This window comes from Coffea eugenioides, chromosome 9 (genome assembly GCF_003713205.1).
Source record: "Coffea eugenioides isolate CCC68of chromosome 9, Ceug_1.0, whole genome shotgun sequence".
Taxonomy (NCBI): domain Eukaryota; kingdom Viridiplantae; phylum Streptophyta; class Magnoliopsida; order Gentianales; family Rubiaceae; genus Coffea; species Coffea eugenioides.
The window spans coordinates 3,767,241-3,837,571 of record NC_040043.1 but is presented as its reverse complement, the minus strand read 5'-3'; the positions used below and the strand labels follow the sequence as shown (position 1 = coordinate 3,837,571).

Sequence of the window (70,331 nt, the reverse complement as noted above, 5' to 3'; positions counted from 1 at the left end):
TTCAGGGGAAGGACAGCAGATTTCTTTTACATGCTGTTGTTTGGAGCCACTGTTTTAACTGGAATAGTTCTTATAGGTGGGATGATACCTTATGTCTCAGAATCATTTGCAAGGATCATCTTCCTCAGCAATTCACTGACATTTATGATGGTTAGTTTACAACTTTTAGCTCCAGAGTTTGTCCTTAAGTTTCACATTTTTGTTTAAACTAATTTTTCTGGCTGTTTTATAGGTTTATGTTTGGAGCAAGCAAAATCCATTCATCCACATGAGCTTCTTGGGTCTCTTTACTTTCACAGCTGCTTACCTTCCATGGGTTAGTGATTCTTATAAATATCGCTTAGCATGGACATCCAAATTTATATGCTGTTGCCTTTTCCAAGTGGTCTCTCTCTCTCTCTCTAGGTCCTTAGTTTACCAGTAGAAACACGACTAGTATTCGGCAAATGTATTTTAGTATCTTAGACTTCGTCTTAGAAGATTTTTGCATTCATTGGGTTTTCATTTTTTAATCATTAGAAAAAAGTTAAGGTTGAACTAACTTATCCTCTTGAATCTCATGTTAAGACTTGCATTCTGATGGATATTCTAGAACATTAGGATGTTATAAATGAAACAGTTGTTGCTTCAATGAGTAACCATTTAATATGGTAGCTAACAGACTTGTGAAGTTGGATTGACATTTCTGTTACTTGACTTCGCAAGCACAAGCATCCCCTGAAGTTTTGACAACTTTTAATATCCATGAAACCCTTTAGTAAATTTTCTTGTTCACTTGATACATGTGCACTTTCTAAATGGTAATCTTATGGATTTAACATATTATACCTCTAAAGTGCTTTTGAGAGAGTACTTGGTCGAGGCTTATTACTGTTCATTTAATTCATCTTCTTTATGTTCTTCTAGTTTTTCTTTGCAGTCCTATTTCTGATTTGATTCCATTTACCGTCCTTTCTCTTGCAGGTTCTTTTGGGCTTTTCAGTGCTTGTTGGTGCTAGTGCTTGGGTGGATCTCCTGGTGAGTGTTTCTTTTTTTGTTGTGTCACCTTTTGAATATCAAACTTTACTTTGTGTAAGAGAGAGGAAAAAAAATCTTAAATGTATTTATCATTTGGCAAGTCAAAAATGTTTTTCTTTATTGTTTTGGAATCATGAATGAGGAAGCTTTATGTTTAGCTTATTCTTTTGGGATTTGTATCTTAGGTGATCATGTAAGCCATTTTAGTATGCTGCGGTGGTTTTGCTGATTGTGTACTATTCCTATAGTTAGCATGACCAAATTTGAATGCATTATTGTAGATTTATGGTTCTTACATGTAACAAACTTTTAAAAATTGTTTATATAGGGGGATTTTGCGCAACTGTTAAGAAAATAATAATGCTGGACGCAGGTGTTATCTTTAGTATTCAATCTCATATTACTTCCCATGGATAATATATTCTTTTAGGGGTGATGCAATCATCCATTGTCGGTCACGATTGTCAAGGATCCATGAATAAGGCTTAGTTAGCATGGGTAACAAGTAACATGTTTTAAAGCTTCAGTTCATTGATTCTGCTTTTGACACACCCTTCAGATATACAACTGGTTCCTGTTCTGTGTTTGAAGCTGTACTAATGTGCTGATTGTTTGATTTGTGCTTCAGGGAATGATAGCAGGTCATGCCTACTATTTTCTGGAAGACGTGTATCCACGAATGACTGGCCGGCGTCCCCTGAAGACACCAGCTTTTATCAAGTCTTTGTTTGCTGAGGAACCAGTAGTGATGGCAAGACCTGCAAATGTCAGATTTGCTCCGCCTCCAGTAGATCAAGTTCCACCAAATTGATCAGATAGCTGGGAGACTGGGCAATGGTACTGTTGATAATCTGCCAGGAGATTTTGTGGAGCGGCCCATTGCAGTAGTCATCTATCCTGTTGTCAGTGACTATGGTGTTTCTCTTTTGTCAAGTCTTTTTGTCTTCATTCCTTAAAATTGTTTGCTGGTGTCGCTGCTTGGCATAGAGTGGGTTTGAAGACGCTTTTTGTAATTTAGACCTGGAAAGGGTCATCTCAAACTAGTACAGGGCACTTTTCATGTGTCTATTGCAAATCAAAATAACTATATATATTAGATATGAAATATATCAGTTTTCAAGAAGAGGTGCTTAGGGAATGCATTTTGTTTTTGTTTCACATGTACATAAACATGAAATCGTTGTGCTTTAGACTCAGCAGCTCAGTGTCGCAATATCTTGTACTTGCACGCCCTCCTGCTTCAAGAAGAGCCACCTAAATAACGTTAACGTTCTCTCCAAAATTTTGATGCTGACAGATTACGGCCACACATTTTAGTCCTTCAGACATCAATTGAATGCATGGTTCATCACGAAAAATAAAAAAAATAAAAAAAATAAAAACAGAGAGAGAGAGAGAGAGAAATGCTTCAGAAATTTGTTTTCTACTCCTTGAAGCTCTTGCTAGCAGAGGGAGGTTGTGATCCTTCGCAATTTCTTTCCCAGTAAAGCAAGTGGCATGAAGCCACTCAAAGAACTGTACTACTATAAGGACATAAATCCGACCAGGAATAAGAAACAAATTGACCAACTCTGCAAGAACAGTACAGTATAACATACAGAAAATACAGTCTAATCTGTCTTGGGGGAAGACTACAAAAGTTGAGAGATTCTGGAGGCAATATGTTGTATTACTTTGGAACAAGAGAAAGCATCCTCAGCGTCAATATTACAAGAAATTAATTTGACCAGCCAACCCAACTAAATGCATACGATGTCACTCGAGTACAATTTCCTAATCTCCAAAAACTAATGAAGGAACCACCCTATGGAACTCAATCAAAATAGTTGCCTTCAACCAGGCGTTGAAAAAGAATTCATTGACATCAATTACCCAAACCACTATCTTAACAACAGCTATGGATATATTTCTGGCTCCACTGTTCTTGTTCAGACAAAGCTAGCTTTTAATTCACAGCCACAGCAAAGGATATGATGAATTACCACAAATTCCAACCTCGCTAACGGATGGGATGATATTGGGCTGATATTCTTTTGGGAGGTAGCTTCCTCAGGATGTAGAGCACAAGAGCCGAAGGAAGAATCTCAACCAACTGTTTTTACCAACAAAAGCAAAGGGAAGGGAAGCAAAATTAAGAAGAAGAAGCAGGGACTGAGTACAGGAATAAAAATTTCAAGTGCACCGACATAAACACTCAACATGGCCAAATACTGAATTACACATACAGATATATACTATGCATTCATATACACATGTATGCACCCAGTTGCACACAAACATACATATCTGCAAAGCAAATTGTTGAAATACACCGTACCATGTAATATATCAGATTCAACACAGGATGATTCAACACGTCCAGTGATGCATCAGCATCAAAAGCAGATAGCACAACCTGCATAGAGATCAGTGATATGGCTGAAAGGAGTTTAAAATAAACTGCAAATCAGCAGAAATGCCCAAAACCAGCAAGAAGTAACACAGCAGATAATGATATCCAACTATCAGATGTACTCTAAACTCGAGTAAAGCATGTTTCTTTTTTTGGTTCTCAGTTTCATTTTAATTCTACAAAGGGTTAATTTCTAGTCACTGTGGAACTTAAGGAAGAGATCCAACCCTGAGGAGAGTCTAAGTACCTCTCAAGAAGCTTTGTCTACACTTTACAAATGAAAAAACAACCCTTGTCTTCCTATACATAGACATCAAGCAATCTCTTTTGCACTTAATTAGGTCATCTTCCATAATTCTATTTACTAGTAAAGGCCAGCTCCAGGGAAACATTCACGTGGTCTAAGTACAGAAATTCGTCCTTCAAGATTTTGTGTGAATTCGCATGCACATTTTGGTCAAACACAGTTTAGGCTACTATTTCTTTCAAACAATGCATATAAATAACATCCAAAGAAAATTTCATTAAGACAGACTCGACAATGGTACTAATGCTTACAGAAGTTATATGTTAAAAAAAAAAGGTACTGACAATTGAATATTGAATTAAAAAAAAAAAGGCAAAGGATCAAATGGTGAATACGTAAATAGAAGATACATCAAAGTAAAGATTAAGATTGTTCCAACATATTGAATTAGGTATTTAATGGGTTAAATAAACAGAGTGATAACTTCTAGATTACTTGCACAAGCAAGTACTCCTCCTTTGGTCGATCAACTGGCATAAATAATGTAACGTTAACTCCCAAAATTTGTAAAATGTGCTCTTGCCAACATCAGTGGTGGCAAAGAAAAATCATAGACTTTGAAATCAAAAAAGAAAAAGGTGGAAGTTTTCAGTCAAAACACTAGTCTACCAACATAAAAGTAGGACACTGATTTATAATCTACAACCAAGAAAAATAAAATAAGAGCAATAAGAACAAAATAGATATGCATATGAATAAACAATTACTAAAATGTAGAACTCAATATATTGCAGAAAGCAGCCCATGAGCAGATTAAAGCTTACCACGAGACACCTTATAAGGAAACAAGTGAAGCATATGGCCGTCACAGATCCAACCTACAATTGGGAAAAGTGTCAGGCAACAAAAGCATCTTATATATAGAAACAGGGTACCTTGAAACTGGAATATGTTAAGAATTTCACAGGCTCTTTACAGACACATCATTGGAGCAATTAACCACATGCAGCTTACTCTAACAGCATTAATGGAGTGCCACAAAAATGTTTACTGTAGATCAATTATTGCTAGTTGGCTGACCAGCATAGATCTCTGTTTCCCTTCACGGGAATGCAGCTCCAAAAAGATATCATATGCAGATAAAAAATTGTTGTAAATGAAGTTATTTTTCCTTTTGTCTGCAAGATACCTATAGGGAGTCATGTTCAAGTTAGTCAAGTTGTAAAATGTCATGAACCAAGTATTTCATTCATAAACAGGGTCAAGCTACACGCAGGCTCTTAAATAGCATGCTTTCCCACCATATACAGAGCCAATGTACAGTGTAATATCTTGGAACACATCAGAGCCACAAGTTACTCTTTTGCCATTGTGAACAAGTGCAGGCCCATGCTTTGCCATTGCACATGAATGTAAAGCTTATTTTCAAGTCAAGAAGATGCCAGCCTATGGTACAATACTTTTTTCTGTCTTGAACAGACTATCATAATTAGTAGTCAAAGCAAAAAGACACACGTCTGCAGTTCCTATGGAAAAAAACTTCTTGCGGTTCTAAAGCTACTCTGTAAACATGCATTTCCACATATCTTATGGTGATATATGTTAGTCAGCATACCCAGGAATCACAAGCATAATGTTAAGAACCTTTTCAAAGAAGCGCTTTCATGTGAATCCAGCCCTTTTCAAACCAATTTAATGCAATAATTTCCTGGATAGGCCAATTCTCATAGGATAAGGATCAGGTTTAGGGCCCTGATCCTACATGAGTGAGAATAGCTCACTAACATTACCCAGAAAAAAGACAAACTCTAAAAGGTTAAAAGAACAATGCACAACCTTTTGTGAATAGTAGCATTAACATTAATTCCAAAAGGATAGGTTTTGCAGCTCATCGAGGAAAAAAAATGTGGTCTTTGAAATCTCTTTTAAAGGACAGTAAAGAAGTTACAAGGACTGGATCCATTTCATAGATATACAGGTAGGGGTGGCAATCGGGTCGGGTTCGGGTTGGCGGGTCGGGTTGAGACTTAAGTATAACAAGGAACCTGCTGACCCGAACCCGACCCGCCAACCCGAAACGGGTCAGGGTACCTGACACGAACCCGAAATTTTCGGGTTGGCGGGTTGGCGGGTCGACCCGAAATGACCCGAAACTTAATTTTAATTTATTAATTTATCACTGTAATTTCTAATAAAATCAATTTTTTACAAAATTAATTACATCATCAAGTAATAAAAATTTAAATAAATAATTTCAAACCAAATCTAAAATAAATTAAACACCATAAAAGTGTTTTATCCCAAACCAAATATAAAATAAATTAAAACAGCATAAAAGTAAAAAATAACATAATATATTATTTGTCCAAATATAATAATTTTAGCTTCACACAAGTTAAATAAATTCATTTAGGATTAAGTAATTAATGTCTTTGGAAAAAAAGAATGATTTAGTTTAGTTAGATAAAATAATTTTAATGTTTATTAAATTAGTTTTAATTCGTAAACGGGTCACATCGGGTCATATCAGGTCACCACGGGTTGATCCGAAATTGACCTGTTTTTTTTTCGGGTTCATCGGGTTCGACCCGATTCTGACCCGAACTCCCGAAACCTCAACCCAAACCCATTAATTTCGTGTTAGGTTCGTGTCGTGTTTTCGGGTCGTGTCAGGAATTGCCACCCCTATATACAGGCACCATAAATACACCTCTTATTAGCTAAAGACTGCAAGAACTCAAACTATATTGCTGTTCTTGATGTTTTAGCAGTTCCTTGTTTGGGTTGTTTCTTAAACTTACTATTTAAATTAGGGAAATGATACCCACATGCCCTTTTTAGCATCTTGCACACCTTACTGAGCATTTAGAATACAAGACATGCTTGTCATTTGACTTGCATACCATTCAAAGGGCAGGTGAATATCACTACCCTCAACTTAATAATTGGAGATACGTAGTATTTACTGAAACATTTTCTCTGGATCACACTTTACCGCTTCTTGAAACGTATTCAATTTCAAATGTCTCTCAATGTCAAAGTCAGGAAAAAGTAAACAATTCACAGAATACCCAATTATTCTACACTTCCAGGCAATATCTAAGCCTGGAAGCATGCCACTGGATCCAGATGATGCAAATGCAACTGACATGACCATGATAGATTTAGTTATCATCTTATTCAATTAGTATTTGGTGTGTTTTTGTATTTTAAACTCGTACACTCATGCAACTACCAATAGCAGGAAAAACAAAATGAATTAAAAAAAAGGGGACAAAACACTAGATTACTAAACCATCGTATAATGTGGATCCTGTACATTATGGAAGATAAAGTGCAAACCTCATGAAGTTTCTTTCTTCTCCCTTTTGATTCTATAGGAAAGCGTCTTAGCATGAAAAATAACCTGGTTGAGTAGAATGACAAATTCAACAGGTAAAAAGTTTGAGAAATTAAACAAAAATGATGAGACAAATTATCTCTGCAGTGTGCAAACTAGAAGAACATATCATCTAAGATAAACACAGCAGAGTAGATGTTAAGACTGTTTACCTTCCTCCATAGAATAGGAAACCAAGTGCTGCTATAAATGACACCACTGCCAAAAATGGAGAGACATTAGCAAATGGCAAGGCAGGAGAAGCAATATCTAACGAATAACAAACATGATGTCTTCATTTATTTAGTCAGGTACAAAAATGATGTTTTCTGAGCATATACAATAAATGGTTATCAGAATAAGATTGGACAGCATGAAACTTACCTGCAATAAATATCTTCCCAATGAATTCAACTACGCTATTATCATGAATCCAGAGGTAAGCCCAGATACAAACCTGATTTGAAAGCATTTTAGTATTGAATTTTAAAGGACCAAAATGGCTACATAAACATGCCTATAGCAAGTTTAAGACAACAAGTGCGTAAACATAAAGTCTAAAATGGTTTGATGTCAATGAATGTCCTGTTCCAGATCATACTCATGCAGCCAGAAAGCAAGAGTACAATGCTCTACTGATATACTAGGTTGGAAGAAGCAAGCAGGTAAACCATTACTACTTTGCACATTACCAATGTCCAGATAAGTATTCAAAACTGAGATTCATGATTCCAAGCATGTCTGCGAAGGTACTATGACTATGTTGTAAATGGACATCCAACAATAAAAAGATATACATGTCATACAAGTACAACAATTAGGTGAAAGGATAAACTTTAAACAGAACCAATCAACATACTTTTTTATGCTCTTATACCTAGCTAACAACCACCAGAATAAAATTAACAAAAGAGTACAAATGGGGAATTCATTAAAGGAAAAGTACATGTGGACTTCAAGCGTGGAGAATAACAGAAAAAATAAATGCAATAAACCTGTAAGAAGTATATTCCACAGTTGATGGAGATATAATAAATCCTGAGCTTATCAGTTGACAAACTTCTGGCCTGCACATTTAAAAGGACAAACAAGTGAAAAAATGCCAATATATATATATATATATATATATATATATAGAGAGAGAGAGAGAGAGAGAGAATCGAGAGTCGTAATTTGTAATTATCAAGTGATTGCATAAGTCTTCACATGCCTGGTGATAAATCTCGGCCCAAAATAGGACAAGAAGTGTATATGTTGAGAAAAAGAGTAGCCCAGGAAGATCCAAGAGTACAAAAGTCAGAACCTGGTCCAAGATCAGATGGTGATGAGCATTAAGCAATAAAAAAGGGTACCTATTGCAGAAGCCAGTATGTTTCCGTTTACATATTTTCATCTTCTTAAACTACTTGAAGGCAACATGTCAAGGACACATAAAAGAATAATATAAAGGAGAATTGCTTTTATAGAATATTCCAAAATAAATGGTGCGCTAGCATCACGACTTAGTAATTATGGCATATAAATCAGGACAGCGAGCAGGTTTAATTAGTTGTCACAAGCTCTCATTCAAGAATTGCCTCAAAGTGAATGATCAGAAGAAATTCTTAAACTCTTACCAATCAATTGGAGGAAAGAAGTGAAAGGAAGACCATAGGACTAGAGTTAAACGTAGCAAGTATAATGATTCAGCAAAAAAAAGAAACACCAAGAGTTTTACAAGCAACTAATGCATAAGTGTGCTGGCAATATTTCTAACAAGGATACCAACTCACCTTAGGATGCAAAAGAAATATTTTTTTGTGAAACCCAAAGACGATAGCACGCACTGAAAAATAAAAAGAAACATGTTAACCTTTAATAGACATCAAAACTAAGTTAAAACAACCTTCTAATTACCTCCATTGACAATGAAGTTCATGAGATGGAAAACCTTCTGAGTCGTCCAGCCATATTCAGGGACTCTAAGTTCTATCCTTATTAGTTGTATCTGCAAGCAAACACTACAGTGTCAAAGAAAACGTACAAAACAACTCAGCAGCTTTAAAATGTCTAGACCAAGACATCAACACATCATTCCCAAAATGTCTAAACCAGATTTTACATTTCTATAGCTTTAACCTAACATGGTTTAATGATTATACACCTTAACATAGATAAAATTGTGAACATGCAATCAAGACAATACAACCAGTAAGCTTCAGACAGAGAACGGGAGTTGAGAATAATGATACATGCAAAGCAAAACTTCATTTCACTGTGATTCCTTTTTTTTTTGTCCATCATTAGTATTGCAGCGACTTAAATAAGTTGAGTTATTAATTACTACTAAGATATACTAGAAATTACTAGTTCTTTTCTCTTGAAACAATGAACCTCCTCAAAAGGGTTGTAAGCGGGAAGAAGATACAAAAAGTAAGTTCTAAACTAACTAAACTTGCAACCTAAAGAAGAAAAATAAAAAAGATCACTCTTTTACAAGCATAATTTCAACACTTTTAACTGCTCTGCTGAGCTACCCAGCTCGAAATAAACAAAGCTCCAAATTTTCTTCAATCCATCCCACGAAAACTAATGTGAAACTTCAAGACTCACTAAAATAAGAAATTAACTCGAAAATTCCAGAAAATTTTGACCCCAATGAATTAAAAAATGTATAGAAATGAAGAGTATCATGGTTGCGGATAAACCATACAAGGGCAACAGAGGAGACAAGGGCGTAGGCAGCACAGAGAGTGTAAAAGATCCCATCTTGCCATTCAACGGATTCGTTGATCTTGTGCCACCAGTTGGCCGTCGGCCGGCCGAAGTGGGTCGCCGGAAAGCTGAGTGGCATTCTCGTCATTTTCAGCTTTTTCCCAACGTGTGGAAGCAAGTCAAACTCAACTCAACCCAAAAAGAAAAAATACAGTCCCTCGTGTCTGAAATAATAGCCGATTAATGAATGAAATGAGACGTAAAGAATCGTTTTTCCCCGCAACTAAAAAGTTTAGTACTAGTCTACTAGTGCTACTTGCTTCTTGGGTGTAATCCAGCCCCAGAAGAAGGGAAAGCGATGGAAAAAGCATTTAAAATATGATGAAGTGAAGTTGTCTCATGTGTGCGGTCGAAGGGACAATCATACTCTCTGCTACTACTGTTGTACCCAAAAAATTAACAGTTGTTTCTGCACTAAAATTTTAGTGATAGATTAACTTTTTATGCATTGATAGCGTAATGATCTTTTTATATTAATAATTTTAGTACATATCATATATGTCACATATATATAATTTAAATTCATATTATGTGATATAATCTAAATTTGTTGACATAAAAAAATGATATACTGACAGTGTATAATACGGTTATCCAAAATTTTACATAATTATTTTTGTCTTTAATGCAACTAGAAATATGTATTAATTATTGTAAGGATTAAATGTTGACATTGCAACGTGTTTGAAGGAGACGGAACATTCCGAACAAATCTTAAATTTCAATTGTAAGAAAAGAACGATTTTAACTATAAATTCGCATAGTTTCAAAGAACTACTAGACACTTTAGACATAAACATAAAATAATTTTCATTAGAACATGTTTGTTGGAATTGATTAAAAAAAATTAATACATTTTGTATTCAAGTTAAAAAAGATATATTTTGTATAAATAATTGCGAGGGCTGAGTTTATTTAACTTATTTAAGTGGTACTAGTATGGTAGCACCTGCCGGTCTATGATTACGGATGGGGGTTGAGTCATGGGCTACGACTTAAGCAGTCGTTTTTCAGTCACACACCTAAGCGTCCACCATGTCTTTCTGCGTTTTGGTGGCAGCTGTCTAGTTGATGACACGTACTTTTGTGACCCAACCGATTCCAATTCATTTGCCAAAAGCCTCCGCGACAGTTGGCACCTTCAAGACATTTCAATCCTTGCTTTTTACTTGTCACTTAATTAATTATGACTTTTTTGGAAAAAAAAAAAATTCCATCGACTTCCTCTTCTTTTAAATTAAATTAGAATAGATTATACAAATGTTATCGTTGCGATAAAAAAAAAGGACTCCAATTCATTTAATCTGACACAGCTTTCTTCATTCTTTTGGGCAATTTTTTGTTATCATGAACAATAATACCTTATCAATTCACAGGTACTAGATTAGTAGTAATAGATGGATTAGCGAGGTGATCAAATGGATTTATTAGGTTAGTTGATGTATCACATTCACACCATTCGAATATTCTGTGCTAGACAACTTTGTACCCTCAATTGAGAGTTTTGGGTCCGTTTCAAAAGTTAGGAGCCAATCTTTCTTGAAAATGAAATTTTTAAATTTTGAATCATTTCTTTCTTTTTATTTCCAAAGTGAAGAGAGAGTGAAAAGGAAGAGGTCCATGCAAAAAAAGACACAAGGACAAGTCTGCATATGCCACCATACGTAGTTTCCAAGTGATTTCTTTGGATGTCTAGCATTTGCCTAACTGCCATTGATCTTTGTCGCGTCATCATTTTGATCAAAAGTGGAACAAAGTTGGAATTTATGAAACGGATGATTCAATGAAATTCACATTCCTCCGTCCAGAATCCGCACCATTCATGCACCAAGAATCGTAAAAGTCATAATTAAGGCCTATACAGAGCATAGTTGTGGGATAGAGGGCAGTGACTTTGGTTCTAGTTTTGTGACTTTTGTCCAATTTTCTTGTACTTCAGAAAAGCTGCACCTTAATGATTGGAGAATGTCAAATATTGAAGATCATTTTTGCACGAAAATACATAAAACTGATCTCAGTACACGTTATGAGCTACAGTTCAGATGCCGGTCAACTGTTTTTTGGCTTATACAATCTTAAATCCTGTTCCTGTACTGTCTTATGGATGCATGGTCTATTGGAATAGAATAGGTAACATGGACACTAGAAATTTCAAATGCATGATGGTGAGTCCATGGACCTGCATTTCTTGAAATTACATGACAGACAAATTGTCTTCAATTTTTATTTGTAGCCCGTCTTTGAAGACAGGCATTAGATCTCTGTAGAAAGAATCGTCCTTAGATGTGATATTCCAGTTAAAACCAGTTACCAGCTAAGGTAATGTATCATTGCAAGAGTTTCCACGCGTGAAAATTCCATACCTTGAGCCAGGATATCAGAATAGGAGCCAGGACGGACCAGTGGAAGTCATTGGTACATATCTTGAGCAACTTTTGCGCAAACAGATTCAATTTTAGCTAAAAGTCTGACCAAGAATGTTAACAGAATCGAGCTTGTCTCATGTCCAGTAATCATTACAATGAAAGCACTGTCGATAATTTCCCCATCAGACATAACAGGCAAGTTTTTCTCATCGCGGATGCTAAATAAGAAAGTAATAAAATTCCGACTAGAGGAAGCACAGTGCTTTTCCAATTCCTCCCTCCTCTCATGCATGAGTTCCACGATAATGGCTTTAGCTTTTGCACTGGCCTGGAGGCTGCTATGGAAGAGAGTGAATGGCAAATCTATTGGTACTGTTAACATTCCTTCCATAACTTTCTCAAAGAGCTTTACAAGTAAATCTCTTCTTCTCCCGCGCTCTATGCTAGGGGTGTGTAACGAATTCAAATTCGGTAATTCGAAAGTTTGAATTCAAAATATTTTGAAAATTTGGCAGCAGAAGTACCGACCGAATTTGATTTTGGATTCATCAGTTCCGAATTCGAATTCGATTCCGAATTAAATTCGGAATTCGGTAAATTCCAAATTCACCGAATTTGGAAACCTTTATTCCTTTTTTTTTCCTTTTGTATTAGATGTATTGTTATATAATATAAATTTTATATTACATATATTATAAAAATTATTATTATATAAATATATATAATAATATATATATTATAAAACGAAATTGAAATCAGAAATTTCTATTTCTATTTCCGATTTCCGATTTCGAATTCGAATTGAAAATTTCGATTTCAGTGTCGAATTCCGAATTATCGATTTCGAAAATTCTAAATTCAATTGGTAAATCGGAATTTTTTGATTTTGCATACTCATACTCTATGCCATATATCATGGAGCATATAATATCAAAAGTCAAAAGTCTTCATGAGTGGCATTACCTGCATGTTGCAGTACATATTTGTTTTATGGTCAGAACCTATAGTATGGTCAGTACATATACTGATGACCGTCCCTGCACGGTTAAGGGCCAAGATTTGCCCTCAAAATTTTGTGCGGCTGAGATTACACCATGTAACTCGATTTCCGCGCCAAGTGTGGGGCCCACCACTATCTGTTGTAAAAATACATCTTATGGAAAAAAAGTTACACGATGTACAAAGAAAGTTACGCGCAGTTGATAATGGCCAAAATTGCCCTGGACGGTTGCACCTGCAACCGTCCGTGCCCCGAGTCCTATAGTATGAATACATACTTGAAAAATTGCAGGGAGCTTATTACACAGAAGCTGTAGTATGCAAAGGAGATGGATTTCACTTATGTAAAGCTACTTCTCAAACCAATTGGAGGGGGTCTATTCGTTGCAGGCCAAGATGCCATCTTCAAGAATATTAGATTTTAAAGTTCATTAGGTCAATACTATAAATGTCTTTTGAAGGAATAGTGGTAGGAGTAACAGAAAAATAGATAGCACATTCCATGACGGAGTGAAGGAAAGCAATTCCTATGCTTTTGAATGCTTGGAAAACTGCAGGGAGCTTATTGTACAGAACCTATTGTAGGGAAGGGAGATGGATTTTACTGCTGAAAGCAGCTCTTCAACCAATTGGAGGAGGTCATTAGCCTGCAGGCCCGCTTGCCATCTTTAAGGATATCAATTTGTACTTTTGATTAGGTTGACATTATTCATTTCTTATGGAGAAGGAAAAGTGGTAAGAGTAACAGAAAAAATGAAATAGACAGCAGATTCCTTGATGGAGTGGAGGAAAGAAACTCATATGCTTTTGATACCCGAAAACTGGAGGGAGCTTAATGTTGGGTTTGTGGGCTAGTCCATTTGTGGGTCAAACCACAAAACCAAATAATTTAGGTTTAAGTCAAAATTGACTTAAAAACAAAAGAAAAGGGAGCAGTCGCACGTTGCATTCTGGCTTCGGTCTTCGTGCGAGAAAAAGAGCTAGCCGCCACTTTTGAGAGACATGAAGAGAGAGAAATAGCTAGAGAGAGAGAAACTTCAAGATTTTGATTGGAGGGTGATTTGAAACCCGATTGAGACGAAATTTTACACACGCGATCCTTTTGTCAAGCTCTACTCATCTACCGGTTCAGATTTTAGATTTTCTTTTCGTTTGGTAACACCTTTTCAAACTCACTTCTTTGACAGTTGTAATTTTTGGGAGTGATTTTGTAGCAATTTCACTTGGTTGGTGGTGGTGATATTATTGTCGTCCGAATATTTTGGATAGACCTGTGTATTCCCATTATTGTGATAGTGGAGATTTTGATTGGACTAGATCCCGTGATTTTTTCCAATTGAGTTTTTCACTTAAAAATCTTGGTGTCCTGTGCATTCTATTTTTCTTGCATTTTATTATCACTGCTGGCATTATTATTTGGTAATTTGATTTGTTCCTATTTTAACTGGTACTTGGGGAAAGAGAAATTTGTCTTGGATTAACTCTGATATTGTTTGCCTGTACTGGTACCCCTTTCCCAACAAGTGGTATCAGAGCTAGATTAGGCTGTTCATTTGTACTGGTTAAAAATGGATGATTCGGATAGTGGTTGCATGATAAAATTAAATGTCACTAATTATTCAATTTGGAAACCCAGAATGGAATACTACTTGTATTGTAGAGATTTGTTTGAACCTGTTCTAGGGGATAAAGGCAGACCAAGTGATATGAGTGATGAAAAATGGACTGTTATGCACAGAAAAATTGTTGGTAATATTAGAAAATGGATTGGTCAAACTATTTTTCAACATTTTGCTAATGACACCAGAGCTGATGTATTATGAAAAAAGTTTGAGAGTATGTATGAAAAGAAGACCGATTTGAACAAAACTAGTTGTCTGAAGCAGATTACTCGGATGAGATATAAGGATGGAGAAAATATGACTGAACACCTAAGTAATTTTCAGGGATTGATAAACCAGACAACTACGTTAAATTTGAAATTGGATGATGAAGTGCAGGCTTTATTATTATTCTGTTCACTACTGGATAGTTGGAAAACTATGGTGGTCTCCGTTAGCAATTTAGCTCCAAATGGTGTGTTGACCATGGCTATTGCAAAAGATGCCGTGATAAATAAAGAGTTCAGGATGAAAGAACAATGAATTGTCTATGAGTCCCAGACCCTGGTGACAAAAGAAAGAAAGAAAAGGGAGAAGTAAAAGTAGAAGATCCCGCAACAGAAATGACAAATCCAGAGGCAGGTCTGAGTCTCGAAAAAATATTGCATGCTATTATTGTAAAAAGAATGGACATTATATGAAGTAGTGCAGAATCCTAAAACGGAAACAAACTGAGAAAAAGGGTTAGGCGAAGGAAAAAGATGACGAAGAGACTACAGCAGTTGCAGCAGCTCGTGATGATATATTTGTATTCTGTGATGATGGTCAGGTGAATATTATTTATTATGACAGTGATTGGGTAGTTGATTCGGGTGCATCCTACCATATTATTCCTCACAGGCATTTCTTCTCAACTTACACCGAAGGAGATTTTTGATATGTTAAGATGAAAAATGAGATCTCATGCAAAGTTATTGGCATGGGAGACATATATTTGGATACAGATATTAGGTGCCAGCTGATATTAAAAAATGCTCGACATGTCCCTGATATTCATCTTAATCTTATTTTTACAGGAAAACTTGACGATGAAGGTTATCATAACTTGCAAGGTGGAGGCAAATGAAAACTCAACAAAGGAAATTTCGTTGTTGTTAGAGGAAAGAAACAGAGTACCCTCTACTTGATGCAAGCCAAGTTGGGGAAGGGAGAAGTCAATGCAGTTCGTGATTCATCAATTGACCTGTGGCATAGGCGACTTGGGCACATGGGTGAAAAAGGGATTCAGACATTTGTTTGCAAACAGCTCCTACCTGAAGTTAGAGATAATGTACTTAAATTTTATGTTGACCGCATTTATGGGAAACAACACAGAGTTACATTCAAAATTTTCTTCCATCTAGAAAATTGAATCCGTTAGAATTGGTGCACACTGATGTTTGCTATATGAAAGATAAGTCTTTTGGTGGTGCTATTTATTTTGTAACTTTTATTGATGACTTTGCTAGAAAGTTTTGGTATTTTGCTTTGAAATCCAAAGATCAGGTTTTGGATGTGTTTAAAATTTTCACAGCAAAGTTGAAAAAGAGACTGGCAAACAGTTAAAGTGTATTCATGCTGATAATGGTGTTGAGTACAGAGGACCATTTGAAATATATTGCAAGTCCCATGAAATCAGATTGGAGAAAACTGTACCAAAAACTCCTCAAGAGAATGGAGTAGCAGAGATGATGAACAGATCCATCCCTAAGCGAGTCAGATGTATACTCTATAATGCTAAACTGCCAAAACCTTTTTGGGGTAAGGCAATGAGGATTGCAGTTGATTTGATAAATCTTTTTTTATCAGTTCTTCTAGATGGTGATATCCCAGAGAGGGTATGGACGGGAAAAGATGTGTCCTTTAAATATTTGAGAGTTTTTGGTTGCCGGACATTTGTTCATATTCCCAAAGATGAGAGGTCAAAACTTGATGTAAAATCAAAACAATGCATTTTCTTGGGTTATGGACATGAACATTTTGGTTATAGGTTGTATGATCATATCGAAAAGAAAGTAATCAGGAGTAAAGATGTTGTCTTCTTTGAAGATCAAACCATTGAAGACATTGATAAATGTGATAATTCAAAATTTTCAGATGATATTCCTGCTAGTTCAAATTCAGATCCAGATTCAATTCCAGTACCTGTTGATTTTAATCAAGAGGGAGTTGAGATAGAGCAGAGAGAGGATGTTAATAATGGTGATAATTCTACTACTGGTGAACCTGAGCATGAAGCACCACCTACTCCACCACCGCCACCATAAGATGAGATTAAAAGATCTACCAGAGAGAGGAGACCTTCTAGCAGATATAATCCTCATGAATATTTGTTGTTAACAGATGGTGGAGAGCCAGAATCTTACAGTGAGGCTTTGGAGCATAAGAACAAAGAAGAGTGGTTGCAAGCCATGCAAGAGGAGATGGTGTCCCTGCATGAGAATCATACTTATGACTTAGTGAAACTGTCTAAGAGTAAGAGAACTCTGAAAAATAAATGGGTCTACAGATTGAAGGCTCAGGAGCACAGCTCACAACCAAAGTACAAAGCAATATTAGTTGTGAAGAGATTTAGTCAAAAGAAGAGTGTAGATTTTGAAGAAATCTTCTCTCCTGTGGTAAAAATGTCATCAATTCGAGTTGTTCTTGGTATTGCAGCTAGTTTGAATGTAGAGATCGAATAACTTGATGTGAATACAACCTTCCTGTATGGTGATTTGGAAGAGGAGATCTAAATGAAGCAACCGGAGGGGTTCAAAGAAAGTGGTAAGAAAAATCTTGTATGCCGTCTCAAGAAGAGTTTGTATGGATTGAAACAAGCACCGAGACAGTGGTATAAGAAATTTGACTCCTTCATGACAGACCATGAGTACCACAGGACTACATCTGATCACTGTGTTTATGTGAAAAATTTTTCAGATGGTGATTTTGTTATTCTCTTGCTATATGTTGATGACATCTTGATTGTTGACCGTGATACTATAAAAATTGACAGGTTAAAAAAGGAGTTAAGTAAATCCTTTACAATGAAGGATTTAGGCCCGGCTAGACAGATACTGGGGATGAAAATCTCACGTGACAGGCAAAATGAGAAGCTCTGGTTGTCTCAAGAAAAATATATTGAGAAAGTGCTCAACAGGTTTAACATGAGCAATGCTAAGGAAGTCTCAACTCCACTTGTAGGTCACTTTAAATTGAATATCAAACAGTGTCCTACAAGTGAGAAAGATAAAGAAGACATAAAAAAGGTTCCTTATGCTTCGGCTGTTGGTAGTTTGATGTATGTTATGGTTTGCACCAGGCCAGATATTGCTCATGCAGTTGGAGTAGTCAGTCGGTATCTCTCTAATCCTGATAAGGAACATTGGAATGCTGTCAAATAGATTATCATGTATCTCAAGGGAACTTCTGGATTATGTCTATGTTTCGGTAATGGTAAAACTATGCTAGATGGATACACTAATGCAGATATGACAGGTGATCTTGATAATAGGAAGTTCACATCTGGGTACTTGATGATCTTTGCAGGGGGAGCAGTGTTATGGCAAAGTAAGTTACAGAAATGTATCGCCCTTTCTAGTACAGAGGTGGAGTATATTGCAACCACTAAAGCATGCAAGGAGACTCTTTGGTTGCAGAAATTCCTTCAGGAGTTGGGTATGAAACAAGACAAGTATAGTTTTTACTGTGACAGTCAGAGCACTATTCATTTGTGTAAGAGCTCTACATTTCACTCTCGATCCAAACACATTGATGTGAGATATCATTGGATTCGGGAAGTACTGGATTCCAAACTGTTGACACTTGAGAAGGTGCATATAGATGATAATGGTGCTGACATGTTGATCAAGGCATTACCTAAGAAGAAACTCTTGTTTTGCAGATAAGAACCAGGTTTGGTGGAGCCCTCCCAAATGAGCTGGAGGGGGAGATTGTTGGGTTTGTGGGCCAAACCACAAAACCAAACAATTTAGGTTTAAGTCAAGGTTGACTTAAAAATAAAAGAAAAGGGAGCAGTCGCACGTTGCATTCTGGCTTCGATGTTCGTGCGAGAAAAAGAGCCAACCGCCACTTTTGAGAGACACGAAGAGAGAGAAATAACTAGAGAGAGAGAAACTTTAAGGTCTTAATTGAAGGGTGATTTGAAACCCGATTGAGACGAAATTTTACACACGCGATCCTCTTGTCAAGCTCTACTCACTATCGGTTCAGATTTTAGATTTCCTCTTCGTTTGGTAATACCTTTCCAAACTTACTTCTTTGACAGTTGTAGTTTTTAGAAGTGATTTTATAGCAATTTCACTTGGTTGGTGGTGATAATATTATTGTCGTCCGAATATTTCGGATAGACATGTGTATTCCCATTATTGTGATAGTGGAGATTTTGACTGGACTAGGTCCCGTGATTTTTTTCAATTGGATTTTCCACGTGAAAATCTTGGTGTCCTGTGCCTTCTATTTTTCTTGCATTTTGTTATCGCTGCTGGCATTATTACTTGGTGATTTGATTTGTTCTTGTTTTAACTGGTATTTGGGGAAAGAAAAATTTGTCCTGTGCTAACTCTGATATTGTGTGCCTGTACTGGTATCCCTTTTCCAACACTTAATATATATTACCTATTATAGACAATTGAGATAGATATCACTGATGGAAAGCAACTTTTCAATTAATTAGAGAAGACTTGCTTGCTGCAGGCCAAGATGCTATCAATGGTACTAGTTACTAATTTTCAATTGATTATTGTTGTTACTGTCTTTCGTCTTTATAGAAGGGAAATATTACGTAGTAGATCCTCTAGTTATAGACTCATTTTCTCATGATTCAATAACAACTTATTAGAAATTGCAACAGTTAGCATAAAATTTTATTTTATATATGGTCAGAGCAACAGATGCCGATCACTGTTTTTATGTCATCTTTTTTCCTATGACACTAGTATTTTGTATTTGACTTCTGATGGATCGAAGTTCCCTCCAGATCAGTTATTTGTAACAATCATATAAATTTTCATTCTTCCAAAGATTTAAGGTGGTTAAGCTAGCTTCAGTTTCCTCTTAGTGAATATTCCTATTAGAACAGGAACTAGTCTTTTAGCAAGGTATCAGATATCAAGAACTAAGGTGGCTTGATACAATCGTCATATGCTTTGAGTAGATGCAGACACAACTACCTCATTGGAGCACGCTAACTCAAGCAGTCATCGCTAGTCTGTGTATAATCGTCTGTGCAAGTGACAGTTCATAGTTCGTATTGGTGTTACTACTTAAATTTCATAGCCAAATTAATCCAAAATGAGGATGATCAGGTTTTCATGTTTCCATTAACATGCATAGCTATCACATAACGCAATCCCTGGCTTTCCTTCCCAATGCTTCTTCAGGTGCATTGGTATCTCCGCATCCACCCTACCACTTTATTTTCATCCTCGTTGGTTCTCATGGCTTTCAGAAGGCCAAGGCTATGCCCTCCAATAGTTAGCAATCCCATTGATGATTGAACTTGGTGGGAGCCTTTTTGAAGATCTTTCTTGTCTAGAAAAGGCAAAGAAGGAGGATGAGCAGCACAATGAGATATACAGCAGAATATTCCATGATGAGGTGAAGCCTAATGCAACACTGTTATGCTGAATTTTGAGTGCTTGAAGAAGTGCAGGCACCTGAAAATGTTTAATGTATTTGGAGGTATTTTGATAATAAAGGTGCAAAAAAAAAGGCCTAATTCTGATGAATTGTGACAACTAACACCAAAATATTTGTAAAAGCGATTTTGAAATCTTGGAGTATCATCATTTAATAATGGGGTTGAGAATGATTAATTGAATATCCAGCAGTGAAATTTTGCCACACCCATTTGAAAATCTACTAGTTTTTATTGACACCCTATTTTTTAAGAGTAAATCTTTCCTACACTGACGGTGTATACACTATCATCGTTAGATTCATGACATGTGTGCAAAAGTTGAATTTCAAATTCAAATTATGCATAGTTGTCAATCATCCAACGCTGATAGTGTATACACTGTCAGTGTAGGAAAGATTAATCCATTTTTTATTAGCCAAAAGATCGCTAAAAAAAAAAAAAAGAGGCTCGGGCCATAAGCCCAAACGGGCCACAACTCGCGAAAAGTAGAAAAGCGAGGTGATCACTCCGCACCCTTTTACTAATTACAGCGGTCCCGTCAAAAGAAGAAGCGCCATTCTTCAGATTCAAATTCAAAAACCGAAACGGTCAAAAAACCCTCCTCCTGCAAATGCTATTCATCTTCTTCGCCTTCTACCTATCCATCCATAGATTCTTGCTTCTCATTCTTCCATACTTCGTAAATTTCTCAGAAATTTCTGAAAACCCATTACAGACTCAACACAACCACGCAGAAATCTACCCAAAAATTAGATTAAAAAAAGAAAATGGAATCTAGAAATCATAAACAACAATCGACTTCATGCCCTTCGCCTTTACCATCCTCTTCTTCTTCACTCCTCAAAGACATTTCAAATTACAGGACCCCTAAAAATGTCTCAAAAACTCCTAATTTCCCTTTTTCTCCGTATCCTGAATCCAATCCTAAATTTTTCACGGTCCAGAAAGCTGCTACCCCTGTTTCCTCTTCGTCTCGGAGGAAGACATCGGTTACCACGGCCAAGTTAAAGGTTGCCCGTAGATTGAAAGCTTTTGAACTCGAGCAATCCAAGTCAGCCAGGAGAAATGAGATTAGTAAAGAGAAGTCTTTGAAATCACTGGCAAAATCGCTTTCGGTTTGGTTGAACTTTCTCTTTGAGAACCCAAAATCTTGTGGATGCGACGTGTCGACGTTTACTGGAGAATTTGACCCCATTGGTGGGGATTCTGGGGTGGCAGAGAAGAAGGAGGGTTTGACCAAGGGGAAAAGAGAGACCGGGCCGGGCAATGGGGTTAAGGTTGGCATTGACGGGCCTTGGCGTGGGCCGAAGAGGCAAAAGGATCTAACGTGGAGAGAAGGTTCGGGGAATGGAGAGAGGGTCTCTGGGTGTCCAGATTTGACGTTTTCGGCACTGCAGGGTTCGTTGAGGGAGGTTTGCAGTTTTAATGACTTAAAGGAGAGAATGAGGGCTTACTTGAGCTTGGAAAGCTGTAATGAGATATTTGATATGATGACTCAAGTAGCAAAGGTCTAAACTTGCACTTATTTTGCATTTCTTTTTGGAATTATTGATTTTTTTTCCTTGGCTGGCAAAGTTGTTAATGTTTCTAGAGAAGCTAATGTATAATTGTTTTATATCTTGTAAGTTTCATTTCAGTAACTAATGGCATCATTTTTTTAACCAGTGTTTAAGAAAGCAATGCTTGTGGAGTGTTCTGAATTTAGTAATTTCTGAAGTCGGTGCGAGCATTTTGCATTCTAATTGTGTAGGTTAAGTTTTGCTGATGTCTATGTTTGTTTGGTTTTTTATCTATTCAGTTGCAATCATACGTGTCATTCTCCTTCTAAATTTGCTTACTTTTCAATTTTGAGTTTTCCTACAACGTTGCTTAATGAATCATGAATACTTCTTCTTACGGGACAGCAAGCTTTTGAATATTAGAGTTTTAAGTTATGGGGTTAGGCTATTTAAAGCTGCTGCCTTTTTACTCAGTGATGTTAAACTTCTTTACCTTTTTGCTTTATTGCTCATTATCTTTCAGAATATTGATGAGGGGCGATTGAAGATAAGGGCCAACTGCCCGATAGTGACAGATTTTGGGATGAAAGAGAGATCCATGGGAATCCTTATGAGTTACAACCCAGTATGGTTGCGAATAGGACTACACATTATTTTAGGAGGTGACTCGCTTTTGCCAAATGCAGAGGTTAATTCTGAGGAAGAAATGGCGTTCTTGAGGATGGTAATTGAGAAGCAGTTCCTGTCACATGCTGAGCTTGCTAAGACCTTTGCTTATAACAAAATGGTTGATGGCCTATATAGGCCGGGTTACTTTGAGAAGCTCGGAAATGTTATTTTGAAGCGATTTTTGTTGCTTGTGCTCGTACTTGACAGAGCCAAATCTCATAGCAGCCTACCCACTAAATATGGCATAGATGGATTGGATGGGGGTTCTCCCCTATTGTTCTCATTGAAATCCAATATTAAGTCAAGCCGTCATCTGATTACTGGTAATCTCCCTTGTCCCTCCCCCCCCCAACAACCAAAAAAACCCCACCAAAGTTCCTTGGGGTTCTTTAAACTCACATTTGGATTGACTTTGATTTCTCTTGGACAAACTTAGATTTTTTATCAACGGATGTGATGCATGGAGAAGGTAATCTTCTTGCACATCTAATGATTGTAGGGTATAAAGTGACTTACCAACAGGTAAGCAGCTTGAACTTTGCATTAACTCAGTATTTAGGTTGCATTAACTCAGTACTTAGATTAGCTCAATTTAAAAGCAACTAAACATATTCAGTGCACATTATCTAAGCATTTTGCTGAAACAATGTTTTTCGTGATGCAGAGTTCTTTGATTGAGTATAGCTTTAGAGTGAAGGATTTATTTGAAGATCTTCAAGATGGTATCCGGCTTTGCCGAGCCATTCAGCTATTGCAACACGATTCTTCCATTCTATTGGTTAGACTAATACTGATTGATATTAATTTTTCTTCTAATCTTACTTTTTCACTCTCTATTTTTTTTTTTGGCTATTGAGAATTTTGACAATCCGTTTTGACATTTTCTTTTCTATGGACAGAAATTAGTAGTCCCATCAGATACTCACAAAAAGAGTCTATCCAACTGTGGCATTGCTCTCCAATACTTGAAACAAGCTGGAGTGCCACTTTGCGATGAAGACGGAATGTTGATTACCGATGCAGATATTGTTAACAGAGAAAAGGAGCTTGTACTTTCTTTGCTGTGGAACATGTTTGTTCACTTGCAGGTCTGTTTTTCACCTTTTATATGAGGTCAAATAGTCTAGGTCAAGGAACGTCCAGTTTTCTTGCCCTCCTACCATTAAATTTGTCAGTGCGTTGTCCATTTGGTTGACTTTTCTGTACAATATTTTCTTCTCCAGATAAACGGATGTTATGTATTATCTGTAACCTACTTTAATATATGAATTCTGTTTCGTTGTTTCTTTCCCATTAGAGCAATAATGCCTCTCTTTAAGATTAGGTATACTTTTGATTAACTTTGTTAGCTTCTATTTGCATTAATTTGTATCTGAATCTGCAGTTGCCCCTTCTAATCAACAAAAAGCTTTTAGCCGTGGAGATATCCAAAATAAGAGGAGTTGTTACGGTATGCTTCAATCTGGATAATTGTTCTCAACTCTGTTAGGCACAGAATAAATTAATTTACTAGCTTTTTATGGAAGGTAGTTTAGTGTTGAGGAAACTGTCCAATATCAAATAGGGATTGAGTCTTGTATTAAGTTTGTTATATAGTATTAAATATCTACTTAAAATTTCCTATATGCTTTTTTATCCATTGCATTAATCAATGACACTTTTTACGCCTTCAGGAACATTCAAACACTTGCTCTACATTGGACATGCTTCTTAACTGGATCCAGGTATTGTTGCTATCTAAATAAATGAACTGTTGTAATTTCCTTAGGACAACGGATGCAGCTCTAATGAGTTGTTGAAATTTTTTACCAAGATGCTTAAACATTATTTGAGCAGGTGATTGTCATTGATTTATTTCACAGAAGAAATCATATAGAGCACCTCATGCTTTGCTATACAGTACTATATTGTTTAAGTGTCTGATACCTGCTCTTTGAGATTGCGTAAACTAATTCTGATTGTTCTTTCAGCAATAAACTTTAGAGTTTGTATGCTGCTGATGCTAAGATTGCCAGCTCAGATCTGAGTTATTTCCTTTTGTTGGTGTTAAGTTTGCACCAGTATCTCTTCAGTGTAACCTGTTTTTGTTGAAATCTACCTTACTAGAGTCAAACTTTACAGCAATGCTTTCGGAAAATGAGCAAGTGATCTTGTCTGGTTTTTGTATGTGTTTGTGCTGTTATCATGTCAAATTTGAAATGCATTTAGGTAGGAGAACATTTTCTGAACCTATGGACTTGCCTATTTTAATAATTGAAAATTTTTTTCTTATTCTTCCAGGCAATAGGTGATAGCTATGATTTGACGGTTGAAAATTTCTCTTCACTGGTTGATGGAAGAGCCATGTGGTGCTTGTTGGATTATTATTTCCGCAAACAACACCATTCTGCCTTATCCTCTAAGGTTTTCATCATAGTTTTTCATCCTTACACTTAGTTTACAGTTTTCAAACATTACCTTCTCTCCTTTGTTGTTGTTGTTGGTGCTGCTGCTTCAACATGCTGAAACATATGGTGACAGGATCTGGGTAGAACAAATGAAACAGTCTCTCTAGTGTCGGCAAATGAATACACAGATGCAGTGCACAACTTCATATTGTCTCAGAAATTGACATCACTATTGGGCAATTTTCCTGAGGTAAAAGTACTTCAGATAATTGTCAGTAAATGAATCCATTCTATCGTATTCACCAACTTCCAAAAGAAGTTTTTGATTCATTGTCTGCCTAAGTATGCCAAAGCAGCAAATTGATTTATTGGCAGGAACTCTTTTAGACATTTTGTGCATAAATACAGTGCACAGTTTCATGTAGTAATAGAGGTTGGTGTCACCAATAAGAAACCTTCCATGGGTAAATCCGCAAATATGCTTTTATTTTGCCCTATTTTTAGCGGACTTTTGTCCTTGAAGTTCTCCAATTTGTAATTGACATAAAGATGAATGTATGTGAGACCCCCTAAGTGAGCTTATTTTCAAAATAGTCAGCCCCCATATGACAAAGTCCAAAAAAAAATTCATGTCATTCAGAAAACAAAATGGAAAGGGTCTTTTAGAGATTTGTCTCCTGTTTTTAAGATACTCATACTTTACCTGATGGTTCTTCCATCCGTCTACTTTCCAATATCCCTCTTTCCCAGGAAAAATATATTTCCTATTCCATCATTTCTGAATCATTTAAAATAGTTTGAAGACTTCAATATTCTAATACTAGAGCTGATTACTAGTTTCATCATACAGTAATTGTTAAAGAATGTAAGGCTAGTTTATTCACATGTTGCTTTCCAAATGAAGCTTAACATTATCATCAAGAACTTGAATGTTCAATTTCGTGTCCTGGCCCTCATGTATATTCTGTTTTCATATTCTAAAGGAATTTAAATTGTGATAAATAAAAAGGTAGGAGAATCATTGATGAAACTTCTAAATTATTCTTTAGATGCTTTGGAAAATGGGAAGTTTGATTGCAATAGTCATGGTTTTCCTGATATAATACAAATAGATTTGCTTGTAGTTTATGAATAATATGTTTGGCAGGTTAACCTTTATTTTACGTACAAACATACATACATGCATGCATGCATGCATACACAGATACATACATACATACATACATACATATATATACACACACACACACATATTTATAGGGAGCATATCTGTTGTGCATAGTCAGTGTTATTCAACCCGCATAAGTGGGCTAATTAATGTCACTTAATCACTTAAAGATTGTGTACCGATCATTTTGCGCATGAGAAAGGCCCAGTCAATTGAAAAGTCACTCCTGGTGCATAAAAGAATGGTCATATTAAAGAAGCATGCTGAATGCTTGCACCAATGACATTCAAATTTCACTCTCTCAGGTTTTGCAAGTCAGCGACATACTTGAACATAATGGTGCATGTAACGATCGTAGTGTAGTTATTCTGTTGGTGTTTCTGTCATTTCAACTGCTTGTGAAAAGAAACAAGGTACCTTTTTTATTCTTTTGAAACATGATGTTCAATGCTATCTAAACTTTGAGATTGTTTTTCTCACAGATTTGAGATTTGTCATTCCCGTCTTTTGACCAGGATCAGCTAAATTTTCATAAGTTGCTGGGTTTTTACTGTCAAACTCCAGAAAGGAAATGCTCAAGTACAAAGTATTGGTTTCTGCATTCTCCAGCTGTTTCAAATGCAAAAGAGAATCTGTTCAGCCATGGTGAAGGTCTCTTAAAGTCTATATACTTGTATAGTTTTTACGTGCCCATATTTCTTGTATGCCTGTAGTCCACTTAAGTAGGTAATACGCTCTGGCTTAATTTTGCTTCATACATATGCAGTGGCATCAACAAGACTGAATTTACATTACTCTGACATGTGTTACTAGTTTTCCCTGAATAATTAACTTTGTTTTGCAACTTGATTATTAATTTGCTTCTTATGGAGATCTGAAAGATTTGATTGCCATTCTCCTTTCTGTGTTTCAAGATACTAAATAGGCCTTTATGCATAGATGCAGTTAATAGTATTAAAACAGAGAAAAGACAAGATGATGAATGAATTATTCTTTAAGACTGGTTCTCCATTACTATTTTGACATTGAATGGTGATTTGGAGTGTTATTTTATCCAGACTTGATATGATCATTATATAGTAGACTTTCAACACTCGACTACACCAAGAGAAGCCACTCTTTCCAGTCTTGAACCTGTCTATGTGTCATTGAAATGCATTATGAAATTTTTTTCCTGCCAATGATGCTGCAGATGCATTCAAACTAGCCTAATCTTGCAATATGTTTTGCATTTAGGCTTCCTCTTTTGTGTTACTTCCTCTGTCAGATTACTTATATCAGTCTCCATGTTGGAAAAGCAGATGCCTCATCATTTGTTTTACAATGCTACATTAATCAAGTCAGAATAGCAACGTTTGTACTACCTTTCTTTCATTAATTCATGGCCGACCTAATTATCTCATAGCCTTTATGTAGACAAATTGTATAACTAAGAAACATGAATTTTTTATGGGATAGTGGTGGCATAATTTTCAATGTTATTCTATATCTACTATCATCTTGTTATTGTGCATAGCATCATTATCAATCATTGCCTTGGTTTTCTAAATTCTCATGTTTCACATCTCTTTTATGCAGATGCTTCGAGGAATTTCAAGGCCATAATGGCTTGGTGGCAAGAAATGGCTCAGAGGAACAACAAATGCAATTTAAAGACAGCTACCATAAGTCCACTGTGGTACTTGACTAGCAGAAGGGATAGCATTATCAGAAGAGGTGATGATAACCTTTGTTTTTTTTAAATATTTATTTATGCGGTACCTATTCCTGGAATTTATTTATTTGTTTTCATTTTCTGTACCTTTCTTCTTGCTGGAAATGATTTAAAGTGTGTAGTCTGGTTCTGAGGATTATATCAAAAAATTTCCCTTTTCAAATTGAGCTGCATAACTTTGAAGACAGTCGAATGCACCAGTGGAGCAATACACCCTGTCTCCAGTATTCTATATGATGTAAAAGTCAGTAGTTGCTAAACAAAATGAATGGTGAAGTAATGCACTTTTTTTTTTCTAATAATGAGTTGTTTAGACTTTTATTTTCCTGTATCTGGGTGTAGAGAGATTGATCACACCTCTCTTTTGGGAGCTGCAAATTCTCGAACGTCTAAACTGCCCAAGTTTCCAACTTTTTATTTTATTTTTCATTTTCTAGTTCTTTGGTGTGTCCACCTTTACTTGTGCAAGTCTACTTCGCCAATCTAATACTTTGGCACTCAAGTTGGGTGGATTCTGTAAAATGTAAATAAAGGTGCCAAAATCTAATAGTTTGAGAAGAGTTTGTTCTTTATAAATTCAGTCAATCTTTTTCCCTCTGTGCTGAAAAATGAGGAATATGAACATGGCAGAATGTAGTTTGTCCTGGAAACTAGTTTATTAGGAATGTAATGTTGATACTTTTTTTTGTGATTGTTCCAGAAAATGCAGCAAAAATAATACAGTCTCATTTCAGACGATCAGTGCAATTTCGCAGATATATGAAAATTAAAAAAGCAGCCTGCCTGTTGCAAACTGCTATACGTGCTTGGCTGAGCATAAAATCAAGATTGCCAATCAAGCAATTTGGTGAACTAAACCGTCATAAATCATTCCTTTGTATGCACTCTTCTTGAGCAATTTCATTTTTCTTATATTGTGTGTTTCTTTTTGTTGGTTATAGTTTTCATTGATATGTTTAACCATGTTATACAGCTACGAGGATGAGTTCTAACAATTGTGATATGTACATGACCTTTATGGTTGACCGGCATAGCTTTGTCCAGTTGAAGAGATCAATTGTAGTCATCCAGCATGCTATACGAGCCTGGATTTCAAGAAGCCGTGCTCAAAATATGCTGTGTCACAATTTGTCAAATGCGGCCATTGTTATCCAGAAATGTTTTCGTGGATGGAAAGCTAGATCTGTGTATTTCTGCAAGCGTAGTAGTATTCAAGACGAAGCTCTCACCCATTTCCAAGAAAAGGAATTGTGCAATCTTCATACACATGCTGCATTTACTATCCAAAAAGCTTGGAGAAATTTCATTGTTGGCAATTCTCTCAGAAAGCAGCACTTGGCTGCAATTAAAATCCAAAGCTGCTTTCGTAGGTTGATGATGAGAAAACATTTTTTAGAGCAAAATAGCGCCGTACTAAAAGTTCAAAGCATTTTCCGATGCTTGAGATGTTCGAGGGAACTCCAGCACTACAGAAAGAAGTGTAGGGCAGCAACAACTATCCAGTCTCATGTTCAAGGATGGATTGCACGAAGAAGAGCATATATGCTGAGATCTCATGCCTTGATAATCCAAGTAAGTTATCCTTCTTATGTTTCTGGAGTTTGTTGATGTATAGTGATCTCCTCTTTGTTTACACTTTAGTTACCTAACCAATACACTACAATTAACTATATGTTGTCATCCCTTTGTACTAATTACTGGTTTGATTTGCTACAAAACTGTTTGAAACTAGTTTCAGAAGTTGTTGGTTATTGGCAACTATTGTTTGGGTAAATTAATGATAGCTACAAAAAAAAAAAAAGGCAGCTGTAGAGAATTCAACATCTTATTTACTTTCTTTTTACCATTTTTTCAATCAAACTGAGAAACCTGAATCGTTGCTTACAGAAAACAATCACTTTTTCATGAAAATTTCTTCTTTGCTGGTCTAGAAAGGATATTTTAAGTGCAAGAACATAATAAAACTGTCTAAATTGCGCCTGAATAACTTGTAAGAATACATGATTATTGTGATTTTAGGCATTTGAGTATTTATCATCATTATGGGAGAAATTTCGCCTGAATTTTCTAGAATGTGTAGCAAGTACTCAAGTACTCTTACATATACAAATTATATTTTATTTCTCAATGAAAAGTCAATGGGAGATGTTTTGAGAAATATCTAGAGCAATGATCTAGGCCTTACAGAATAATTGATACATCTTGGGTAAAGGTCAAAATTCTGACCATCGATCAACTCTTCACCTTTTATAAAGCAATGATTTATATGACTTCAGAGCCATTTCCGTGGGTGGTTAACGAGGAAGGAGCTGTTATTCGAGAAAGAGGCTGCTATAAAGATTCAAAATGCCTTTCGGTGTACGAAACAACAGAAGGCATACTTCTGTACCAGAGTTGCTGCTGTAGATATCCAACGGTTTGTCAGGGGACACGTGACAAGGAAAAGGATTCTTGGTATTTCTCTTTTGATATGATTGAAAAATCTCTTTCAAATTCAAAGTTTCTTTAAGAACTGCAGTTAGATCAGCATTGTGGTATAGGTGCTTCTTTTTGCCGGAAGGTCTCAAACAATGGCATCAGAAACTTTGAACTGAAAATAATTACACTATCAGTTCTGAAGTTACAGAGGTGGTGGAAGGATGTTTTATTCAAGAAGCTGAGAACTGAGTCTGCAATTATTATCCAGTCCTATTATCGGGCGTGGATTGCCCGTCAAAGACTCGCAAGAGACAGGCAACGAATTGTTGTCATCCAAGTGAGTCATATTCATCGTGTGCATTGGCATGCTCCTTTAAGATCACCTGTAATCGACATTGGATTGCAAAATTATTCATTAGAGTTTTCCTACTGATTGTTCATTACATATAGAGCAAGCATGTTTTCCCTTACTTTGCTTTACTTGGCAAAACCATCTACATCATATGTGCAGTGTTGCTATTGATTCATTGCCCACCCAAATGAAGTTCAATGTCACTCATTTCCCTTAGCTGCATCACTTACTCTTTTTGAGTAGCTTTGTTTAAAATTTCATTTTAAACATCGGACTAAGCCTTTTTGGACTGTATGATATCTTCAAATATTTCACCATCTGCAGCTTTTAACATCCAAACAGAAGATCCATTCTGAGCAGTTCTAGGGACCAGATATTTTACCGCATAAGATTTGTGAAAATATTAGCTGAAATGACAGTTGACGTTGTAGGCTATTGTAATAGAAGCACAAAAAGTGAACAAAGATGCAGGATGCTTTTATTTCCTCCACCAGAATCTGGATTAAATGGCCAGCTTCATAAGAGCAATAAAATTAGTTGACTCCCCTAACTACTAAAATTATTAGAAGTTTGTGTGCATCTTCCACTAAGGATATGCTGTATGCAAACATTTAATTACCCCATTTTAGATGATGTTTCTTGTCAATTGTGTATTGGGATCAAAAGAAGAATATAAGTTGATTATCCCCCAAACACATTCCCTATGTTTTGAATGCTCATGCAATGCGTTTCTTCCCTTGTCACACATTGGCATTTCTATCAAAGCTTCCCTTTGGCTTTGGAATTTGAGATTGTTGGCACGCTACAAACTACTTAATCATATTAACTAAGGTTTTCAAAATAAGATTTATTAACAGCATCCTAACATTTTCTTGATTGTTTCTGTTTTAACAGTCATACTGGAAAGGTTACCTTGCAAGAAAAGCTTCCAGAGGGCAGCTACTAGATTTACGTTTGAGAGTGCAGAAATCTGCTGCCAATATAGATGATAGCATGCGCCTAATAAACAGACTTGTTGCAGCTCTTTCTGAGCTCCTGAGTAAGAGAAGTATTAGCGGCATTCTCCATACATGTGCAACGCTTGGTAAACATTCAACATCAAAGCATATTTGGCTTTTTACTCACTAATTTGTAGATTTGGCTTTTTACTCACTAACTCTTAGAATCTACTTTGTTAATGATGATAAGCATTCTCCTGAGTTGTTGCTTTTAGTGACTCATTGAATCATTTATGGTCAGAAATCATATCTGCTATGGTGAATTTATTTTTATCGAAGTGTGTCTTATTGGTTTTTAAGGCTTTGCTGGTTCGCATTTGTTTGACAATAGGTAGCGATGTGAAATGAAGATTGAATCTTTTAGAATTGAGATCAATTTTGTATTTTGCAGATATGGCTACAGAACATTCACAGAGATGTTGTGAAGAACTTGTTGCTGCAGGAGCTATCGGTACTTTGCTGAAGCTAATTGGCTCTGTCAGCAGGAGCATACCAGATCAAGAAGTTCTGAAGCATGCACTGTCTACTCTTAGAAACCTGGCTCGCTACCCTCACTTGACAGAAGTGCTTATCGAGAATGATGGATGTGTCAAGACAATTTTATGGGAGTTTATACGGTTTGTACTATTGTGAGCAAATTTGTTCGTGGTTCTGGCTATGTATATATTCATCATATTTTTAACTTTCTCTTTTTACAATGTCTTTTTCAGTAACAAAGAGGAGGGGTACTTTATTGCGTCTGACCTACTTAAGAAGATATGTGTAACCAGAAAAGGAGTAGAGGCTGTGGACAAGCAACCAGCTCTTTTGAAACGATTACACAGCCTTGTGGAAGACCTTGCAAAGAAGGCTGGAAACGAGAAGAGGTAAGTTGCTGGAGAAATAATGCTCTTTCTTTGTTATACAATAGCATTGTTAATGATCTTTGCATACATACAGGAGCAACCGGGACTTGGTATCCAGAGAACAGATTGATAGAAGATTAAGAGAAGCCGTTGAGCTCATTGCATTGATCAGAAATGGAAAGACCTTTTGTCAATGATCGTTTGGCAGAGCATGTTTTTTTCATACATGTGTACATACTTATGTCCTGCTCTTGTGAAATGGTTTGGTGACAGTTGATTCATTATGGTATGCCATGGGAACTGCCATGTATGTAATGCATATGTGTGTGTGATTTTACCTCACCCCAACAACCCCCTCCCTCACCCCCCCACCCCCCCGGGGACCCAAAAAAAATACCCTTCTGCTATGAATTCCAAGCTTCTTGTTCTTGACCATCTTTGGTCGAGGACAATATGGTGTATTCAACATTTTAAAGCGTTTGCTATTACTAAAGATGTGATTGTAACAGAGGTAAGTAGCATATTAGTAGTAGAAATTGGCAAAAAGATGAAGCTTATCTTACAATACAATACTTGATTCTTACCTTGAACCAACTGATGTGAATGTAGCAGATACTTTTGTACGGAGTCTGCGTCTGTACCAAACTACATGACAAGTTACGCAGTTACTACTAAAGTAGACCCATCACCCAGTATTGGTTAGCGTGGTAGTCTGGTCCAATTACGTTGCCGGCCGCAAAATTTAACTTTTCAGATTCAGATTCCTAGGTCCCAAAAATATCAACCTGTCTGACTAAGGGTTTGTTTGGTGATGCAACCTGGCACTTGATCAAATCTTTCCCACTTCCAATCCACCAATCAAACACTCCCTTACAAGAAAATAAAAGGGACGCCAAGTTCCCACGTCTGTCTGACTGGTTCCAAGAAAAAAATAACACAACATTAAAGTAGTCTCTGAAAATTTGGATGAGCAACTTTGCTTGTAACAGCTGCATTGTTATACTTGCTACAAGTCAATAAAAGTATAAAACTGCAATCCAAGTCATGAAATCTTCCAAGTTTGAGACCTTAGAGTTGTTTTTCATCTTTTTTTTTTTTTTTTTTGGCCTTTTAAGTTGTCCAAAATCTGCACAAGATTGAGATTGCAAATGGTGGAAAAGATGAATCTTTATTGAAATAAGCATAGCAAAGCACCCGAGTATGTGCTTGAGTAACCAATATAAACATTACAGAACCTATTTCCAGAACCTTTTCCAGGTTTCATGAACCAAATAATATGGACTCTGTGCTAAAACATAAGACCCCATTTATGCTCTAATAGATTTCATAAAATTGGTCTGCATAAAAATTCATGGACCACAATCTTCAAATCAATCTAAGCATCCCTCAACCTAATAACTGGGAAGCTAATCATGCATCCAAATTTAAGCTGCCCTTGCAAGAACATGCATTCTTTCAGGCATATCAGCTGGTTCAATAAAGAATCCCCTCCTCACAAAAGATTTTGGTACTTCAACTGTCAAGACTCCATTCTCATAGCCAGCTGATATTCCGCTGATGTCAACCCTTTCTGGCAGCCGGAATTTCCTTATGAAATTCTTGGCTGGCTCAGTTGATTCACCGGTAGCAGCCTCAGTTCTTATAATCAGGTATCTGGAGTCTTCAACTTCCACTCTTATCTGCTCTTTCTTAACCCCTGTATCTCATATATCATCATCCATTCAAGAAAATGAAAATCAGTTTCGACCAAACAAAAAAAAAAGAAAAACTTTTTATGCAATAACTAAAGAAAACTAGAACAAAGGTTCTAGGCCAAAGAGTCTGAGATATTTTAGTAGTAGTAAAGTATCTCTAGATCGTTACCTGGAAGATCAGCTGAGTAAATGTGAGACTCTGGAGTTTCAGTCCAGTGGACATAATTTTCAGGGATAAAGTGATAGGGATAGAGAAGAGACTCTGTTAAGTTAGAATTCCAGGTTGAAGGATCAAATGTTGAGTACTCCATAATCGTTTTCTTTGAAAAGGGATGAGAGAAAATTAGAAAAGTTGGTATCTCTGATGACTTCGGATGCTGTTGGTTGATTCAGGGGTTGGAAATGAGGTTTGCCTTAGCCATTTATAGGCAAAAGGGGTGGCGAGCTTCAAACTTTAAAGGTGGAAGTAGAAAATGATTGGCTCCTGAAAAACATGTATCTTGGGAAATTGGAAAGCCCATGTGAGGTGTACTAACCGATTGCGGGATTCTGCACTAGCTATGACTAGACAACTGATAAAGGTTTCTAAGGGGCGTCTCCATCCCCCTCTATAAGATCCATTGAAAAAGATAGGCAAGTGGTTTACGTTCGTGGGACCAAAAAATCTTTAGCCAAGAAATATCAGATGATGCTCCGATACAGTTTATGGTGCTCTGCTGCATTGGTGCTTGCATTCTGTAATGGCAATAAATAGCAAGTGGTTGCGGTGCCGAAAAGGAGTTCTCAGATGTGCAAGACTGGATTGGTCAAAAAAGACGACTACAAGTTGCCAAGCATCTAAATGATGTGCTGCTAACTGCTAAGCATACTACTATTGTAGCTTGGTGAAATTGGCTGCACCAGAATTTCCAAAATTACTGGGAATTATATATTTTGATGAGTTTTGATGTTTGTGAAAAAAAAAATTTCTTTTTGGTTTTTAATGTTTGTTTGTAAAGAAAGAATATCTGTTCTTTGTGTCTGCCTGTTTGCAGGGTATTGAATCATTTAAAGGTACAGTACATATCTTGAAAATTTTAGCCAGTGAAAGCTGAGTGATGATGATGATGAGTAAAAGTGAAATCTAAAAGCGCTTTCGGCATGACCACGATAAGGACATTATTAGAAGCAATCAGCTCCAAGAACTACTGGTGTTTCGAGCTTCAACAACATATTAACTACACAAAGGACAAGATCTTGCTGAGATGAATAATTGGCTGCAACGTTGATTAAATACAGCAGCTGCGGCCAAGCAAAAACAGCCAAAAATAGAAAAATTATAACAACAAATCAGTACATGTCCTAAACGTGATTAGATTACTCATCAGTGTTTCTCTTCCACAAGAATTTATTAAGTTGCGGCATGACAGCAAAACCATAATTCCAGGTTAGTACTCTCTGATAAATTGTGGATCAGGTATTTACTCCTAGCAGAAAACCATTGCTATAGGATGGAAAATTGCTAGAAGGCCCATAATTCCTAACTGGAGACCTGAAAGGATTTGGTGTCATAGGATAGCTAATATGCAAGCCTGCACTACGAAGAACTTGTTTGGCACTTGAGCTTGAAATCTCAGACTGACAAGAGAAGAAGGCTGGATGTTCCCTCAAATTTATCAAGTCAAGTGCTCCAACCCAACTTGCATTGGTCTCCAACTCACAATTTAAAGCCAAGATAACTTGCGGACTAGGAAGGTAAGCAACTTCCTCTTGATAAATACCTCTTACAAAATTGATCCTGACTCTGCTGCTTACTCCAGATGTTGTCCCAGATAAATTTGTTGGTACTTCAGGGCCAATCATAAACATCTGTATACTGCCCAGACCATTGAGCAGATGACCGATCTCCGCAAACGCTGGCATCCAATCCAACTCCCCTTTAGGTCCAAGGTAGTGAACAATCACCTCTTTGCCTTTCAGTAAAAGGTTTTTGGAACTGACACTAAGAGCAGTTAATGCGTAGTATACTGTCAATGGATGAGAGAGAATGTCAGCAACAGGGCTTGACAAGGGCAAAGACCGAAGGTTGTAATACTCAGACCAACCAGAAAGGAGGATTACGCTTGACAAACCGTCCCTTGTATAATCATCAATGGGTGAATCATGAGGATATTGATCGTCGTCCAGGTCACCCCATGAATCACGAAGGTCACCTTCAATAGGAAGTAAGCCATAGAACCAGCGGGAAAAGCAATTACACTTTCTTTTCCACATGCCTTTCTGGTGTACACCCAACGATTCAAGCCATTTACATGGTTGTTCCGCCGAACAATTGAACATAAAAATTGTCATGGCCAGCTCTTCTTCTCTTTCCATCATGGCCTTGCACAGAGCGCATGTATCCTTATGTGCAACATTCCAGTCTTGATGCTGGCAGAGAGAACTACAATACACTATTGCACCACAGCGGCCACAACAAATTGATTGCTCACCACTAATCTCTTTCTCACACATCATGCACAGTCTGAAGCTGCCCACTGAGTCCATATCAACTAAAGTCTCCTCCTTAGATGGTTCTGAGAGCTTGGTAGGAGTTGAGCTGGCCGTTGAGCTATTCTGTTCCTCATACCTGTGGCCAGGAGGGTGTGAAACTGTAACAGCAACAAGATCATTCCCTCTTGCCATTTCCAGGGGCCATTGGACATCAACTGTTTCAATAAATGATTCAAAGTACATCATTCGAGACCACTTTGGTGCTGCATCATAATCTTGCCTAAGGAGAGGATGCACTAAAGGAATGGCTCTTAAAACAGCATACGCAAACTTAAGCTCTTCAAGAGTAGGATTTCTGAACTGAAGTTCAACAGATGACGTGCAGCGAACAACGTCAATAACCGGAAATCGATCAGTCCCCGAGACCTCCAAAGCTAATGACTTTATCATTCTCTTATTTGAAGGGAACACGATTGACTCCAGCTCATAAGTCACCCTCAAAAGCTCAGTGTTTGGAACTCGAATAGTCTCCCTAGAAGCAGTCATTTTTTTTGCATCATCATGAGCCCTGAACATGTAAATCCCTATATCCCCACCATTCCCACCAATAAACTGAACACAAGGAAATGGCTGTTTTCTGCTAGACCAGTCTGAATCCTTCCCCACCTTTATACCAAACAAATGCTCTGGGCGCAACCACTTCCATGGATCAGTCCTGTACAAAGCAGCGGCGGTTCTGTACAGAGACTTAATAAAAGGTGGAGTAATGCCATCCACCTTCAACAAACATGTTCCTGATCCAGGACCAAGTCCTGGGCCACACCCAAATTGTTCTTGATATCTAGTAAACAAATTCTTCAAATGCACATCCATAGTAACTTCCCCACACCCGCAGAACCGATCGACCAAACTTCTTGAAAACCCACAAACAATTTAGACCTCCAAGTCTAGCAATTTAACTCGGGCATATCAGTTCTATCAGAATTTCCAACTGGTTCAAGACTACCCCTTTCAATGATATTTTGCCTCGAAACAGCCAACCCACAAATTACATACAAGAAAGAAGTGATCTTTACTCACTTCAACTATAATGAAAGCTATTGAAGCATTTCTGAATGAGGGATCACACGATTTCTTGAATTAAGCCACTGATAAAAGCATGGATCAAAAGCTAATCTCGTGTATGCGCAATTCAATTTGTAAATAGTATGTACTGCTGAATAAATAGTTGTTGATAAAGACCTTGAGTTCGTGTTCGTACCAGCTCCATGCCTCTGCTCTGCATTTCCATTTTGCTGCCTGAACCGAACTATTCAAAGCTGAAGAGTGAAAGTCTGAAGTGATTCAAAGAACATCTAGGTAGTCAACATGGAGTCTGGAGTTTCAACATTTTGGGTCAAATTTGAAAATCTCAAATGGGCTCTAGTTTTGGGTCTCTTGCAGTTTTTGGTTCTCTTTTGGCCCAGTTTTTGGGTAGTCTCCGTTTGGATTAGCTGTTTTTGGGTTTGTTTTTCAAAAACACCACTGTAGCATTTTGAATCTGAAAAACAAGTCCGTTTGGATTAGTTGTTTTTGGGGTTGTTTTTCAAAAACTATATGAAAAACTTTTACTGTAGATTTTTTTGGATTATTTTTAGAGGTATTTTGGAAACATATTTTTGAGTATTTTTAGAATATTATAATTTTTATATTTTTATATAAATATACATTTATGCATTTATAATCCATTTATATTTACAAATGTATAGATGTATATTATTATAAATGAATAAATTATAAATGAATATTATATAAATGTATAAATTATAAATTATAAATTTTATATTTTTATATAAATATGCATTTATGCATTTATAATACATTTATAGATATTTATAAATAAATATATTTATATATTCATATAAAAATATATAAATGTATTATATTATATATAATACATAATATAAATATATTTATAAATGTATAACTGTATATTATTATAAATGTATAAATGAATATTATAAATATATTATAAATTATAAGTGTATATTATTATAAATGTATAAATTATAAATGAATATTATAAATGTATAAATTAATATATTATAAATATATATTAATATTATGTAGAAATGTATTTATATAATTAATATAAATGTATATATGTATTGATATTATGTATAAATGTAAAATTAATATTATGTATATTAATATAAATGTATAAATGTATTAATATATATAATACATAATATAAATGTATATTTAAATGTATAAGTGTATATTATTAAAAATGTATAAATTATAAATGAATATTATATAAATGTATAAATTAATAAATTATAAATATATATTAATATTATGTAGAAATGTATTAATATAATTAATATTATGTATAAATGTAAAATTAATATTATGTATATTAATATAAATGTATAAATGTATTATATTATATATTATACATAATATAAATGTATATTATAAATAAACATAAATATTTATATATTATGTATAAATGTATAATATATTATACATTATATTATATATAATTTATATAACATATAATATTTATGTAAATATATTATAAATATATAAAAATATATTATAAATAAAATAAAATATTTATAATATGTATGTATAAATATATAATATTAGAAATGTATAATATATATAATATACATTATTATTAATATAATTTATGTATAATATACATAATTGAAATATACATATTAATATATATTATAAAACAAAATTGAATAAATATATTTATAAATTTATATATAAATAAATGTATTTATATAAATATATAATATTTATTTCAATTGATATGATATATATAATATTATACATAATTGAAATAAATATATTTATATTAATATAATATATATATATATAATATACATAATTGAAATATACATATTAAAATATAATTGAAATAGACATATTAAAATACATAATTAAAATATACAAATTGAAATATACTTATTAAAATATACATAATTGAAATATATTTGGAGTTGTTTTTGATATATTGTTTGGATATGGGTGTTTTTGAAGTTGTTTTTGAAATACACATTACTGTAGCATTTGGAATGTGAAAAACAGTTTTTCAAAAACAGGTGCAAAAACACTCAATCCAAACGCAGCCAAATTTTTCAGTCCAGTTTTTATACGCCGGGGTTTTCTATTTTTCTCTGAATGGGAGTTTTGGGTAACACGAATCCAATCTCTACAAATCAGGTGGCCAAGGAATAAGCAGTTACTCAATCCGGATAGCTTGTTGCACAGAAAGAATAACTGTAAACGGCATTTTTTAGATATTACAATAATAAAGCGTATGTAAGTAATTAACTTTGTATATTTTCAAATTTATTCTTATCTATATAATCCATTAACTCGTATTTCTGTTGTCAGCTGACACATGAATCTATATAAAGAATTTATCCTTTAATTAAAAAAAAAAATGGCACGTGAATCTTATTCAACAAAAACTATCCCTTCCAATTTTCACGTTTCTCCCTTACCAACGGTTTTTTCACTTCCAATTGTACATATTTTTGTATAATAAACTTTTTTATTGCATGTTACACAAAATATTTTTTTGACAAGTTGTACTTGTATTGAGTGTGCCTCGATAGCTAGTCTTATAACTTTTGCCAATTTTTTTTTTTTGTATCATGAAAATGTGTTTCGATTATTTTTTTCAAATCATTTTAACTATTTTAATTTGACACATCTCATATTATGCAAATTGCTATACACGTGTGACATCATTCAAAGTGTTAAGCTATTAATCCAAAAGATTTTTCCAAATAATCTCCAATTCAAACACGCTACCGTTCGAAAACCTTGGATAAGAGATTATTTGAATTATTTTGTGACATAATGTATATGAAATGAAAAAATAGTTCAAAATTATTTTTATAATGCAAGCAGATTAATATTTGAATTTTTTTCGAATTATGGTATCCAAACGGACATATACCTCTAGTAATAAGATTGTCTGCCATTAACTTGAAGGATAAGAGGGAAAACAAATTTAAAAAAATGATTTTATTTTTCTCTATCTTTGTCCGTGCAAATAAATCTTATGGGTTGCAATTTTTCAAGTAAAAAATTTTATATTTTCTGTGAACATATTTTATAATTTTTTTTTTAACATACATCAAATTACTATAATATATTTTTTTAACAAAACCTCAAAAAAATTCTTACTGTAGAGATACCGACCCAAAACAGGGCGGAGTATGGCTATGGGCATTCAGTCTCCTAATCCGAGTAGAAATCATCTGGCCATTCATCGGATGGACCCAAATCCACGCGTCCTAAATATCTTTCCCCTCTCATCCTCCTGGCTTATTTATTTTACACCACAAGTCCTCCCCCCTACCCTTCCCAGGTACATTATATTCCCCCGCTACCGCTAGGGTTTCCTCCCCTTTTTGGCCCTAATCACTTCTCCTCTCTCTTTTTACCAAATCCATCTCAAATCTAGGGCTTTTTCCTTCCTTTCCTAGAAATTAACCATGATGCAACCGGCCGCCACTATGGTTCCGCCACCACAGCAGCAGCAACAATACCAACAACAACCACCACCTCCGCAGCAGTGGATGGCCCCGCAGCAGCAACCTCCGCAGCCGCAGTATCAGGTCCCGCCGCCACAGCAGCAGCAGCTGCCTGCTTATTATTATCAGCAGCCTCCGCCTCAGCAGCAGCAGCCACCGCAGCAGTACGCCGCCTCTGCTGCCGCGGTTGGTGCCGATCCCAATGCTTCCGACGGGATCCGCAGCCTCTGGATCGGAGATCTGCAGTACTGGATGGACGAGCAGTACCTTCTCACTTGCTTCTCCCAGACCGGCGAGGTCTGTATATATAAAGTTTTCTTTTTTTTTCTTTTGACATATAATTTATGATTTACTTTCTTATATCTTGTTTCATCGCCATTAATGAATAGGGTTTCATAGGGGAATTTAGAAGATTTGTTTTTGGCTATGAATGGAAAGGGTAAATTTTGGATTGAGCTATCTATAGGTGTATCCGAAATTTTCACTTGAAAAGCAAATGGTTATCTTTAAAATTGGGCATCCAGAATATATTTGTACTTTAGCTTGTTTATTTATATGTTTGAAGGGGGTTAACAAGGAGGGCCTTCAGTCTGAGTTGTAAGGATGATTCTGGATGTGTTTATACATGTTACATAATGTGGTTAGCTTGTAAAGGGAATTGGGTTTCCTTTTCATGCGGCGACGTGCCATGGAGATAGGAGTTTTTTTTTTGTGAATAATGATCGTGGGTGGAATTTTCGTTGTTGGTAGGGTTGTATAATGTGAATATGATTTACGAAGCTTAGGTGCAATGTGGAATTCATGATGTCGTTTTTTTTTTAAGGTTTCAAGCTGAAAAATGAAAATATTTATTATTTTTATGAATTAATCTACTTTTTGCATGAAAAGTTGGTGCTTTTCTTTTTTCCTTGTGCGTTTTTGCTGAGGACCATTGTTTGAAGTGCTTCTTTTGATGCATATTATCTACTCGGTCATGTTTTGCTAGTGAAAAGTGACATTCTCGCTGAGTTACAGATACTTTTGAAAAACTTAGAAGCTTTGCAACACAGTGTTGGATTTGTTCTTTGTTTTTGATTCTTGCATCTAGCTGCTATTCCTGCCATGTTTATTTCCTTTCGTGGGAATGTGCCTTTAATAATTGCTGTTTGATACTCAGGTTTTGTCAGCTAAAGTTATTCGCAACAAGCAAACGGGTCAGTCAGAGGGTTACGGATTCATTGAGTTTGTGAGTCATGCTGGTGCGGAGCGGAACCTACAGGCATATAATGGAACCTTGATGCCAAATGTCGAGCAACACTTTAGATTGAACTGGGCATCTATGGGTGCAGGTGAAAAGCGTTCAGATGATTCTCCTGATTACACAATTTTCGTTGGGGACTTGGCAGCTGACGTTACTGATTATATGCTTCAAGAGACATTCAGGGCCCACTATAATTCAATCAAGGGTGCAAAAGTTGTAACTGATAGGATTACAGGGCGTACAAAGGGTTATGGATTTGTAAGGTTTGGAGATGAAAGTGAACAATTGCATGCTATGACTGAGATGAATGGAAAGTTTTGTTCAACAAGGCCCATGAGAATTGGTCCAGCTGCTAACAAGAAAACTATGGGTGGCCAGACAAAAGGTATGTTTAACTTTCATCTCGTAATTCTGATGGCTACATTTTTGCCAGAACAATTAGTGAATGGATGTTGATTTGAGATTTATGGTTTGATACTGCTTTATACTTGGAGGAATTTTGCAGGTCTCATTCTGTATGATTGGCTTTGCTTATTGAGTTTTTTGTTGACTGGGGCTGGATTTTAGTTACTTGGAGATGTTGCTTTCTTTTGATCTCACTTGATTAAGTCTGCTGTTGAGATTCCTTTCTTTCACTTAGCGCTTGAATTCTTGAAGATAATCGCCAGTTTAAAACCTCATTTCCTTCGCGTACTTTAAACATATTCGGATGTAAAATTGGAACTTGCAAAATCTTATAAAACTCCGGTTGTCTCAAAGCAGGGTGTCAGGAGGCTCTATCATTTAGGGGCCTGGAGCTAATTTCAGCCGAATGATAACCCTTTTAGTGCGTGGTCTGGCGTAGGTCAGTTTTATATTGATGTCGTTAATTTTGTCTTTATTTCGGTTCCTCTTGGAGTTACTTTACTACAATTTTTCGATTCTCTTCTTCAATTCAGTTTGCTTACTTACCGTTCAGCCAAGTTACTTTCCTTTAATTTCCAGCCACTTTTCATATTTTAGTACTGTCATTTTCTTATTTATGAAAGCCAAGTATTAATCTCCCTCTACAAATTCCTTACTGCAGTTCAATTTGGTTTTGTTTAGTTTACTCCTAATACCCATCCATTAGTTTTATTTACCTGTGTCACCATCAGAGCGCTTCATTGAGCTATCACAGAAATCACTGGGTCAGGTCTTGAAACTTTGCCTAGTCGGTATGCTTTCAGTTTTTGACGTGGTCTTGTTCTTGTTAATAGCTTTTTGAGGAGTAGGTGGATGTAGTGGTTCGGTCAATCCATTTATGTTCAATTTGCTTTTATCCACTTGACCTTTCCCTTTCTTGCAATAAGCTTTGCTTCCATATGAACTTCTCTTTGCAATGGGGGAAAAGCGAACTATCCTGAAATTGTGTCTTATTATCAAGTCTGAATGGAAGATAATTTAGTTAAATGTTGAGTGTTTCTGTGTGTATGTAACCTCTTCTTTGTTATTGTTTATAAGTTAGACTTCCTCACTGCTGTTGATCTATGTAGCTCTTAAGAATCAATTTGGTTTTGCATATTTGGACTTGTTGGCGGAAGAACCTATTCATCATGATGTTATTTTACACTGGACGTGGAAGCTTTATGCAGTCTATTTTTCCATTCTAGAAAAGAAAACCAAAAAGATCTTAGCTGGATTATTCTTTTCCATTTTCTATTTGCCCTTTCTTTAATCTTCGTGTTACATTACTATCATTGCACTGGAGCAAATAATATTTGCAATTTCATTTTCATCTCACGTACTTTTTATATTGCCCATTAATGAGTGTCCTAGATGTCTGGTCATTTGATGTGCAAATCTGTGTTCTTCATTCTTCTGATATGATTGTCTTGGAGCTTGTTTGTCAGAGGTCTTCTACTTGTCAGTTTGTTGTTTGCCAATTTTTTTGTCTAGTTTGATGTTGTAAACAGGTCATCGTGTATATTCTGGGCGGCAAGTGAATTTGTTATTTTCCCTGTTACCCTCATATTTGCTTTTAATTTTGCAGCTTCATATCAGGGTACTCAAGGAACTCCGAATGAGGATGATCCATCTAATACAACAGTTAGTATATTGTGTGATATGATATATCTGCTTTTCTGAGAAGTATTTGCTCACCATTGAGTAATTATAATTGCAGTTGTTTGTTGGGAACTTGGACTCCAACGTCACAGACGAACATCTGAGGCAGGTTTTTGGGAACTATGGGCAGTTACTTCATGTGAAGATACCAGTAGGAAAGAGATGTGGTTTTGTTCAATTCGCTGATAGGTAAATGATTTGAAATATCACCAATGGAGAAGAGATGCGGTAAACAATGTTCTAAATGTTCTTTGCATTCATTGCAACAGAAGCTGTGCTGAGGAAGCTCTGCGTTTGTTGAATGGAACCCAACTGGGTGGCCAAAACATTCGACTTTCATGGGGCCGTAGTCCTTCAAACAAACAGGTTCTTCATGTTTAATGAGCTGCTTTTACCATGTTTTATTCCAATGTTCTGTGATGCTGAAATACGACATGTATATTCTGTTTAACTATTCAGCCTCAAGTGGATGCAAGCCAATGGAATAGTGGCTACTATGGCTATGCTTCTGGATATGAAACCTATGGGTATGCTCCAGCAGCCCAGGACCCAAACATGTACTACGGAGGGTACCCTGGGTATGGGAATTACCCGCCACAGACACAACAGCAGCCGCAGATGATGCAGCAACCTCAGGTTTTCTTTCTGCTAATTTTTCAAAAAGATAGAATGAGAACTATAAAGCAGAACTTTTTCTTTTACCCTTATTTACATCAGAAAACTACAACTATTTTCATAAAGGAAGCATCTGTTTACCCGGGACCTTTATCCCTCCCTGCCCCGAGACGGGTGGTGGTTCCCTTAGGGATACGTTTCTCGCTTCTTCTTTTTTCTTTTTCTTTTTTGGGGGCTCTTGGTTTGATCTGGTGTAGGAAATGACCGGTGCCAATTATTTTGCAGTGATTTGCTGGAAAGAGATGGTGATGGAAATCTTCTTGGTAATTTGGACCATTTCTTGACAAGAGAGGCTGCGCAGTTGTGGGAGTTATGCAGTGTAGTGTAGCTGGATATCATAGACTGGGCTAAATATGAGTCGTGTTCTGCCAGAGGCATCCTTTGGCTGTGTACTCCATTTTTTTTTCCCCATTTCCGGTTTATAAATTGGTCTAACAATTTGGCTCTGTAGTGCAAGCTGCATGCATGTGTTTATACGTTTGGATTGGTTTATTGTTCAACTTTTAACTCTATTTTCGACCCGTGCCTGGTTTGAGTTATGTGCTCTTGATTGCCGTATAGATTTTGCTGTCCTGTTCTGAAATTAATTACCCCGGTGAACCCTGAACTGGCAAATACTATATATCAAACCTGGATAAAACCAAAGTAGGTCGAGTCTTGTTTAAGCGAAGTCTCGATCGAGAGTGAAAATCTCTGTTTCATTTGACTTATACCAAGGCTTTTCTTGTACTCCCTCAACCAAGAATATGAAGGTCACGATTTCAAACAAAAGTTGATAATAGACGCTCCTCTTATTTCGTGGAGTGATAAAGTAAAAGATTGAAAGTTTGCTTTGAAAAAAATGGGAGTACATACTGTGACAATTGTCTGTTAATGTACGACGAGGATCCCCGGTATGGAAGCAAATATTTGACAAAAAAATCTTTTAAAGAAAAAGGAAACAGAAAAACAATGTGGGAAAAACCATACACGTAACATGCTTTTTTTTTTTTGGAAGGACGCATGCAACATGCTTCGATGCATCTATTGAACAGCCTCTATGGTCTCATGTCCAATTGGACTTACTACTCGGGGAAAGGATATAGCAGACAAAATTGCTTCCAGTACCATAGAGTCTGGACACAGAAATTTTCCAATTTTTCATGTTCTTAATACGAGGTTTCTATCTTCCTGAAGTACAGGACCGTCATCTGCACTCGTGCTAATGGAATTTCAAGCTTTTCACAGCAACCCATTACTGAAAATCCAAAAGGGTCCCGTTTTCATATATACACGGAGAGGAGATCACCATCCATTACAAATTGCAATCTTTTTCAGTAAAACCATACAAGAACCACATCGATACAGAACAAGGAATCCCTGCTGGTTCTTCATTCCATCGTTTTGTATTGTTAAGACTGCCCGAAAGTTAATTAGGAGTGAATAAATTGGGTACTCGTAATAGTTTTAGTAGTATTTTTATTAGATTTCTTAAAGTTTTATTAGTATTACTGGTATGGAATGACTTTGATATTTAGGTATAATGGACAAACAATATGTCAGGACAAACAATTATTGGTCATTTGACTACCACTAAGTGAGATGCGAACGGTCCTCTTTTAAATTCGAAGCCAAGCACATAAATCAAGACAGCAAGGCATTTGATATCACGTCGAAACAGGTTCCTCATTTTTGAGATGGGAAAGAAAAGAAATGGATCTTCACTGCATCTAGACAGGGATTAATATTAGTCCAAAATTTCAGTGCAGGGTCCTAAGTTAAAGGACATTAGCGTACTAGCCATGCCCTTAAATCCTTTTATATCTCTGCCACTAGATCCCAAAGAGTTGATAAGCTGCCCAAACGGCTCACTCACTCAACCGTGTAGACAGATCAGAGGGAGGGTTCTAACATAAAAACTTTAAACCATTAAAATGTGGTCACTTATAGATATTTGTAAATGTGGGATTCCATTGAGCCCTTCAATTGTTTTTAGGGTTGATCATCTACAACTTTCGGAAATGGGTGAGGGGACGAAAGTGTTATTCATTTGACAGATTCTTGGAGCAAACTTTTTTTTTTTTCTTTTCTTTGGTACGTGATTCTTGGAGCGAGCAAACTTATTAATCAGGCACATTTGAAATCGTAGAAGAATTTTAAAGCAGGTTCTTAATTAAGCTCGTAGCTTTGTAGATAAAAAAATATGCATTGTTTCTCTAGCTAAAACTTCCTCCTCGGTACTTGCTTAAAAATGGGCAGGAGAGTTGACACCAGAATTCAATTATTGCTCTATCTTAGGACCTAACGACTTGGGAAGGTTCCTATGCATATTCTTGCCCGTGTTAGATGTACCGAATCACTACTAGCTATTTAACTAGTAACATTATAGCAGATTAGAGTAATCAATCATGAGTCCTATTTCAACTGGGGATGACTTGGAGTCTCTTGAAATTTCGTCCTTAATTGATGTATTGTGTAAGACTTTCTTGTGATGTGCCCATGCACGGGCGGGAGTTAGTCTTGTAGTCTTTGTGATTTGATTTGTTTAACATTGGACTAAGAGATACAAACGGTTTCCATAAGGAAACGTTTTCTTCAGTCGCTTAATTTTTGATGATACAAAATTACATGAGGATTACAGGCTACGATCAAAGTCAAATGGTTAGATAGTTTGTGTAACTTGAAAGGAAGATGGTTAATCATTGTACCTGCCAACCTAAATTCTATTCACAAGGAGACTGTCACGTATGCAAAGAACACAGGACCGAGCTAAACAGTAGCCAGCAACCTAGTGAAGAGGGGGAATAGCCAGAGATAGTAGCCGACAGCTCTGGTAGTTGACAGTTGAGGAGGCCAAAAAATGCAATAAATTAGCCAATTGCCTTGAGACTTGAGAGTGCCTGGAGCTGGAGGATGACATTTGCAGGCTTGTCCTTGTTTTATTCCATTTTTCCTCAATCGTTTCAATTTTCAAATTTTATTTATTTTTGCACCGCTGACCATCATCCTTCATGCCGGTGGAGTTTTTAACCATAATATATATATATATGAATATGAATGTTGTCTGGCCGAGCATCCCTTTGACTTTTGGGCCTATACACGCAAGTCATCACAAGCTCATCCTTCTCATTTTTCTTACAGAAAATCCCATAATAGTAAGTCGATGTCCAGAAGTAAGATTGGCGTGAGGTTTATATGTTTGGCATTATTCGTTTGTAGGTCATGTTAGACGTCTCAAGAAACATATTATGAACCTTTTGTTCAAAAAAAAAATTATGTTTGGCATTAATTATTCGCGATAATCTCTTAACGGGAAAGTAAAGATTATGCCGAACCCTCAAATTCTTAGCATGAATTTTAGAAGCGGTACCTGGCAAGGAAGCAGTCAAGCAACACCATTTGGATTGAGGTTTCCTACGATTGCTAGATGAAGTGCACCATGCAATTCATGAATTTGAATTTGAACAGATATGATTGAAAAAGGTAGAAACCCGAATTCATACTAGTTTGAGGAGCAGCCACAATCAGGACACATTTGCTTGATGATTGATTTTGGATTGCTGGAGGACTTAGTTTTATCATCATATAAACCATCATTTCCTTATTATGTGGAAATGGCCTCTTTTCTCCATCGTCAATTAACATTGTTTTGTTCATAATGAACAAGGTTTTTAATAAATTAACAGCAATCCTAAAGAGGTCGGTTGCTTAACAGATTATGAATGGTAACTAACTAAGATAGATGATACACTTCATCTGCAGAAAGATCTCAGTAACTATCAGTTGTAAGTCGGGTGGTGGGGAGCTTTCTTGCGATCAAAGGATTAAACATCTTTGGAGTAAAGGCTCAACAAAGAGTTCTTGTATACCTATGCTTAGTTGGTCCGTGTGGTTTAGGACATTGATGGAGTACGCTAGCTATAATCTTGTGTTTTTAGTTTTTACCATTAGCGGAAACCCCATCTTATGTTTCGTCTGTTAACCTTCTCTTCTCATATTTAGTCTCACACATGCTACAAACTTCATGAGTTACGTGTAATTTACAGTATTGTTTTTAGAAGATTATCCGCTTTGTCCATCAACCACAACCTAAAGGTCAACTATATATAACAGATAAGGTTAAACAACCTTATTAAATTTTTTCACCAGGTTTTCCTAGCCAGTTGATAATTGTCATTTTAAAACCCAATCATGTAATAATTATACACACAGTGGTGCACATGAATTGTTTCACCACCACATGACCTCTCCAAAGACCTTACTATAAATGTAGCATCAGCATTAGTTCACTGCCAACTTAATTAGATCTTCTTCCTCTAATATTTGTTCCACTCTCAAGTTTAATTTTTGGGTTTTTTTTTTTTTTGGGCTTTTCGTCCCCCAAAACCTAGGAATGAGTCTTCTGAGCAGAAGGTTTTCTTACTCTAAGTTGGAGATGGAAGATCCTGAAGAAGTAAGGCGTAGAAGAGCTCAATTCTTGATTTACAAGACTCTTCAACGAGCAGATTCGCCAAGAAGAAGGCCATCATGGTTGAAGGTTAAAACCAGCAAGTTGAAGATTAGAATTGGGAAGAGATTAAAGCGACTGAGAAAGAGCATTTTGTCCACCATATCTAATGCTGAAGCTGGTTTGCATAAGCAACTTATCTCTCATTTAAAAGCTTTCAAGTGTTTGCTTCGTAGTGAAGAGGCTTCCATCCTTCCCTGTAATTGATGTAGGACGGCGATTGGAGAGTGCTAAACGGGACACCTTTCTAATTTCTACAGTTCAAATGCAGTTAGTTGCAGATAAAATTCTGCAGCTTGATTCTTTTTTTTTTGGTTAAGCGCATTTATGATTAACCTTCCAAAAAATGTTGTTCCCCGACTCTAGTCAATCTCTTGTGAATATGCACATCTTACAAGTTACATCAAACTACTTGAATATATAGCAAATTTCCTTTATTCTTGTAGAGCTGAAATTGCTACAAGCTTGAATTCCTTTGCCACACACGCAAAATGTAACTCTTATTGCTAATACTAATGAGCAACATGTCGGAGGGTATGCCCGGAGGAGCATGCAAACTGGATCAGGCACGTTCCCGTCCCAAGTCCTATAAATTTATGTTTTTTTCCCTTAATAGTAGTTCGAAAGTTTTCAGTTATTATATCCTCATAAGTAAAGGTTTTGGTCCCTTAAAACAATTTTAAAATCTTTTGAATTAACTCTTAAGTTATATATGTATATGGTATTCACCCCCTCAAAGTGAATGTTCTGGTTCCGTCATTGAGAACGTTCGAAACATTTCGAGGTTTCCACTTTAAGCTTGTTCATTGGATAGATTATCTAGTGCTCCTTCCGTTTTAATTAGTTGTACATAGTGAGGGTTGTATATGGCTACAACTGTATAGTTAGTCAGCCCAATTGTTTACTGCAGCTGCATGAAGATTTAACTAGAGATGGGAGGTGGGATGAGTTGGGTGATTCGGATGAAGGAGCGTATGTGAGAAATCTCAAACTCTAGTCTTCCCAGTTATACTAAAAGAAAAAAAAAAGTAGAGATGAATGATTATAAATTATCTCAAAATCAACGTCTTCCACTATAAAGATATTGTTTGCGCATTAAGTTGGTTGGCTGAAGAATTCATATGTCCAAAATTTTCACAAACAAATTACACATTTTTCTTGTACGTGTCAATACGCGTTTTGGGATTTTAACTTATAAGAGATCTAAAATTTAATCTCATAATTAAGGGACTTCGACTTTTAGAGAATAGATTGGATCAAATATTAATTAATTGCTCTCATTTTTTTTTATTCCAAATGAAGGATGGAGCCTTGGAGGTAATGATCTTTAATTGATTGAATTAATTGTTAGAAAGGGGAAAGTAATTATTGTTGGCACACTAATACTATAGTTTATTTCAGTGTTGACACAATAATGCTTCAACTTATTGATGCTTTTCAAGAAGGGAAATTTGCCAAATTAGTCCCTAACATTTTCACAAAATACTTTTTTAGTCCCTAACATTTAAAATCAGCCAGAATAGTTCCTAACATATAAATTATGAGCCAGTTTGGTCCTAATGCTCGTATTTGCTCTTTTTTCCGGCTAAAAATAGAACACCGGCGTAATTTCAAGGGCAAAATCGGAAAAATTCGTTAATCCATAATTTTGCAGTCCTCAAACTCTTCCACCGCTTCTTCAATTGATTCTCAACCTACTGCTACTAGGATGGAGAATTAACAAGAAAAATTGAATGAAAAGACAGAAATATCAAAGACACCAAAAAGAAGTTTCAAGAAATATCAAAGCCACCAAGAAAAAGTTTCAATCACGAACAGAAGATTAATGGGAAATCTACTAGCCTGGCTAGAGGCTATGACAACAGGGTCAATCATGAGTTGTCCAGAAGGTGGAAAATTAAAGCAAAAGGCTTTGTGGGTTAGAAAGCTTCAGCTTCAATTCTTTCAAACAAGACAGAGCCTGCATCTGTCACAATCAGCGGCTTCCAATGCATAATCATCTTCTTCCACAATACTCTGTACCAATATCTGCAGTTCCCTCATATTGATTGCTCAAATTTGGTAAGAAAGCTGTTGAAGCATTTTGGCAAGTCCACAGGCTATCTTTGCTTGAACGGAGCCCATATTCCTCCGTCTCTATTCAGCCATTGACCCAATCTCTTCTTCTGCTTCTGACTTCGTAAAATCATCCGTCCTTGCTCCTCTTAACCAAGGAATCAGCAACATGGGTTCTCTCAGGCAGCTATGGTTATTGAGAAGAAGACCCTTTTCAGTTTGGAAATCTCTGAATTCGATATCAATTTCAACAAAGAACTCATTTTTATCTTCTTATTTGGCAAATAATTCTCTGCACCTTCTTAAACCCACAAAGCCTTTGGAGAGCTTCAACAAAAGGGTGAGAATCAATTGAAGAAGTGGTGGAAGAGTTTGAGGGATGCACAATTATGGATTAACGAATTTTTCCGATTTTGCCCTTGAAATTACGCCGGTGTACTATTTTTAGCCGGAAAAAAGAGTAAATACGAGCATTAGGACCAAACTGGCTCATAATTTATATGTTAGGAACTATTCTGGCTGATTTTAAATGTTAGGGACTAAAAAAGTGTTTTGTGAAAATGTTAGGGACCAATTTGGCAAATTTCCCTTTCAAGAACTATCCTGTGGCAGTTTTACATTTCTTAATTACCCCATGCAGTGACGGCTTTATTGTATTTCTTAACTACCCCATTCCATTGCATTGCAATACTATTCAACTGCTTTTTTTAGTTTTCTTCCTTTTTTTTCCCTTTGTTTTAATGTTAAAATTCAACTGAATTTTTTTTTCTTGACCCATAGACTGTATCAAGAAAGATTATTTACAATGTACACCCCTATTATTGTTGAATGATGTGGAAACTCATCATTGGATATAAAATGATGGGATGGTTGATGGTTCCCAAAGAACTATGGAAATTTCGATACTCTAGCATTGATATAAAATGAGAGATTGGTTCATAAAGAACTATAGAAAATTAGAAATTTCGATACCCTAACATCTCCCATTATAATTACCTTTTAAATATAAAAAAAGAAAACCATACCTTTCCTTTTTTTTTTTTTCCTTTTTAAAGTAAACCAATCACTTTTGACCTAGTGGCCTTGATAATTGACCTACAAATTAGGGTTAATTTCACTTACACCTTTTAACTATATCGAAATTTTCATTTTAGTCCTTAAACTTAAAAATGAGATACTTAAGTCCCTAAACTATAAATTTGCCCCATTTAAGTAACATCATTCAAGAAGTGAGATAGATTTTATGCCTAAGTGGATATATACTTTAGGGACTAAATTGGAACAATTTTTATACTTTAGAAATAAAAATGTACAAGTTCTATATTTTAGGGATATAAGTACAATAAATGTTACAATATAGGGACTAAAGTATTCTAAGAAGTTTAAGGATGAGAATTCCGAATTCAGTTATAGAAAAGAAAACTTATAACTTTCCTGTTTTTTCCCTTTTAAAGTAAACCATCACTTACTGGCCATGATAATTGACCTACAATTTATAGCCTTTCTAAAATCTAAATTGCAGGCGGGCGAGACGGCAAGACTCATTCTCCTGACTGGTCTTTCATTTCGTCTGTTTGGTCATAAACTATCAAATACATATATGAAGGTTTCGGGCATGGGGTCAACCACAAGTTAATAAGCATGAAACATATTATGCTGAGAAGAGAGCTCTAAGGTTTTAGTTAGGTCCATATTATGGTGCTAATTACGATACATTCTTTAGAAGAATTATCACTTACAAACTCCCTAATTTTTTTTACCCTCTTACCTCGCTTCACACCCTTCTCATCCCTAACTGTTAGACACAAAATTCATAATTGTGAATCTGACATTAAAAAAGACCTTACAAACTTTCCACTGTCCCCATCCCAATGGTTTATCAATTACAGTCAATGTGTGCAATTAAGGCGATTATAGACCAAATATTGGTAGTCATCAAGATGTAAGAGTGTGTGGTGATACGTTATTGTCAATCTTTATTTATACTAGCTTATATATAATGTAACGGTACTTTTGATAGTAACTCCATTAGTAGTCTAGCAAAAATCAAGCTTAGCATTATTAACGGCAAAATTTTGTCAAACTTCTAGGTTTTGTGGGAAGATGGTCCTTAACTCAAGTTGCAAATAGAAAATGGGTCATTAGCATTTAGCACTCTAATATATAACATTACTATATACCTACTATACATGAATTATATTTGGTACTTTCATCATTTTCAAAACCAAAAAAAAAAAAGGAAGTAAGCAGTTAGAATCATCAGCTTGTATGCATTGGATGCCTTATTTACGTTTTTATCTTTTAACGTTTTCTTGTACAATCATGCACTTATACATGCATGTAAACGTCAAGTTGGGGTAATAATAGACTATGAAATTTATACACCACATAATTTATGTGGATTAACTTTTTAAGCGCCGAGAGTATTGTGATTTTTCTACACTAACAACTTTAGATGTATATCAAATGTGCATGATTTGAATTTCAAATTTAAATTTATATTATATAGCGTAATCTCAACCTGCTAGTATAAAAAAAAAATATTATAGACCGACAATAATGTATAAAAAAAAGCTTATCTAATTTATATTATTCAATACATATTCACTGCCTAAAGGCCCACCACTACCATCTCCATCCACAACACCTAAATTAAACAGATTCAGCGTTCTTGTTTGAAGAATTGCAAATATTTATTTCACCGTTGGTGCATTCTTGGCCAGGTGCTGAGTGTATTTTAAAATTCAATTATTTTCTAACAAACACAGTTGTGCACATGAATTGTTTCATGACCACATGACCTCTCTGAGGACCCCGCTAAGCATAATTTATATCCATTGCAACCCTTTTCTTTTCACTATAAATAGTGCAGTAGCATAAGTTACTTCCACCTAATTAGATCTTCTTCCTCTGTTTCTTCTGCTACCAATTTTTGGGTTTTTCCTCAGAGCAAAATGAGTCTCTTGAATAGACCATTTGCTTACTCCAAGATGGATACGGAAGACCCTGATGAAGTAAGGCATAGAAGAGCACAATTCTTGATTTACAAGGCCCTCCAACAAGCAGATTCTCCAAGAAAAAGGCCATCTTGGTTGAAGGTTAAAACCAATAAGTTGAAGATTAGAATTGGGAGGAGGTTCAAACGGCTAAGAAAGAGCGTTTTCTCTACCGTATATGCTGCTGAAGTTGGTTTGCACAAGCAAATCATTTCTCAATTAAAAGCTTTCAAAGGCTTGTTTCGTGGTCAAGGGGCCTCCATTGTAGGCCTCCAGCCAATGTTCAAATAAAAATTTCAATCTATTTTCCTGTAATCTTCAGCATCACTGTTCGTGAAAAGATGCTGGAACTTTTGGCCTATGAAAACTTGCATATAGAGGGTGCATGTTTTACTTTCGAGTGACAATTGTAACTCATTGAAATTTGAGTACTGAATCTTTTTTTGCCTTTCAAAGTTGCTTTAACCAGTTTTTGTTGTTTTTGCTGTTGGTCCCAGAATTCGTTTCAGCAAATTCTTTGTGCCTCGATTCTGATTTGATGGTTCATTAATTACTTGGCAATTAATGATAAATGAATAAATGTCCGTAAGAAAATACTTTGATACATTCAGTCTAGATACTTACTACAGATTGTGTTGGATCTTTAATATCACATACAACAGAAATTGTATATGATATTTACGCTACTATCGACGTAGGGGCGTTTCCACTTCCTGTGACTATTTTAACTCGTTGAAATTTGAATGAATCCTTTTTCTTTTTCTTGTTCTTTATCCACATTTAATTTGTTGTTTTTGTTCCTTGTCTGAATACTAGTTTCAGCAAATTTTTCTAGTTATCAGTTCGCTTAAGGTTCCTTTGATAAAACTGAATCTGAATACTGAAACAATTAATTTGTTGAATTTTAAGCACTGAAAAGAAATATATGCATGTCTGAATTTTAATATTAAACCTAGTTATACTGTTTGATAAATATTTATAACTGAATGCTTAATAAGTTAAATTTTGACAAATTTGCCCTTATATTTTTTCATCCAAAAAAGAAATAGAACTTATGATTTAATTAGCTAAAAATGTTAGGTATGAAAATGACAATATTTATTTTTAAATCAAATTAATATAAAAGATGAAATATATTATATGAGGAGTATGGAGAAGATGTGAAAATCATTCAAAAGGGAGAAAAAAGAAATAGAAAATCATTAGATAGAGAATATTTGATTGTTTAATTAGATAAGAATTTTGAACATAATTAACAAACAAGGGTAGATTTGGTAGATAAGATAAGGTAATTGAAGTAATTTTATTGATTTTTATCAGAATTAAGCATTCAGTTAGGATTCTTGTACTGAAAAAAATACACACAAGTTCCGCACTACTTAACAAGTTTAGCAAATGGATTTTCATTTATCAAACACTCAAAACATCTGAATGTTTGAAAAAATTCAGATTCAACACTTTTTATGTTATCAGACAGACCCTAAGGCGAGTCGATTTATAAAAATTTTCGATTGAAATACAAGTTAGGTGCTCAATTACCCCTTTCTTCTTTCATCCTTTTGATTAAATATTGCATAATCAAAACGAGAAAAATTGGAGTAAACACTAACTCAAGCTCAAAGGTGATTTCAATAATTATCCTCGAGCTCAAATCAATTACTTGTTGGCAACCTTGCAACAGTTAACATATACCTAGATTGAGACAATTTTCATGCTTCTATGATCGGAAAAACCTACATATAATATGTCCCTCTTTGTGGCACTCCATGCTTCCAAAGACAAACCAAAAATCGAAAAATAAAAGGAAAAAAAGCTCCGGCACTATAAACAAACAAGTAATATACCATATATTGGTCAAAATTTTAAAAGACAATGCGAACAAAATTCTACGCACGCATTGAAAATTTTTCAAGGATTCTCCATGGTGGACCTCCACAATGCTGCTGTTAGTCCAGTCTCCATGGCAGTCAGCTTAGAACTCAAATTCACGCATGCCGTTCTTTTTGACCGTCTACCCACATATTTGCTTGTCTTGAAGTCAACAATAAATTAATTTCATGTGAACAAGCATCTGCACAGGTGTCAATACCAATTCAATCAAGATGATCAAGATGACTCGAGTCACTTGCCGGCAGTTCGAATCGAGTTCGAGTTGACCGAGTTGAATTTGAATTTATAGATATTCAGTTCATTAGTTCTAGACCAATTACGTAGGTTTTAATCTGGTTGCCTTCCTGTCTCGGAAGAAACCTTGGTCTTGATCATTTGCCCATGCTAAGTGAATGAAACATGAAAAGTGGTGGGATCAAAAATCAAGATGGATCCATTTGCTTTAGAAATTTAGAAGAAGAAGCAGGCCCGCCCTTCCCCGACAGGGGGACTTTTCCAACGCCTGTTGTCCTGGTGGCTGGTGGGCACTGCAGCCGTACAGGTCAATAATTAGTCTGCACTCTTCTGCACTCAAATTATTTATTGTGCATTCAACTCGTTCACATTTATCCTAAATTAACAAATCTTTTCCATGGGTCTGAGCCCGACATGATTGAGAAGGAAAGATCAAGAAGAAAGGGGCCAGTACATTATAAATCACGTATCACATGGGCTGATTATGGGTTTAATTTAGATAAATCACTGGCATGGTTAAGATTTGTGATCGAAGTCCTAGATAGGATAGCCCCGTAGAACATTGCATTCCACTGATTAGATGAAATTGGCATCCTAGGCACCACTTTGATGGTTCGGAATGATTGAGAACAGTCTATAACCAATAACTGGATTCAGCATTTCCTGCAACCTTTGAGTAATTAAGGAGAGCATGTTATTCTTTCACATGCATGCATTTCTTCTTCTCAATGCACGAAATTCCTTGTAATACAAAGCAAAAAATTGTTTGCTTCTTGTTGTTAACCCCATGTTGGATGAGTTTAGCTCATGCTAGATGATATTTTTAGGTGTCAATTGGAGTGACTCGGTTTACTCGTTTAAGCCATATTATGTCAACATCCCTTGTCGACCAAAAGGAAGAAAAAGAAAATTTTTTGACATACTGTCCGCTTTAATTGCTATTTTCTAAAGTTTTTTTTTTTTAAATGTACTATAGTAATTTGATGCATATGAGATAAAAATATGCTTGAAAAATATATTCGCAAAAAATGTAAAAATTTGTTCGGAAAAAATGACAATCCAAACGTATGCAAGAATTTTCACACAACCACATCTATTGCCTCTGCACTAGTACAACTATAGGTGGCAAACCAACTCATTAAACTTAATTTACCCATACCCGCTCATGAATAGATAGGTATGGGTATTATAAATTTTTGCATATGAGTATAAATGGGTTATCCAATAATACCCATTTATTAATAAATGGGTATTATTGGATAACCCATTTATACTCATATGTAAAAATTTATAATACCTAAATGGGTATTATTGGATAACCCATGAAACCCAATTAATTTAGAATTGTCTTCTCCCAAGTCTCCTCTCTTCCCCACCCATTTTTTTTTCAAATTTTTCTTTTTTCATGACGTTAACTACTTTTGTTTCATTATTATTATTATTTGTTAGTTTTATCTTATCATTTTATTTTCTTTTAGTTTGTTAACTTCCTCATTTTTCAGCATTACCAATTTATGATAAGTTTTAGCCTCTTTTCCTACCTTTCCAAAATGAAATTTTAAATTTACACATGAAAAAAATGTTAGAGGTTCAAAATTTTTGGATTACATTTTTTATGTTAACTTTTATAGTACTTAGTTCAAATTTTTATATTCTTATCATTCAATTATTAAATAGTATATAATTTTGCGACATAGAGTACGGATGGAAAAAAATTGATAATTAGACTTACTGAACATTATAAGTAAATATTTAAAACTAATGATGGGTGCAAAGGGTGGTATAAATTGATAACTTAGTTTGTAAAAATGAATTTAAACAAGTTTACAAAAAATTAAAATAAATGGGTTATAAATGGGTTATCCAATTTATTTTTTGACTTACTCATTTATACGCATCTAATTAAATGGGTATAAATGAGTTGACCCACTTATACCTATTACCCATTTTACCCAACCCATTTTGACACCTCTAAGTACAACCATGAGGGTGTAGATATCCTGAATCTCCCTTGCTGGATTGCACAATGGGATACCATACTAAACATGTTTAGATAGGGCCTGTGGGCTGTCATGCTCCCTTGCAACACGAACTGCAAAATCTTGGTTTAAGGCTTTATGCTATAATAACTACTGTGGACTCACTTATACTGATCCAGTACACTTTCCACGCCTGATTGATACACAACAATTTATTATTGCTAATGGAGTGCAAAATTTTAAGATTCCATGAATTAATCCACAATTTTGACGTGATGCACAACAAAATTTAAGGTGTAATGCATATTTGGCCACCTTTGTCATAATCAATTATTCAATTATAAAAAAAAAAAAAAAAAAAAAACTTCGGGCAAGTCATATGCCCTGAAGAACGGAAGGCTGGATTAATTGCACTGAATCAAATATTTGCTGCATGCTTGGCTGATTCTTGATTTTTGCAGGTGAAAAAGTAACTTTGTATTCGTATTCGCATTCGAGAGCAGCGTGAAAAAGGTCATTCAAGACGCCAAGGCAAAGGCAACCGAGTAATGCGGAAAGGGCACTGGTGGGGAGAAACCAATCAGAAAAGAGAAGGCCAATTTCCGGAACTGCAAGGGCATAAGCAGTCTTTGACTTTTTTCCTTTTTATCTTTCCGCTCGCTCATTAGCTATCATTCCATTAAGACAGTGGCGGAAGTAAAGTACAATTCCATGGAACATACGTTAGGTACTACTACATGATTTGATCCATTTTCGTCCGTGTGTAAGCAAAGGGTGCGAAGGGATCTTCTTAAGACTCTTCGCCCCAACCATTCCGGAGATTATCTCTCTTTCCTCCATTAGGCTCTTCCCTTCCTCCTCCTCCTAATGCTTTAGGGTTCCTTCTATTCGCCCGGCGCCCCACAATATCTCTGCATTTTCATCGCTCACTTTTGCAGGTAACATGTGTTCCAATTTCCCCACTCAATTCTATTTTTTCTCAGTATTTAATCTGTTTGTGGAACAACATTGATGATCAGATGCCCGGCGTCACTGTGGAGCTGCGATATTTTATCACTACAGCTAGTAGTATCTTTTGAATTATGTCAGTAATTCATTGTCTGTTTTTGATAGTGATTATGATGAAACCTGTTTCTATTGTGATTATGAATCGGTTTTTAATTCACATGACCTGATCATTCATTCTGCTTCTGAATTTGTGGGGTGCAGTTAGTTTTTTGAATGCATGAGCTAATGATATTGTGATAATGGTTTTCTGTATAGGTGTATTTTCTTGTTGTTTTGGGAGTGAATTTTGGTGTTCTGTGCTAAAATTTTGGTGGGTTTTGATTGCTTTGGGCTTCTAGTTGCAAATGAGTGTGTTGGGGTTAGATGTTGGAAATGAGAACTGTGTTGTAGCAGTGGCCAAACAGCGGGGCATTGATGTGCTGTTGAATGATGAATCGAAACGTGAAACCCCTGCTGTGGTGTCGTTTGGTGAGAAGCAGAGGTTTATGGGTGCAGTAGGGGCTGCCTCTGCTACCATGAACCTGAGATCAACGATTTCTCAGGTTAAGAGATTGATCGGTAGGAAGTTTAGGGAGCCAAGTGTGCAGGATGATTTAAAGTTGGTACCTTTTGAGACTTCTGAGGGACCTGATGGTGGTATTTTGATTCATCTGCACTACTTGGATGAGAAACAAAGCTTTACACCGTTTCAAATTATGGTGATGTTGTTTGGACATTTAAAGCAAATTTCAGAGAAAAATCTGGAGACTCATGTCTCGGATTGTGTTATTGGTATACCATCATACTTCACTGACTTGCAGAGAAGAGCATATTTGCACGCAGCTGAGATTGCTGGTCTGAAACCTTTGAGGTTGATGCATGACTGTACTGCTACTGCTCTTGGTTATGGTATATACAAGACAGACTTCAATGGGGGTCCGGCAAATGTTGTGTTTGTTGATGTTGGCCATTGTGATACGCAGGTGGCTGTAGCATCATTTCAGCCTGGACAAATGAAGATACTTTCTCATGCTTTTGATAGTAACTTAGGAGGCAGAGACTTCGATGAGGTTTTGTTCAGATATTTCGCTGCCAATTTCAAGGAACAGTACAACATTGATGTCCATTCAAATCTTCGGGCTTCTATAAGGTTGAGGGCTGCTTGTGAGAAATTGAAAAAGGTCTTGAGCGCGAATCCAGAGGCACCACTTAACATTGAATGCTTGATGGATGAGAAAGATGTCAAGGGATTCATTAAGAGAGAAGATTTTGAGAAGCTATCATCACACTTGTTGGAGAGAATCAGCTTTCCCTGCCGTAAGGCTTTGCTTGACTCTGGTCTGACTCTGGAAAAGATTCACACTGTTGAGCTTGTTGGATCAGGCTCACGAATTCCTGCAATCATGAAGGTTTTAAGTGCCCTTTTCAGGAGAGAGCCCAGCCGAACGATAAATGTCAGTGAGTGTGTGGCTCGTGGTTGTGCTCTTCAATGTGCAATGCTGAGCCCAACATTCCGTGTTAGGGAGTTTGAGGTTCGTTAAACATGGTTCATTTGTATATATTTTTTTTACTTTCTTACTTGAGCATGTGCTGTTTCTCTATTTCTGCTCCTGTCTATTATTCTTATGTTGCTTTAAAAAAAAAATTGTTTCACCATGGTTATTCCAGAAGTCATTAAATGTGCTTGTAGCTTGTTTTAGGGAGAATCCAAAATATGATGTCATTGCTCTTCCCCATGCATGATCATGTCCTTGCTAAGTTTGGCTTCCTCTTCAAGAGAAAACCCCGGAATCAAAAGAGGATGCAAAAAATTATGGCATTTAAAGTAGTTTTCCTTTGGGAAAGCACACTTCTTCAAAATGATTCTGTCCCAGTAGTTGAACAAATGAAATTCTAGAGCAAAATCAGTGAGTAGCAGATGCCTCTATGTATTGTTGGCAGCATCTTAGACTCGCTAACGGGAACTTGTTACTCCTTTCTTTGTAACCGGTCTTCCATTGCCATAATTATGAGCCCTATTATCATTACAATTATAGCTGTTGTCTTGTACACTTGCTGCGATGTAGTGCTTCAACAGCCTCTTTTCTCATGCTTTTAGTTGAAATTTTGATCTTCTAGTGTCACATTGTGCATATTGTGACATAGTATTGACCTGTGAAATTGGTCGGTAACCAATTATGAGTTGGTAAAATGGGGAATCAATTGTGTATTCTAGGTTTTAATGACTCTTAAATAGGAATTCACCAACCATAGCCTTAGTATACAGGTACTTAAAATTTATAAGCATCATGCTGATAAATAGGCATATACTAAAACCTTGCAGGTAAAATCCATGGTTTACATTTCTTCGAACTTTTCTCAGTTAAAAAGTGCAAATGTCAAGAATTCTTGACAGGCCAAATGTCTTTAGTTTCATAAAATGCAAAAGCATATTGCCTTAATTTTAAACTCAGTTGTGGAATCTAAAATAAAGGTTTAAACAGAGTGTCCTACGATGAAGATAAAAACATTTAGTTTCTTTAATCTCAACATAAACTATCCTTCAGTCCACAATGAATGTCCCTCAATGACATCAGATGGTTCAGATTCAATTAAAGATAATGTTTTCATAGGTTAGATTTTCATTTTTTCTCAACTGGTACCATTTTTCTTGATTGTCTAATCACTATTTCATTTTTAATGATGTGAAGACAATTGGAGATCATTCTAAGAGGCTAGTTTTTTTAGCATATCCAAAATGATAATTTGGACACTAAAGAAATGAAGATAATCTTTTATTAGTGGTATTATGATACGAAGATTTTGTTCATTCTATGCGGTTAGCAGACAGGAAAGCGACTTCAATATCCTTGAAGCTTTGTTGCAGGCAGTTGGATAAATTGTGGACTGTTTTAATAGAATAATGTTCTCTCTGGCCTTATTTTTTTTGCAGGTGCAAGATTCTTTTCCATTTTCCATAGGATTTTCTCTTAGTGATGGCCCAATTTGTGCACAATCAAATTGTGTTTTGTTTCCACGAGGTCATCCTTTTCCGAGTGTTAAGATGCTTACATTGCAGAAGAGTAATACATTCCAAATGGAAGCCTTTTATGCGAATGAGAATGAGTTGCTACCCTGTACGTCTACCAAAATTAGTGATTTTCTGGTAATATTCCTTTTACTTGGCAATTTTTTGCTAAATTATGTGCTAAATTATGTGAATGAGAGCTTATCTGGTTCTCTGTGCAGAATTTGTAATACTGCTATCTTGTAGATGTTAAACAATTCTAATCATGTTTACAATAATGCGACTATTCGTGTGCTTCCATGCCTTTAAGTATCTCTATCATTGAATTTACTATGAATGTGTATGTGCAACTAATATTCCTCGTTTGTTGTTTCACATATTTCCATCCTGCTCATCCTCAATATGAATTGACTGAATGATATTTTATTTCTAAATGCATGTGGTATCTTTAAATGCTTGGAATCATCAATCGCATCTGGTGGTCCAATTGTTATGTGAAAATAATGATCTCTCATTGGGAAGAGATGTTGTGGTTACTGCATTAAGAGAGTTTAGGCCAAAGAGGGAGAGATGTCTATTATGTCTCAGAAACATTTATGATTTATATATTCTAGCAAATAAGTTGGATATTGGTGGATTTCAACTCTGCTGTGAAGAGAGTCTGATGGCCCTGTGGAATTATTGAATGTATTTAATCCTTACATCTTCTTGCTGTCATGTATGGTGCACTCTATGCCAATGTGCTGCAGGTGGGAAATTTAACTGCATGATGTAAAGCTATGACCAAGCATTCTTGCTTTGAATAAGGGGGTCCAAACTCATTAATTTAGTTGATTGAGTGCTTTAGCCAGTTCCCAACATGTTGTAGATTAAATAATTTGTTGTCGTTACCTGTTGAAAGTGAATTTTGCACTTCAAAATGCCCATTAAACCAGAAAATAAACTATCAAATCCCTTTTTGGTCGATGAATAGAATTGTTAAACCATTTTGTAGTGTTTTAATGAAAGTTACTTAATTGCTGAAAATATTTTAAGGAGATAAAGGAACGTATTCCATTGCATATGGGATTTGACACTACTTCCTCTTTACACCATCTAGTGTCAATTTAATTGTCTGTTCAGAAGAAAACTACTTAAGAATTGAAATAAGATGTTGCATCTTCATTGAGATATTCTGGAAAGAAATATGATTGTCGTGGTACTGTAATGTGGTAATTGTTGTGTAACTTCTTAGTTTGGTTTTGAAGGATTTGTTGAGATTTAGATTCAATTGGATGCCAAAGCTAGAATGAGGGGAAATTTTTTGCCTCAAAGTATAGTTTAGGGAGCAAAAGTATCAGAACTGCATTTTTTTTTTTTTTGAGATTATGGGATGGAAATTTCCCATTATCTTTCAGTCAAATAGCCTGATCTTAAGTATGAAGGCTAACTATATATGGATATTTAATATTATGGTCATATCCACATCCTAAAACTATGCTAGGCCTCTAACTTTAGGTAAACTTCCACTAGCTTCCTTTGCAAAATATCAAAAAAGGCATTTCTTGTCTTCCCAGTGACTTCTTTTTCAGCACTAAGGACAGATGTGGACATTTGAACGAGAATTTACATCTTTGTTGGATTTATGTGACATGCTTTTTTGTGATAATTGGAAGTCATATGTTGGAGGGATTCATTGCATAGGGATTCCAGAAAAACAAGATCTAGAAACTGCAAATTCTGGGCCACTGATTACGGTCATAAAGAACACAGTTCTAGATGGGGATGATTCCAAAGTGGAAACTGATATATACAATTCTCAACCCAAATGCACCAGATTTTTTGGGGTGAAAGTTGGCATGCTATTTTGTTTCTTCTTTTTCTTGTTTGAGGTTCATTCTCAAAGAGTTTATTTCTATTTATATCGCAGGATAATTTTCTTTCCTATTTTCAATGATTATGCTGTAGTTGTAGCTTTTCTTGTTTCAAGCTGAATTTATTGGATTAGGAAGAAAAGCAAACTCAAGTTAAATATTCTTTTTTTTGGTTTAGATTGGCCCCTACCAAGTTTCCCATTCGGAGAAGGCAAAGGTTAAAGTAAGAGTTCACCTAAACATCCATGGAATAGTTGGTGTTGAATCAGCTTCGGTGAGTGTAGATTATAATTTGAGAAACATGTGTAAATCATGATTCATTTGAATTCTTCATGAAATTTTTATCTTTCTTCAGCTGATTGAAGATCATGCGGATGATCCTACTTCAAATAACTATGCTGATGCCCTTTCAGAGAACATGGAGACAAGCAATCATGAGACTTTTTACACAGCTAATGGTCCTGGTGACTCAAACTCTGCACATTCAAAGTTTTCACCTGCAGCTGCTGTAAGTTTTCTGAAGTTTTGTCTTTTGGCTTGAGGAATAATTACTTTGCTGAGGTTGTTCCCCATTATCAATTGAAAGAAAAGATAGGCTTGCGCCCAAGATACAGAGGCATACATCTTCAATAATTTAATTGTTTTGACATCAACATAGCTCTAGTACCTTTACTTTGTTCAGTTACAAAATGAGTCTGCTGGTCCTCCAAACTAAGTTTGTTTCCCTTCAAATTCAACTTAGATTATCATTGTTGAATGTAAATAAATGGTATGATATTCATATCCTTGTGCAGGGTGATGAAAGGAGGGCAAAAGCAACAAGGAGACAGGATATACCAATCAGTGAAAATATATGTGGTGGGATGACGCCAGTTGAACTGTCCCAAGCTCAAGAAAAAGAGCTTCAATTGGCTGAACAAGATACAAAGATGGAGAGAACAAAAGATCATAAAAACTCCCTCGAGTCTTATGTCTATGACACCCGTAACAAGGTATGATTCAATATCTAGTTATGTGTACGTCAGGTTTCAGTTTGGAAACCAGGCCAAAAAGATCAAGCTGCATAAGGTCTCTGTATGAATATGGTACATAAAGCAATGGGTGTGTTTGGATAGGAGATTATTTGGAAAAGATATCCAGATTAATACTGTAGCACTTTTTGTGAAATGATGTGTGTGAGATAAAATGGTGGTTGGAAAATGTGTCTATGATGCAAGCGAAATAATATGTGGAAAAAAAAAAGCACTTGTATTCAAACACACACAGTACCTATAATTTTTTTCTTTTTTGGTTTGCCTAGACAGATATCTGATAAAGGTGCATTGTCGTAGTTATGACTATCCAAGAGCAAACAGGTTGGCCATATATTGCTTTTACTGGCCAACATTTACTTGTTTACATCGGCATGTCTGCAAAACACATTTAGTTTGTTCGGCAACAATTGGTCAAATTATCTGTGCTGGATGGCTTGGTGTAATTTCTTTCAGTTGGATTTCCTTCTGTATTCTGGTCCTGTTTCTGGTGCATTTATGGAACATCCACAGGCTGCACCTGTCATTATCTTTAAGTTTTGCTGTATCTGCTTCCTGTCATCTTCATTTTCTGTTATTTTTTTAATGTTAGACTATAAGTTCCTTAGCTACTGTTGCCACTAGCCAAGAAGAACACCATGTACAGGAGTAATGAATATGACATAGCACAGACACTTCTAAGTTGCGTTCCTTGAATAATTTGGACAAGACATAAGAAAACACTTCAAATCAACTATATTCGTAGTTGTGTCACAATCTACCAGAAAAATTGTTTCTTAACTGGAATTCATATTTGGCACTTAAACCAAATGGTTAAAAATCATGGAGCATGCATGATATTGTATCAAATATTTCTAATTTCTTGCATGTCCAAAATAGTTAGATGAACATTTTGAAAGTTACTTTTAATAATGCATATCAATGAAAATATATTTGACAATTGACACAATGTAGAAATTGTGATAAAAATTTGAAATTTATTCAGGTTGCTTAAAGTACTAGACCGTTGATTGAACTTGTTGGATGCATTTAGAACATAAAAAATGGCCCTTTTAGAAGTTGTGAGCATGCCATTTCTGCTACACCAAGCAGCTACCACCTTGCTTTGTAGATTCTTCAGTTTAAGATGCGTAATGCTTGGGGGTAAAAGCAAGGGGTTTCTAACAGTTTCCACAGGATATAACTCTAGAGCCAAATTGATTCTGCTTTCAGATTATTGAAAGTAGATGGAGCCCTTTCTTAATGATCCATCATTATGTTACCTCCAATTTTCCTCTGAAAATACTAGTAAGTTGTAAACAGGATAAGAGTTTTTCCTGTTTTCACTGTTTCATTTGCACAAAAGAATGCATTGGCATTTAACAGTGCTAAGAAACTTATTAGCACAGTGTCAACATGGACAACTTCTCATTATTGTACATTTTGTACACTTCAGCTCATGAATGCCAGATGCCAGGTCATACTAGCTCTGCAGCCATCCACTCTGGACAATTGCCAGCGCACCACATGATTTAGCACTAGCTAGACCCAATTTTACTGTTGGAAAGTTTGTTGTCCTTAGTGCAGTGAGAGTAGAGGCAGATCCAATTGACTGGAAAGTGAAAAATGTATGGTTTTAACACTTGGCAAAAACCTTAAATGGTGAAACACGCACTAAGGCAAGACCTAGGTAAACACAGTCATTGTATCTGCAGTCGGGGCTGGCTGAGATCCAACTTGTTTATTCAGATCCCTTGGGCAAACAATATTAAGATTTTCCTTCAACCAGGCCCACTCAATCTTATCTTTACATAAATGCTGCATCTCCCTGTCAAACCTTTGCATTTGTTAGGAGCCACTAATTCGCACATGATGGGTAATCTTGTTAACCAAGACTTGACTGAGCATCTTTCAATTAGCATTCTGATTTCAAGATTGGCCTGAAAACAGTTGAGGACCTTTAATCCACTTTGACGTGGAATTTGGCGCTGTGGAGCTGTTCATTTTGCATCTATTTAGGTCAATGCTTCAAATCTGTCCGCCTTTTTATCACCAGGATGATAAATTTCTTTGAAACTGGATGGGAAAAGATTTATGCCAAATAGCAAGCTATTTAAGAATGAATGCCTGGCGATGAAAAGTCGAAGAAAGACTTGGTATCCATTGGGCCATTCTTTGTTTTTCTTATATACTTTAATTCGGAGTTTGGGATAGTCCAGCTAAAATATGTTATTTTAGTTCTAAAGTAATAACATACAACACCTTCATCATGTTTTTCTTCTTCTTCTTCTGGAATTTGTCAACTGACGTGGTTCATTCACTGTTCTTATTTGAGAAACACTTGTCAGTGAATACAAAATTATATAACATCTGAGTAGCCGAAAGAGGAGATTCTTTCTGCTTCTTTTTCTTCCTGTTCATCTTAAGTCGTGTATTCTTTGATTGGTGAACTTTTGAAATCAATCCTTTTTAGGAACTTTTCTTCTTGAACTTTTAAAGATCAATGCTCTTTTCTTTTGCTTTATGAAATTCTGTAATCAATGTCCTCTTTTGGTGCACAAACATTTTTTTTTGGGGTTAATCCTTTTCATGCTCCAACTCACTTTTAGTGTGAAAATGACATCACATCCGCAGCTTTTAAATTCATATCGGAGCTTTGCTACCGATGCAGAAAGAGAAGGAATTTCCAGTAGTCTGCAACAGACTGAGGAATGGCTGTATGATGATGGAGATGACGAGTCTGAACACGTCTATACTCGGAAACTTGAAGACCTCAAAAAGGTGCTTCCTGTGTACATGCCCTAGTGTAACGTTTTCATGCTTCTTCTTGGTGGATGTTATAACCTTGTCAGAATTTTGTTTAGATGGTCAATCCTGTTGAACATCGGTATAAAGATGAAGAGGCAAGGGCACAGGCAACAAGAAGTTTATTAAATTGCATCGTGGAGAATCGAATGGCTGTAGGATCACTGCCACCAAGTGAGAGAGATGCTGTACGGTCACTTTCGCATCATTTTGAAGGTGTATATTTTTGCATTGTCTTTATAGCGTTCAGTTGCTTGACCTCTTTCATTTTGCAGGTATATAACGAATGCAGTAAAGCAGAGCAGTGGCTTCGAGAGAGAACCCAGCTGCAGGATTCATTACCCAAAAATGCTGATCCTACACTCTCATCGTCTGAAATTAGGAGAAGAACTGAGGCTCTTGATGTGTATGTGTGTTTTCTTGTTGAGCTTGCTCATTATTTAATTTGGTTGATTCTTGGAAGATTTGTTTAGAATATCTTGGTTGCAATATCATTTGAAGTTTCTAGGTATGATAAGTTTCTCTGTTGTGTCCTGTACATTTCGAAGTATCACGTGATCATTGCATTTCTGATCTCATCTTTGCAGTGTAATGTGATTTGTTTGGATGATATGTGTTTCAGGATGTGCAAACGTATAATGAGGTCCAAGTCTTCATTGCCAACGCCGCATGATGCACCAAATTCAGACTGAAGGATCTGCATGCCAGTGGAATGATCAGCATTAGCCCGGGTAGGCAATCAGATCAACTGAATTTGAATTTATGCGGATAGTATTTTTATTGCCAGGCCTCATCCAGAATAATTCTCTGCCATCACATTGTAAGGTCTCTCCATGGTTGGATACAGAATGCTGGTGGCATTTATACTCATGTCTGGGGTGCTACGACCCTTAAGCTGTGTCTTTACACAGATGATGACCATGTTGGACTAGCACCTGCAGATGTAGATCCAACATTTCAGAGGATTGAAAATTTTACTGCTCTTTGTAGTCCTTGTGGATTTATGTTTTTTTGTAGAGGAAAAATACTGACATAGATGTAACAGTTTTGGTGAGATTACCATACTTCACTCGAGGAAGATGTAAACCATTCTTGAGTCACAAGTCTTCTGAGGTAACTTCTTGTGGATTTTGTAATTACAGTAAGCCTTACTCACTGTTTTACTCATAGCATAAGTAGTGTTAGTTTCGTTGATTATGCTTCTTTCCTTTTCTCATGTGCTTTCCCCTCCCATAGAAATTTGGATGAGAGATATAAAGGACAAAAAGTAATCTATTTTCTCATGCAGCTTTGTATGGTGTACATACAGCCTAAATCCATTTAACATGAATTTTGGAAGCCAAATTGATTGTAAATAATGTATATAACAAATTCAAATATTTATCAATCTAAAGGATTTGTGGCTTTATTTGCTTGAGCGTTCATCTAAATCTCTTTTTCTGGACATTCATGTAAAATAGTTGTATTTGATTACAAGTTACAGCGAGATGGGGATTCTGAATATTTCCCTCCTCTCAACTAAATTTAAGAAGGAATCGGTGCAAGGATAAAATCTCATCCCCTCGTGGCTCTTTCTTTTTAATTTTCAACTCTCTCTCTCTCTCTCTCTATCCTCTTTTCTTTTGTCACTCCCTTTTTAATCAAACCTCTTTATTTTTAATTTATTGATATTTCCTTCCATCTTTTAATTTTGTTTTTGTCCATTAAATTGAAAAAAGTTAAAAAAGAATTTTTTTTAACCCAAATTATTTAATGCCACAACCACTCACTTTTATCTTATTTTTTGTTTCTTATCAAGTTTACATTTCTACTTTCGATTTTCTTGATTTCCTTCGAA

General features: G+C 35.9%; 8 protein-coding genes across 10 annotated transcripts in view; 5 read left to right on the top strand and 3 right to left on the bottom strand.

The window, feature by feature from the left end:
• The window catches only part of LOC113783076 (derlin-2.2), a 3,942-nt gene extending 1,729 nt beyond the window's left edge, over positions 1-2,213 (top strand). The window contains exons 3-6 of the mRNA XM_027329104.1: positions 1-150; positions 233-316; positions 964-1,017; positions 1,646-2,213. The exon at positions 1-150 is cut by the window's left edge and continues 65 nt beyond it. Of these exons, the coding sequence (XP_027184905.1) occupies positions 1-150; positions 233-316; positions 964-1,017; positions 1,646-1,828 (471 nt within the window). The 3' untranslated portion in view covers positions 1,829-2,213. The remainder of the gene's footprint in view (positions 151-232; positions 317-963; positions 1,018-1,645) is intronic.
• Positions 2,214-2,653: 440 nt separating this feature from the next.
• LOC113783327 (tobamovirus multiplication protein 1) lies at positions 2,654-10,096 on the bottom strand. The gene is made up of 11 exons (XM_027329428.1): positions 9,728-10,096; positions 8,932-9,022; positions 8,808-8,860; positions 8,246-8,338; positions 8,031-8,102; positions 7,420-7,492; positions 7,209-7,254; positions 6,999-7,062; positions 4,481-4,534; positions 3,335-3,412; positions 2,654-3,109 (listed from the first exon to the last, which is right to left on the bottom strand). Exons 1-11 carry the CDS (start codon positions 9,875-9,877, stop codon positions 3,017-3,019), a joined length of 867 nt encoding a protein of 288 aa, XP_027185229.1. The 5' UTR covers positions 9,878-10,096; the 3' UTR covers positions 2,654-3,016.
• A 10,927-nt stretch (positions 10,097-21,023) lies between these two features.
• LOC113782656 (abnormal spindle-like microcephaly-associated protein homolog) lies at positions 21,024-33,047 on the top strand. 3 transcript variants are annotated; one of them, XM_027328529.1, is made up of 20 exons: positions 21,024-21,943; positions 22,458-22,926; positions 23,040-23,125; positions 23,268-23,381; positions 23,503-23,691; positions 23,988-24,053; positions 24,277-24,327; positions 24,884-25,006; positions 25,124-25,240; positions 26,464-26,571; positions 26,674-26,809; positions 27,737-27,874; positions 28,573-28,749; positions 28,846-29,444; positions 30,149-30,326; positions 30,413-30,627; positions 31,537-31,726; positions 32,032-32,257; positions 32,351-32,506; positions 32,580-33,047. In XM_027328529.1, the coding sequence occupies exons 1-20, from the start codon at positions 21,203-21,205 to the stop codon at positions 32,680-32,682; spliced, it is 4,182 nt and encodes a 1,393-aa protein (XP_027184330.1). In that variant the 5' UTR covers positions 21,024-21,202; the 3' UTR covers positions 32,683-33,047. The 3 variants fall into 3 exon arrangements, with proteins under 3 accessions (XP_027184330.1, XP_027184331.1, XP_027184332.1); XM_027328530.1 differs by lacking the exon at positions 28,573-28,749; XM_027328531.1 differs by lacking the exons at positions 31,537-31,726; positions 32,032-32,257; positions 32,351-32,506; positions 32,580-33,047 and having other exon boundaries at positions 30,400-30,552.
• A 686-nt stretch (positions 33,048-33,733) lies between these two features.
• Positions 33,734-34,858, bottom strand: LOC113783381 (15.4 kDa class V heat shock protein). The gene is made up of 2 exons (XM_027329503.1): positions 34,349-34,858; positions 33,734-34,181 (listed from the first exon to the last, which is right to left on the bottom strand). The coding sequence occupies exons 1-2, from the start codon at positions 34,488-34,490 to the stop codon at positions 33,910-33,912; spliced, it is 414 nt and encodes a 137-aa protein (XP_027185304.1). The 5' UTR covers positions 34,491-34,858; the 3' UTR covers positions 33,734-33,909.
• Positions 34,859-35,355: 497 nt separating this feature from the next.
• Positions 35,356-37,993, bottom strand: LOC113748460 (zinc finger MYND domain-containing protein 15-like). The gene has a single exon (XM_027292027.1). It carries the CDS (start codon positions 37,522-37,524, stop codon positions 35,632-35,634), a length of 1,893 nt encoding a protein of 630 aa, XP_027147828.1. The 5' UTR covers positions 37,525-37,993; the 3' UTR covers positions 35,356-35,631.
• A 3,028-nt stretch (positions 37,994-41,021) lies between these two features.
• On the top strand, positions 41,022-45,731 carry LOC113783658 (polyadenylate-binding protein RBP45-like). Its single transcript, XM_027329856.1, has 7 exons — positions 41,022-41,489; positions 42,349-42,817; positions 44,444-44,499; positions 44,576-44,706; positions 44,787-44,883; positions 44,977-45,153; positions 45,418-45,731. Exons 1-7 carry the CDS (start codon positions 41,154-41,156, stop codon positions 45,418-45,420), a joined length of 1,269 nt encoding a protein of 422 aa, XP_027185657.1. The 5' UTR covers positions 41,022-41,153; the 3' UTR covers positions 45,421-45,731.
• Positions 45,732-49,355: 3,624 nt separating this feature from the next.
• Positions 49,356-49,944, top strand: LOC113783848. Its single transcript, XM_027330087.1, has one exon. It carries the CDS (start codon positions 49,565-49,567, stop codon positions 49,883-49,885), a length of 321 nt encoding a protein of 106 aa, XP_027185888.1. The 5' UTR covers positions 49,356-49,564; the 3' UTR covers positions 49,886-49,944.
• Positions 49,945-59,506: 9,562 nt separating this feature from the next.
• Positions 59,507-69,697, top strand: LOC113783586 (heat shock 70 kDa protein 16). Its single transcript, XM_027329773.1, has 10 exons — positions 59,507-59,770; positions 60,096-61,351; positions 62,752-62,964; positions 64,858-64,953; positions 65,035-65,187; positions 65,474-65,671; positions 68,324-68,470; positions 68,554-68,682; positions 68,770-68,900; positions 69,117-69,697. The coding sequence occupies exons 2-10, from the start codon at positions 60,185-60,187 to the stop codon at positions 69,184-69,186; spliced, it is 2,304 nt and encodes a 767-aa protein (XP_027185574.1). The 5' UTR covers positions 59,507-59,770; positions 60,096-60,184; the 3' UTR covers positions 69,187-69,697.
• Positions 69,698-70,331: the final 634 nt, after the last annotated feature.

Coding starts and splice junctions, on each gene's coding strand:
- LOC113748460 (XM_027292027.1), bottom strand. CDS start 37,524: ATGGATGTGCATTTGAAGAATTTGTTTACTAGATATCAAGAACAATTT.
- LOC113782656 (XM_027328529.1), top strand. CDS start 21,203: ATGGAATCTAGAAATCATAAACAACAATCGACTTCATGCCCTTCGCCT. Junction 23,382..23,502: donor ACGATTCTTCCATTCTATTG/GTTAGACTAATA, acceptor TTCTATGGACAG/AAATTAGTAGTCCCATCAGA. Junction 29,445..30,148: donor CTCATGCCTTGATAATCCAA/GTAAGTTATCCT, acceptor ATATGACTTCAG/AGCCATTTCCGTGGGTGGTT.
- LOC113783848 (XM_027330087.1), top strand. CDS start 49,565: ATGAGTCTTCTGAGCAGAAGGTTTTCTTACTCTAAGTTGGAGATGGAA.
- LOC113783586 (XM_027329773.1), top strand. CDS start 60,185: ATGAGTGTGTTGGGGTTAGATGTTGGAAATGAGAACTGTGTTGTAGCA. Junction 65,672..68,323: donor TCTATGACACCCGTAACAAG/GTATGATTCAAT, acceptor TCACATCCGCAG/CTTTTAAATTCATATCGGAG. Junction 68,901..69,116: donor AGAACTGAGGCTCTTGATGT/GTATGTGTGTTT, acceptor TATGTGTTTCAG/GATGTGCAAACGTATAATGA.
- LOC113783327 (XM_027329428.1), bottom strand. CDS start 9,877: ATGACGAGAATGCCACTCAGCTTTCCGGCGACCCACTTCGGCCGGCCG. Junction 7,255..7,419: donor TGGGAAGATATTTATTGCAG/GTAAGTTTCATG, acceptor CATTTTTGGCAG/TGGTGTCATTTATAGCAGCA. Junction 3,110..3,334: donor TGAATCTGATATATTACATG/GTACGGTGTATT, acceptor TGGTAAAAACAG/TTGGTTGAGATTCTTCCTTC.
- LOC113783381 (XM_027329503.1), bottom strand. CDS start 34,490: ATGGAGTACTCAACATTTGATCCTTCAACCTGGAATTCTAACTTAACA. Junction 34,182..34,348: donor TTACTCAGCTGATCTTCCAG/GTAACGATCTAG, acceptor TATGAGATACAG/GGGTTAAGAAAGAGCAGATA.
- LOC113783658 (XM_027329856.1), top strand. CDS start 41,154: ATGATGCAACCGGCCGCCACTATGGTTCCGCCACCACAGCAGCAGCAA. Junction 41,490..42,348: donor GCTTCTCCCAGACCGGCGAG/GTCTGTATATAT, acceptor TTTGATACTCAG/GTTTTGTCAGCTAAAGTTAT. Junction 44,500..44,575: donor ATGATCCATCTAATACAACA/GTTAGTATATTG, acceptor TTATAATTGCAG/TTGTTTGTTGGGAACTTGGA.